The 72,089-nt window shown below is 39.5% G+C and overlaps 3 protein-coding genes across 3 annotated transcripts in view; 2 read left to right on the forward strand and 1 right to left on the reverse strand.

Annotated features, from left to right (window-relative positions):
- The window catches only part of LOC104585734 (large ribosomal subunit protein uL2-like), a 3,534-nt gene extending 2,669 nt beyond the window's left edge, over positions 1–865 (forward strand). Inside the window, exon 2 of the mRNA XM_010242704.3 lies at positions 296–865. Coding sequence (XP_010241006.1) covers positions 296–641 — 346 coding nt within the window. The 3' untranslated portion in view covers positions 642–865. The remainder of the gene's footprint in view (positions 1–295) is intronic.
- Positions 866–5,157: 4,292 nt separating this feature from the next.
- LOC104585735 (organelle RRM domain-containing protein 2, mitochondrial-like) lies at positions 5,158–43,915 on the forward strand. Its single transcript, XM_010242705.3, has 4 exons — positions 5,158–5,383; positions 8,651–8,719; positions 8,817–8,923; positions 43,425–43,915. The coding sequence occupies exons 1-4, from the start codon at positions 5,248–5,250 to the stop codon at positions 43,482–43,484; spliced, it is 372 nt and encodes a 123-aa protein (XP_010241007.1). The 5' UTR covers positions 5,158–5,247; the 3' UTR covers positions 43,485–43,915.
- An 874-nt stretch (positions 43,916–44,789) lies between these two features.
- Positions 44,790–53,913, reverse strand: LOC104585736 (phosphoinositide binding protein). Its single transcript, XM_010242706.3, has 3 exons — positions 53,640–53,913; positions 52,753–52,921; positions 44,790–48,961 (listed from the first exon to the last, which is right to left on the reverse strand). The coding sequence occupies exons 1-3, from the start codon at positions 53,751–53,753 to the stop codon at positions 45,282–45,284; spliced, it is 3,963 nt and encodes a 1,320-aa protein (XP_010241008.1). The 5' UTR covers positions 53,754–53,913; the 3' UTR covers positions 44,790–45,281.
- Positions 53,914–72,089: the final 18,176 nt, after the last annotated feature.

The following is a 72,089-nucleotide window of genomic DNA, read 5'->3' on the forward strand; positions in this document are numbered from 1 at the left end:
TACATTTTCCTTCAAACCAAACATAGCCTTAGTGAGAGGCTAAACAGAGAACCAGATGTCCATGCGATGTGCATGCTACTGAAGAGATCTAAACAGAGAACCAGATAAAAATACATTTTAGGTGCCTCTTTGGCTTTCTTGCAGAAAGTATTCATCCATCTGAAATAATATCCGTGTTCCCTGTTTCTCTATTACAATGACCTCTTTTTTGCTTCTGGACGTTGGTAGCTTTAGCTTCATTGTTTGGTAGAGGTAGTTGTTTAACTTTAACCTGATTACCTTGTGCTATTGTCAGGATCAAGCTACCCTCTGGATCCAAGAAGATTGTACCAAGTGGGTGCAGAGCAATGATTGGCCAGGTTGCTGGTGGAGGCAGAACTGAGAAACCACTTCTCAAGGCAGGCAACGCCTATCACAAGTATAGGGTCAAGAGGAACTGCTGGCCTAAGGTTCGTGGTGTTGCTATGAACCCTGTAGAGCATCCCCATGGTGGTGGTAACCACCAACACATTGGTCATGCAAGTACTGTTCGGCGTGATGCCCCTCCTGGACAGAAGGTTGGTCTCATCGCTGCCAGGAGGACTGGTCGTTTGCGAGGACAAGCTGCTGCAACTGCTGCGAAAGCGGAAAAAAGTGCATAAGGGAGTTTTATGTTTGGTTTCCTTTTCACCTTATTATCGTTTGTCTTTCAAATATCCTTGTTTTCTAATTTTCTTGGAACAGTGTAATCAAAGGGGAGACATACTGAAGTTTTGTTTTCAGTTTAGGAGTGAGATGTACTCAATCAGCTTTCATTATTTCTGCACTCCGCCAGTGTTGTTTTTTCTTTGCTTGTTTTCTACTAGTCCATGGCAAATTTTATTAATTGTCTGTGTATCACTTTGGCGTTATATCATCAATATGATGAGGCAAACAACAATTTCTCGACAAAATCGTTATTGTTAAAAGATGTATCCAAGATCCTGGAATATCCGAGGAATGCGAATCATTTTCAAGCTCGTGAATAGAATCATCAAATAATCTTGTAGGTTGCAGCTACTAGCTAGTGTGGGAGTAGCTGAAAATATTAATCGGTTCCTTTTTCTGTTTGACTGTTTCGTCTATCATTCTGTCTCTTACGTCTTATTAGTGTTTTTCTTTGCGTGATTGCTCTAATTATTATCTCTCATTGTGCTGTAAGCCTTTAATGCAGTTCCTTTGCCTTTTACTGAAATAAATGGTGGCACCCTTGGATGAAAAACTTGATTCTGGGACAAATTTTGTTTCTTACAGAAACAATGTTGTGTGCAACTGTGCACTTATTTGAGTATCGGCTTGCGTTTCAACTTCCAACTAAGATTATGCTCCATCGTTATCATCATCAGCATCATAACATTTTATGGTAGTGCGGACCACATTTTTCTCTTATGGTTAAATACTATCCTGAGGAGGCGAGTCGAGTGTTATTTATTGGTTGATCCTTCATTTTTCAGAAGGTTTTTTTTTATTTTTTATTTTTTGTATGGTTTGTTCTACTGCCAATTTATAACTGTTTGACGGTAAATAGTGAGAAAACAAGTTGATTAGAATCATTAGATGGAACTTTAGAAGTCAGGTTTGGTTGCAATAATTACCAGGTCGGATGCATATTTGACCCCTTCGATACAATTAATATCTGAGACCAATTAAATTCTCTCTCTCGGGTAGAAAAATTTTCTTTTATGCTTTATAATTTAACAATTAATATTTATATTTATATAAAGTATAAACCTTTTTTAGGCTGTGTTTGTTTTTGGTGAAGTACAAACCTTTTTTAGGCTGCGTTTGTTTTTGGTGTAAACTTCACAAGTTCAATCGATGGGGAAGTTTACATCGATTTAAACCTTACACTGAAACAAACGTGTGAAAATATGGACCGGGAGTAGAGTTTTACATCAGACATCAGTTCGTATTTAGACTGAAAGTAAATGCAAGCACCGGCAATGGAATTTTACATCGATTCGCATCTACACCCAAAACAAAACAAAAGCAACCTTAAGATAAAGACCTTAGGCTATTGGCACAATTCAACTGTGGGAGCTAAATATCCACAGTTTACAGTTAGGGGTGTAAATAGATCGAATTTTGAATTAAATCAAGCAATATTTGAATTCGAATTTGACCAATTAATTGTTTTAAGTAATTAATAAATATATAAAATAAATATTGTATTTATATAAAGTATATAAATATATAAATTATTTATATAAATTATATAAAATATTTAAATATTTTATATATTATGTATAAGAATTAAATAATCAATCCAACTTGGATATTTATCGAATCGAATAAGGTCATATCTGATTTCAACCAATTACATATTCAAATCATCCGAATTCAATTCTATTATGTCGAAACTCAAATTTGAAATCGGATTTTCGAATATCATTGACACCCCTATTTACAGTTATCTACTATTCTTTTATTCTCCCAAGTGGACCAGGATTCTCCATTGTTAGGAGAGACATTATCACTAAAGAATCACCTTCAATCAAGATATTTGTTATCCGGATCCTCTAATCCAACTTTGATACCTTCTTTGAAAGCAAGAGACTCAATAACCTAGCCTGAATGAAGAGAGACTTACTTTGAATATTTATATAAACTTATTCCATATGCATAGGAGAAATTTTTAAAACTTTTGCTTTTACAAATTCTAAGGATAATGAAGTGAATGCAGAGCAAATTCCTATCTGATTCAAAATTTCATAGTATCCAAATATGAATTGAGACCCCGTTTCTTTCAAACCAAACACAGATTTAAAGTTCTATCAAATTATTTATTTTTTATAGTAAAAATTATAAAATCTAAAAGTATTGGCCCATTTGGTCACTAATAAATACACAATAATTTCTCTAAAAATTAATTAAGTCCCTTTACAAAAATGCCCAAAAATAAATATCGCTACAGAATATGAGGACATTCCTAAAACCGGTCCATGTATTGCACGGGGTCCTTATATAATTAGAGAAAAATAGAGATTTAAAGAATATTTTATATTATATTTATTATCATATAATATTTAAAATTTATTTAAAGATATACAAGTTTTCAAAATCTAAATGTCTTTTCATTTTGTTGGTTCTTCAAATATTTGAATTTTTAAACCATAGGCCAACAACCAGGTCCAAAACCAGCCCAGCGGAGGCCTTGGATTAGATGTCAAGTCACTAGAGCGATGAGCAATGGCTTGGCAATTTTCTTACAGAAAAGGGTAAATTGCATATTAGTATCCTCTACTTCGGGGCTAGTTTCAATTTAGTATTAGAACTTTAAAATGTGCCACTATGGTATTTGAATTTTTAAAAACTATTAATTTAGTCCAAAATTGTTAATCAACATTAAGTGGCATGTGAAAGGACACAAATGCCCTTTGAGTTTTGAATAGATGAGAGAAGCATAATTTTGAAATGGCCAAAATAACCATGTTTAAATCCCTTTTCACTATGATTGGGCACCATTGTTCACTTTATGCCCTAACCTTTCTACTACAGAATTAGTGCTTTCTGCCGGAAAAGCTACATGGAAACATGTCCTCAAGGAAGACGATGGCATTGCCCAAAAAGAGGGATTTAGACTGTTGTCATTATAATCCTTTTTTTTTCAGTTATTCAATCCATAACAAAGGGGATTTAGATTGTTGGAGAAGACGAATAATTCTTGCCATCACTAGGAACGACAATCAAGATAAAATTATCTCAAAATATTAAAAAGCACTTTTTTTTTGTATTTTTTAAATTAAGTTGCATGCCATCATGTAATATAGATAATTGATGGATTGCTAACTATGGGTACTAAAGTGGCAGTTTTCGAAAGTTTAGATGTTGTAGTGACACATTTTGAAATTTGGGTACTAAAGTAAAACTAACACTATATTTCATTAGTCATATGAATTCCCCTTTCATCTCACACAATATTTTTTCTACACTAAAACAAGATTCTGGTACTATTGTGGACATTGGAGGGATTGGTAGATCATGTGTTGCAGCGACAAGTATAGGATAATTATTTTATTGTATTTTCCATCAAGCTAAAATATCAAAATTTCTTATGTTGAACATCTAACAATCTGCTAGATGTTTTCTCAAATGGCTAGTGCCAATGCTTCTATTACTTTGATAGTAAAAACCATGTTTACATTTATTGCAAACTACTCTCATGTCCTTTCTTGATACACTATTCATGGTAAAATAAGTAGAGTTTGAGAGGAATTGGTCATTTTAATAAATGTTAAAATCTAAAAATTCACAAAAAATCCAACTACCCCAATAATTGCACTTTGGTCCTTGGAATTTGGTCTACCGATTCGATATTTCAACTTAAATGCAAAGCTTTTAAGTCTCCCAAATTCCCAACTTCAACTTGAAACACTCAATCAAGCCTTCCTTCTTGTTGAAATTAAAAAATATAAAAAATTGAGAATATATGAAATGAGAATAAACTATAGAATAATGAGAACGGGAAATTGTACTTGATTGGATGAGAATGATTGTGTTGTGATGAAAATGGGTAAGGGTTAACCCATATTTATAGGAGTTAGAAATAATTGAATTGATCATAGTATCCAACTAGCTATTTATGATTGTTAAGAGAAGTATTTTGGTCATTTATAAAACTTATGTAAACTAATTGTTTATAACTTTTAGGAGTATTTTAATTATTTTGTATTCCTTTGATAAAATACACAAATACCCCCAAAATAGTTGTCTATAGTTGTTGGTGGATATTTTTGCCCTTATACTCTTTTATAATGACTATAATTGGTGTGGGTCATGATACCTGTTACACTTGTGCCGGGCCATGGGTCGTGTTCTGCCTGACATACAAGCCCACACATACCACAGGCCAAAACCCCTCATCCCAACTTGGCCTAGGGGTCGTGCCATGTCTAATACAGCCGAATTGGGATATACTCCTCACAGGGCGCCTCACACCGACTTCACATCCATATCGCACCTTGTATTAGCAACATCTTATATGAATTATAAATATAAGTATAAAAGATGTTATAATTATAAATATAATTATAAAGGGTACTAAAATGCAATTTACAAAAAAAAAGAATAAAAAACGAAAAAAAAGATGTGCTGTGGTGCATTGTGGGGCGCCCCCTTGTGGAGCGCTCCACTTCTCTTTCACTCGCGCTCTCCCCTTTTCTCTGACTTCTATAAAGATCACAGTTTTATACTCTCTGGTCTTAGGAGGAAACAGAGTAAGAGAAAGGCATGGCAATGAGAGCGGTGGCGGCAGCACCTCGTGGATTGAGAAGACTATTTTCGAGCTTCACTTTCACTCCGCCAAGCTCCGCTGCGACTACAGCTCCTCCTCCGGCAGAACCATCGACTAACCTCTTCGTCTCAGGCATGCCCCTTTTTCTCTTAATCTTCTTCTTTTGTTCTTTTCGCTTGATCCATGTGAACCACTATTAGTCATCTAATGGCATAAACTCTGTTTTCAAAATGAGTACTTGTGCCTATTACTTGCTTGGTATCACTGCTGTTCTTGTTGGTTTCTATCTACGAGAATAACATTTTCCTGTAGGTTTCCACTCGAATAGGTTAATTGATTAGCTTTTAGAGGAATTAATTGATTAGCTTTTAGGTTTGTATGACTGTATCCGGTCCACCCCGGATAGTTGGGACTTGGGGCCAACATTAGGTAATGGCATTTTTTCTCTATTTTGGTTGCGTTGACAGTGATAATCATTTAGAGAAATATTCTTGCTTGATGCTGTGTGACTAAACCTAGTTTTTTTTTTTTTTTTTTTCTGTTCTCCACAAGTGGCTGTGCTTTTGTTCAGTGTTTATAATACAAGAAGTTCCAAAGGGATTACGCGAAACAACTTTACTGAATATACAATATACAGGATACCTTCAAAAGAGCCGTGGAATTGAAATTCCTCGTAAGTCGAATAAAGGACCACTACAAAGATGGTCTATATAAGAAGCCCTAGATAGACAAGCAGAGAGTGGTGAACCTTATCCTCTGAATCATTTGTGCGATTGAGATCATGGTTTACGTTTTTAACCCATTTAGAATTCTTAATTTGTTAGTTGAAATCTTCCTTTTATACCATTTATCTAGTTTTTGCAGCTAGAAAAAACTTCACGGTTAATAAATCTGAACAGAGAAGATCGTAGTTTTGTATATACCTTGCACTAGGTAACATTGAGAAAACATTATTTTATTTATTTATTTATTTATTGATAAATAACTTCAATTTTTATTAAAACATAAGGTAATGGAAACATTACAAGCATCCCTTAGAGAGGCACGAGATGCTACCTCTTTAGTTGTTTCCTTTATTGCACTACTGAAATGCATTGGATGAGTTTTCAGAAACAAGGAACTTAGTGGGCTCTATATTAGCATTATTGCCAGGAAATTGTTGAAGAGATGCCTAAATGATATACCCAAGGTTTATGTGAGGTTTTGGAATTAAAAGTTGTAACAGGGTAGAAGTGCAAATTGCAAAATGATATGACAGGGCGAAGTGTCGCAAAGGACAAGTGGGAACACAATGTGAATCAAGAATTAGAGTAAACAAGTGAGATGCGAAGCAAGAACATGTGAATTACAAAGAGGTTTACAAGAGTGAATTATGAAATGCTAAGGGAGTAAGGAACACACATTTGGAGTACTGTGAAGCAATGTTTTAAAACATAGAGGCGTGGTGCATAGTTTAGGGTGCAAGAAGCATAAGCCTCTTGAGCACAAGGAGGCATAAATGTTGTGTAGACGTTTTATATGTTTTGTTATGGCCTTATGTGGTTGGGTTCATATGTTGTGCGCTATGATTAGTTTTTTGGGGTGGGGGCAAAGCCCCCATAAGCCACTAAATCCGTACAATGGCATTCTGATAACACTGTATGTAATAAACAAGTTTGGAGGGTTTTTATTCTCTGGATTATGTTAATATATAATGGGGAACATGATAAAGTGGTTGCTCCACTTTTATCTATAGCATTTTATTATAAAAGCATAAGAGGCATTCACCTCAAGTGTCTATGCTCTTCTAGACTGTTGTCAACACAAATTTCATGTATTTAATTAACAAAAAATGTGGAGACAAACTACAAAATGAGATTTGTAATAAAGAAAAATACAAGGGATTTGACTCTTTTTGAATCTGTTCAATGACGTGTGCAACCTCTCATTAATAGTAAAAAATGATGAAGATGAGGGTTGTTGGTGTGTTTCTTGTGCTTCTCAAAGTGTTGATGCAGATTTCCTTAATTTTGGTGCTTTTGAAGAGTTAATGTAGATTTCTTCATACCAGGCTTCTCAAAGACGAGGGTTGTTGGTGTGTTTTGATGCTTTTGAACCAATTGGTTCTCGGGACAATCGGGTCTGACCCAATGGACCTGATTATAATAAACCTACTAAATTTGGTTTGGGATTGGGTAGAACTGGTTCCGAACCGATAATAGTTTGGACAATGGATTAGGAACTGAAACCAACCCCATCGGTACCAGATTCTGTAACTGGCCCAATTGGTTCGGGCCAATCGGGTCGGACCTGATCCATTGGCAGCCCTATATGAGTATTGGCCCTTTGAATCATGTGATACACAATTTTTGAATATCGATACTTTGAACCTTGACTGGGATTGGATTTGACTTAGGTATTTTGAGCTTGTACTGAGACTTGGGCTACCAGATCCAGCTTGAGTCTTAGTGTCACGCATTATATATCATGTCACATTATTATTCATATATAAACAAGTATGATATTTGGTTTCATTTTGTGGTTTAATGATGACTTGTTGAATTTTGAAGGGCCCAAGGGTTAAAGATAAGTAAATTAGGCTGAGGTTAGGCCCAAATATAGAACTTCAGGTCCCGCTGGTTTATGGTGTAATAATTTATATTAAGGCTTCTTGCTGAGTAATATTCATTCTTCTTCCTTTAGTGGGATATCAATATTTAACAAAAAATATTTCTGTTCTCATGTCTGGTATATTTTATTTGCTTTTTCTTTTTTATGACTTTTTTCGGTGGTTTGGGTGTTATTACCTTTCCAATTGTTTCCTATCTCATGCTTAATGTATGAGGTGCTTCTGATATAATATATTTCTTTATTAGTTATACATTCCATGGTTACCAGTATTGAGTATGTAGCTTAAAACCTTATCCAGAATCATAATGTCAAAAGACTAATTGGGAAATGTTTTTGTTGGCTTGGCTTCAAATTCTATAGGAGACATCTTGTACTTGATCGATTTTAACTCAGTACCACAGAAAAAGAGGAAAGAGAAGTAATTATGGTTATCAAAATTTGTTCTTATGTTGGGAAGTTGTTTCCATTCTTGAAGGGAAAAAGTTGTACTTCTTAAGAGTATGGTTATGGAAAATTAAGAATCATATTATCTTCATGTGGAACTGGCTTTAGATCATTCATGAACATGAAATCAAATTTTAAATTGGCTGATGGAAATGTGTCATTCAACCGGAGTAGTTCTGATATTTAAATGTATTATACATATGATAAGATGGTTCATATGTTTAATGTAATTTGATGTTTTAGTGTCAAAAACTAGGCTGAATTACTGTGGTTGGTAAATCAACTTTCTTTCTACAGTGTATAGTGTTACTCCTTGTTCTAAAACTACCCACAATGCTTCTACAGGGCTTAACAAACGTACAACTTCTGAGGGACTCAGAGAATCCTTTTCAAAATTTGGGGAAGTGGTCTATGGTATGTTCTACTCAAATCCAAGGTGTTTTCTCCTTCAGAATTATTCAGGAAATTTAATGGAAGAGTTATTCAACATCAACCCATTTGTGATTTGCAGCTAGAGTTGTGACTGATCGTGTATCGGGGTATTCCAAAGGCTTTGGTTTTGTGCGATATGCCACTTTGGAACAGGCTGCTGAAGGTATAAAGGGCATGGATGGCAAGGTGAGCTAAAAAACCTTTAACATATGATAGTTGTGACCAAATAGATACTAAAATGGCAGTTGGAAGAACTGCAGCAAGGATGATTTTTGCTCTATAATTGGATTGTAATATAGATGATAATTCAGAAAAAAGAAGCACAATATTGTTAACAAACTGCTTGGAGTTGAGGAAAAATAAAGAATGAATAATTTTTATTTTTCAGCGTTTTATTGCATGCCATTTCCATGTTGTGAAGCCTCATAAAGCAAATCAAACATTGATCAAGTTAACTGTGAAATTTGGGATAATTAACTTCAAATTGAGTTTTATCTAGTGGTTTTGCATCTATTTGGGGAGTTCATCATCTTTTACTGTATTATTACAAGTGGGAATCATGTAAAAAGTTGGCAAAACTTCTTTCTTTTTCTGAAGTTCAGAGGCACGTTAGTTGCTTTTTTTTTTTTGAAAACTGTAAAGTATTTTACTAAATTCAAAAAGTCAAAATACAAATGCACAATGAGAAGCTGAACACAGGATATACAATTCTGCTCAAAACAGCCCAATGCCCAACACAATTTAACCTTTCCTTACAAAAAGGAAGTTGAAATCAAAGAAAGAACTAGAATGTCTACTTCTAAATAAAGGGTGAACTGCCAACCATGAGTGAACCATCCCCAGTATTTTCCTTAAGATTGCTTCCTTTGGAGTACGAATTCCTTGAAACAATCTCCTGTTTCTTTCACACCACACAGCCCAGAAGACTGCTGAGGGGAGTATGCTCCATGCTATCTTTTCAGCCCTACTTAAACCTTCTAGACACCATGCCCCCTTCACATAAGCTGGGAAGCACAACTTTACATCAAACAAACCCACCAGTCTTAACCAGATCCAATGAGTATGATGTGGCGCGATCCGGGCACTTCTAGCTGGCTGCTGACTAGCTCCTTGTTAGCAACGAGCGGCACCTGAGAAGATGAAAGGAAGGATTCCCGGGGATTTGCTCGGTGGGAATACTCCGATGCTTAAGTTAGTACTGTGTATGGGAAGTAAAGAGAGAAACTAAGGCTAAGAGTGGAGGTCGCACTTTATCACTATACTCGAGAGATTAGAGGTCTCCAGCAGAAATTTCCCCTTTGCCCTGAGAGCTTTTATAGGAGCGCTCTTGCGAGATCGGGAATAACTGCCACTGGGTCCCTGCCACAGCCATTACTTGCCAGGGCTGCGCAGGTGGCCGTTGGGGACGTACTCCTTACTCGGGTGAGTGACACGTCCTCAAAGTGATAGGCACGCCTCCGCCTACTGAGAGACGTGGGCGTAGACTATCGAAAGGACAGAGACTGCGCCGTCAGTTAGGGACGTGGTCCAGTCTGACTGGTACGGCTTATTAAATAGAAGCTTCCTGAGGAATGCTCGTGTGGCCCATTCGTGAGCTACTTTTCAACGAGCTTCGAATACTTCAGAAGTACCCTTAGTAGAATTGGTCCTCGAATGATTTGCCTTGTTCGGGAGTTCGGGCGAGCTGGCTTTCTTAGCTCGCAAGTTAAAGTTTGCCTCGGAATATCCCTTGAGGTAGCTCGGGGGACCCGGAGCTCGCATTGCGGTGAGCCCCTCCTTTAGCCTGCTACCATGTAGCGAGCTGCTTTATGGGCCTATTACTTAGCCGTACTGGACCACAATGCTGAGCTGTCGCTTACATTGAGTCAGCGTCCACGTGTCGCCGTTTCATAGGTCGGTCAAATCATCCTTCATCAGAGTATATTCACAATGAATCAACAAATGGCCAGATGACTCCACATTTCCATTCATAAAGGACAAGCCAAATTTACCACCTGTAAACCTATTCTGATTAGATTTTGTTTTGTTAGGAACGCTAGTAAGGTATTCCTTGAGCTCGTCGAACGCGAGCTGGCAATCTTGGGTCCATTTGAACCCTTTGCTCTTTATTGCCTTAAAGAACGGCAGACAGCGGTCCGCCGATTTAGACATGAAACGGCCTAGGGCGGCTATGCGGCCATTCAACCTCTGAACCTCCTTCGGCTTCCGGGGTGGTTTCATGTCTAAGATGGCCTTAACCTTATCTGGGTTGGCTTCAATGCCGCGCCGGTTAACGATGTATCCTAGGAACTTACCCGAGGTTACACCGAACACACACTTGTTCGGATTCAATCTCATATTAAACTTACGCAAAATTTCAAAAACAGAATGCAAGTCTTGTATTAATTTATGTGAGAATTGGGTTTTGACGACCATGACATCTACATAGCATTCTACTTTTCTATCGATTAACGGCGCAAACAATTTATTTACAAGCCTTTGAAAGGTTGCCCCTGCGTTTTTCAATCCGAAGGGCATAACCTTGTAACAGTACAGGTCGGATTCAGTGATGAAGGTAGACCTGTTCATGGGCCGGGCCGGGCCGGGCCAGGCTTTTACTGTGTATTAACAAATTTTTTTAAGGCCCAAGCCCGAGCCCGGCCCGACCATCGGGCCTACAATTTGGGCCCGAGCCCGGCCCTCATAAAAAGCCCGAAGCCCGAGCCTGGGCCTGAGCCCGAAATTTAGCCTATATTATTATTATTATTAATGTTGAAGCAACTGAATAAAGAGAGAGATAGATTGAAATTATAAAGAAAAGAATAAAATATATATATATATATTAAATTATAAATATATATTTTAGTAAATATTATATTATTTATATATTTTATATAATATATAAAATACATATTATATATTTTATAAAATATATAATACTGAGTCGGGCCGGGCCGGGCTTTTTTGACAAATCCCAAGCCCGGCCCGAAACACAGTCGGGCTTACTGTGTTAAGCCCGAGGTCAGGCCCGCGGGCCTAATTATATGACCAAGCTCGGCCGGGGTGCGGGCCGGGTCGGGTGGGGCCGTCGGGCTACCCGGCCCATGAACAGGTCTAGATGAAGGCAGCCTTTTCTTCGTCCGCCGGATCCATCTTGATCTGGTTATAGCTCGAGTAGGCGTCCAAGAAACTTAGCAACTCATGCCCTGAGGTCGCGTTCACCAAATGGTCGATTCTGGGGAGCGGGAAGCAGTCTTTCGGGCAAGCCCGGTTTAGGTCGGTGTAGTCGATGCACATGCGCCACTTGTCGTTGGCCTTCTTTACCAGGATGGGGTTGGCTACCCAGCTCGGGTAGTGACTTCTCTTATGAAGTCCGCCGCGAGGAGCTTCTCGACTTCCTCGTCGACCGCTTTCCACCGTTCCAGGGTTAGGTTGCGTTTCTTCTGTCTAACGGGCCTAACTAAAGGATCAGTGTTCAGCTTGTGAGTTATGAGTTCGGGGTCTATACCGGGCTTCTGTCGCGGACCATGCAAAAATATCTAAATTTTGAAGTAAAAAACTTACCAGTTCGGATCGTAGGGGCTCCTAGACGGAAGCGCCGATCTGGAGCATTCGAGCTGGGTCTGCTGTTGAGGTCGGGATTGCGACTGTTTCTTCCGTGGGCGCGGCTCGTTCTTCACTTTGCTCCGTGGGTCGTTCCAGTTCAAGGTCATCGACCACCTTGGTTTTCCCCTTTAGGGCGGCAACGTAGCACTTGCGGGACTCGAGCTGGTTGCCCCGCGCTACTCCCACACCGAAGTCTATTGGGAACTTCATAGCCAGGTGGTAAGTGGAGACCACCGCCCGTAGGACATGGGTTATCGGTCGACCTACTATGGCATTGTAGGGAGAGGGGGTCGCTACCACTAGGAAGTTGTGTTCGAATCTGACCATACAAGGCCATGTGCCAATCTCTATAGGTACTGTTATTTTCCCAAGGGGCCGGACTTTTTCTCCGTTGAAGCCTACCAAAGGAGTGTCTGCGGGCTTCAGGTCGCTTCTCTGCAACTGGAGCTGGTCAAACGCAGCTTTGAAGAGTATGTTGGCCGAGCTGCCTGAGTCGACGAGTATGCGCCTGACCTCGAAGTCGTTGATTCTCAGCTTTATTACGAGCGCGTCGTTGTGGGGGTAATGGACCCCTCGCGCATCATCTTCTGTGAAGAAAATTGGCTCTTCCGTTCTCGGCCACTTTGGGGGGTTCTGCTCCTCCCAGGTGACCTCACGAACCGACGTCCGAGCTGCCGTTGAGGTGCAACCCGCAACGATCGAACCTCCCACTATCATGTGGATGGTCCCCCGAATTGGCCTCTCCTCTGGAGGCTGCCTCTGCGGTTGTTCGGCCGGCCTGCTACTGGACTCGGGAGCGTCTTTACCGTGCTCCCCTTGCCGACCTGTTCTATTACTATTATTATTGTTATTATTATTTTGTACAAAGTTTCTCAAATATCCGTGACGGATGAGCTCCTCTATCTCGTCGCGGAGGTTTTTACAACTCTCGGTACTGTGACCGTGGTCTTTGTGAAAACTGCAATACAGACTCTTATTTCTTTCATTGGGATTCCCCCTCAGACGGGGTGGCCACTTCACGTACGGGGCGTCCTTGATTTCCATCAGGATTTCGGCCCGCTTTGCGTTCAGTGGGGTGTAGTCAGCTCGGTCTGGTGCAGGAGCTCGGAACAACTGACCCGGCTTTGCTCCCCAAACTATTTCCTTTTTTCTTCGGGTGTCCTCTTGATTGGAAGGTTCTCCTTCTCTTTTTCTTTTTTCGGGTGCGCCCTCACCCTTCTGGTTGATCTCCTCTTCAGTGGCTATGAACTTGTCCGCAAGCTTTAGAAACTCGGTTATGGTCGTGGGTTGGTTGACGACCATGTGCCACTTGAACTCTTTGTGCTTCATGCTCTTCTTGGCCGTTGCAAGGCGTACGGCGGGGTCCAGGCGTGATATCTGCATACAAGCGTCGTTGAACCGCTTGATATAGCTTCGGATGGACTCTCCCTCTCTTTGTGCTACGTTGAAGATGCTTTCTTCAGTCCGCGGGCACCGTTTGCTAGTGACAAAGTGGGACGTGAAGGCTTGTGCGAACTGCGCCCAACTTTTTATCGACCCGGGTGCCAAGTTCCGGTACCACGTGCGGGCTGCTCCCCTGAAAGTAGTGGAGAAGGCCACACACATGCATGACTCACTGGTTCGCGCTAGGTGCATCTGTGACTGAAAGGCATCTACATGATCATTCGGGTCGAACGACCCGTCATACTTGTCAAGAGGGGGAAGCTTGAAATCCTTGGGCATCGGGACTACCAAGAGTTCGGAAGACAGGGGGGACAAAACCGAGAGGAGGGGAGCCTTGGCTTCGGCCGAGCCTACCTCTTCTTTGCCCATGGGCTCGGGCAAATCGCGGGTGACAGATCGATGAGCTCGGCAGCGGCGTCTCTGCTTCTTGGTGGGCTCGGCGTTTGTGCTGCTTACCTCTGCGCTGTCTAGAATGGTTTGCGCCGGGAGTAGCCCGGTCTGCTGGTGATGGCTGCGGACAGAAGGGGCCTGCTTGGAGTCTGTTGCCAGGATCTCGAACCGGTTTTCGAGGATCGGGGTTCCGAACTTCGACTGTCGAGGCGACGTTGACCTGCCGAGCCGGGGTCCTCCCGACCTGTCCACCTGCGGCGAGATCGGGGTAGTCGGTCTCTCCCGTCTGCCGTGGGGGGAGGCCTGGTTTTTTGGGAGATTTTGGGGAGCCTCTCCTCGGCCAGAGTGCTCGCTCTGGCGACGAGATTTGGCTTGCTGTGAGGCCAGGTGCTGAGGCTGGACCTGAGGCTGTTGAAGCTGGGGTTGGGGCAGCTGGGGGAACTGCTGCTGATACTGGTACTGGGAAACCTGGTGCAGCACGTGCTGTTGATAGAGCTGAAGTTGTTGGAACTGTTGCATTTGGGCCTGCATGGCCTTCATGCACTGCATCAGGTCCTCCAGCTGGTTCGGGCTGGCTGCCGGGGGCACGACTGAGGGTTCGATGAACGTCGTTCTGACTGTAGCGGGGAGTGGGGCGATGACAGGTGCCATTGTGAGAGGCACGTTCAAGCTGGGGATTCCGTCCGCTGAGAGGGGGATGGTGAAATGTCCGATACAGACAGTAGGAAGCTGGGGTTGCTCCCTGGAGTTACCCATTTCCGTGCTTCGTCCGACGTTGCTAGAGGAAGCCATGAGCGCTGGGTTGTTTCAAGGAAGAAGAAGGAACTGAAAGAATTTAGAGGGGAAGGCCTTTTGAAGCGTTTCCCACAGACGGCGCCAAATGATGTGGTGCGATCCGGACACTTCTAGCTGGCTGCTGACTAGCTCCTTGTTGGCAACGAGCGGCACCTAAGAAGATGAAAGGAAGGATTCCCGGGGATTTGCTCGGTGGGAATACTCCGATGCTTAAGTTAGTACTGTGTATGGGAAGTAAAGAGAGAAACTAAGGCTAAGAGTGGAGGTCGCGCTTTATCACTATACTCGAGAGATTAGAGGTCTCCAGCAGAAATTTCCCCTTTGCCCTTAGGGCTTTTATAGGAGCGCTCTTGCGAGATCGGGAATAACCGCCACTGGGTCCCTGCCACAGCCGTTACTTGCTAGGGCTGCGCAGGTGGCCGTTGGGGACGTACTCCTTACTCGGGCGAGTGACACGTCCTCAAAGTGATAGGCACGCCTCCGCCTACTGAGAGACGTGGGCGTAGACTGTCGAAAGGACAGAGACTGCGCCGTCAGTTAGGGACGTGGTCCAGTCTGACTGGTACGGCTTATTAAATAGAAGCTTCCTGAGGAATGCTCGTGTGGCCCATTCGCGAGCTACTTTTCAACGAGCTTCGAATACTTCAGAAGTACCCTTAGTAGAATTGGTCCTCGGATGATTTGCCTTGTTCGGGAGCTCGGGCGAGCTGGCTTTCTTAGCTCGCAAGTTAAAGTTTGCCTCGGAATATCCCTTGAGGTAGCTCGGGGGACCCGGAGCTCGCATTGCGGTGAGCCCCTCCTTTAGCCTGCTACCATGTAGCGAGCTGCTTTATGGGCCTATTACTTAGCCGTATTGGACCACAATGCTGAGCTGTCGCTTACGCTGAGTTAGCATCCACGTGTCGCCGTTTCATAGGTCGGGTCAAATCATCCTTCATCAAAGTATATTCACAATGAATCAACAAATGGCCAGATGACTCCACATTTCCATTCATAAAGGACAAGCCAAATTTACCACCTGTAAACCTATTCTGACTAGATTTTGTTTTGTTAGGATCTTGTTCAGCACTGCTGACCACACAAAGAAAGCCAGTTTAGAAGGTACAGCTTTAATCGAATAATCAAGGATGTTTTTAGTAAAGGATCATAGTGTTTTAAAAGTGCAAGTGCAAGAAAAGTAGCCTCAACCTTAATGGATAATAGGTTTGTAGACGTTACAAGATGGAGGAAAGCAATGAAGATTGAAGCAAAAGACCTCATCCTTGAAGAGTTGAAAATCAGAGGCTTGCAGAGCTTGAAGATTAGGGAGGCAAAGAAAGCTACAATACTGTTGGAAGGTTTGGAAGTGATCGAATGGATGAAGAAGTTTTTTTTAGAAGCAAGTTCTAGAGGTAAACAAGTGAGCTTTATGGAGTTCAACTTAGATGGAAGAAAAAGATATGAGCTGGAATGTAAAAGGAATGCAAAAGGACACTATATAGCTCTGCAAGAGTTCTTTGAAGGAAGAAAGAAGCAGTTAGTTTGCTTCCCAGGAGGTAGAAGGGGAATTGGATGGAAGGCAGTGGCAGAAGTACTGAGTGATTTTACTCAACAGCTGAAATGAGAACAAATAGAGGTGGTGGCAAAGGAAGAGAAAGTGGGTAAACAAAAGAGAGAAGAAGAATCTATTGAGAGGAAATGGATGATTGTAGAAAAAGGAAAAAGAAACTGTAAACTGGTAGCAACAGCAGGAAAGGAGGACTGGGAGAAGAAATTTGTGGTGGAAAGTTCAAGGCCACCAAAGGATTGGAGGGGTATTGCGTAGTCGATACTCAGAGAATTAAACCTGCCAAAACCGATGGTGATTACACCTTATGAATCTTGTAAAGCTCTGCTAGATCTGGGTGAAGTTGAAGTAGAGATTTCAGCTTTAAATATTCAATCAGAAGTTGGTGCTGCCACAGTCTCGAAATGGTGTCCTCTCTCAAATACTATAAGTTTTGAAATTGAGGACAATGTATTAGTCAGACTGCTTGGGTTACCTTTTAATCTCTGGAAGGAGGAGGTATTACAGTCCATTGCTATAATCTGTGATGCAAGACTAGATGGTGTCTTTGATCTGGATCTTCATTCAGTCGCATTGAAGCTAGGCGGAGTTAAACCCAGTGATATCCCAAGGAAGTTAGAGGTTGTTTTAGATGGTGTAGTATACCCTGTCTGGCTTGCTACCTCCATTGAAGCCCAACTATGGAGGGAAGGACGAAGGGACAGAACAGGCCTGGTTACGTGGGTTGCAAGGCAGTAAAGTAACTACAAAAGGGGCTAAGTCATTTGAGGAAATCAAGAAGAAAAAGGAAAAAGAGGAAAACATAAAGACTTGGGGAAAGTCAGCATGGCAGGGTGGGCAGAGGGATGGCAGATCCTATGTTCAGACTGTGACAGGAGGATTAAATGGAATCAGATATGAGACACGCTCAAATTTCAAAAGAAACTGAGCATAGGTCGGCAAGGGCTCAGGTTTCAAACCGGTCTTGTGAGCCGGTTTATTCTGGTCCAGTGAACCAAGACCAGTCACATGAAATTTTAAGTAGACACGTGACTGGTAAAGAGATTGGGGGTTTGGGCCGTGGCCCATCTGAAAATAAAGGGCCTCTTCTTCTGACTGGGCCGGTTGTTTTAAAACAGGTGGACCCAAGTTTTAAGAAGTCATGTGCCTCTTTAAGTGGGCACGTGACTGGTAAAGAGGTTGGGGGTTTGGGCTCTGGCCCATCTGAAATTAAAGGGCCTCTTACTTTGACTGGGCCGGTTGTTTTAAAACCGGTGGACCCAAGCTTTAAGAAGTCGTGCCCAAGGGAAAAGGGTTGATAATAGACAAAAAAGTTGGTCTATTATCGTCCCCATTGAGCAAGAAGCAGCCACCACTCGCAGGAAAGAAACCCAGCCGCAGTGGAGCGGCAAATCAGAACTGGGCATGGGCCCCAAGCTCTAAGAAAACAGTCAGCTCCCTAGAACGGCGCATCCTGAGGTTCAAGAAGCACCCGGCGACAGTGGAGTCAGGGTGTTCTTTCATTCCAGAGACGGTAAATCAGGAGGTTACAAACCCTTTTGAAGACTGTGCGACAGAGGAAGAAAGCAGTTCAGGATCAGATTTGGAAGGTTCCTCAAGTATCGGAAGTGTGGAACTTAAAAAAACCAAATCACTCAGTGCTGATGAGAGCTTACACACGGAGCTGTTATTTTTGGAAAATGATGGCTTTGAAATTACAGACTCGGCCCAGAATAAGCACTCTCAACTACCCAAGGAAATGGAGTTTACCGCAGCTATTATAGAGGAGAGGCAGGGGATACCGGTTCCTAAATATGCTCCCAGTTCACTAGAGCAGTACGGCATCGATAGAGGACTAGGGGAACAGAACACATCTCGGTCACCGATCACAGAGTCATCAATCAGGGGACAACACCTAAAGACAGATTCTGATGCAAGGACTAAAACAACATTGATTGAACACAATGGAAGCCTATAATCACCTATTTTGGAATGATTAACCGTGACCTTACCCCCATGTGTCATCTCTCCAGAGTCATTGCCCCCTTCCCACAACCTTTCTGGTAATCTTGTCAGTTCGTTTTTTGATACTGATGTGGGTTTTGTGCCTGGAATAGGTACCTATGCAGCTCAACTTGAAGCAGCAGCCATGGATGGAAAGTTTTTAAGTGGGGACAAGGGGGGCAAAGAACAAACGGAAGAGGCGGGGAAGAGGAAATCCCAGGAAGAGGAATTAGAGAGGATCTGGGATCAGATCTGTATGTATTTGGAGGAGTACAAGAAAAAAGAGGAAGTGGTAGGAAAATATGAAGCTCAAGAAGTTTTAGTAAAAACAGGGGTTCAAAGTAGCAAAAAAGTTGGGGATGAATCAATCTTGGGAAAGATGCAGAGGAAGGAATTAGAGAGGATTTGGGGACATATTTGTGCTTTCCTTGAGGAGTATAGGAAAAAAGAGGAATCTTTGGAGGAAAATCAAGGAATTGTGGAAGGGCGGAACATAACAAAGGTAGTCTTAAGTAGATCTAGAACAATAAACAACCGAAGGAAGAAGAAAAGATTAGAGGTGGAAAGGTTGATCTTAGATATAGAAGGAGATTTAGAATTTAGCAGAAGAGGGGAGAGAAGGAAAGCCTCCAAGTAGGGGCCTGACCTCAGAAGGGGAAGTCAATTCTCTTATCTCCATGAAAATCATCAGTTGGAATGTGAGGGGCCTAGGGAGTGCTAGGAAAAGAAGGCTAATTAAGGACCTCCTTAGTAGTGAAAGGCCGGATATAGTGATGCTACGTGAGACCAAATTAGCTGATATTGATAAAAGATGGGCAAGAAGCATATGGAAATCTAGAGGAATAAGTTGGGTTTCAGCACCTTCTTGGGGGGCTTTGGGAGGCATTGCCACTTTTTGGAGAGAGGATACGATGGAGGTTTTGGAGGAGCTAATAGGTAATTTTTCAGTGTCGTTAAAATTCAAGATGGTAGAGGATGGATTTACTTGGGCACTAACTAATGTGTATGGACCAAGCAACTATAGAGAAAGGAATGATTTTTGGGAAGAACTTTATGGGATTCAAGGGATTTGGGATGGCCCGTGGTGCTTGGGGGGGATTTCAATGTAATTCGTTTTACGAATGAATCAAATAACCCCCAATAGGTCATTACAACTAGCATACGGAGATTCAATGATTTCATTAATAATTGTTAGCTGAAGGAACTCTCATTGTTGCAAGCCCTCTATACTTGGTCCAACTTTCAAGAGACACCAACTTGCTCCAAGTTAGATAGGTTCCTTTTCAATGAAAGATGGGTAAACAAGTGGGAGGACTTGATAACAAAAGCTCTACTTAGAGTCACATTTGACCATTGCCCCATTGGCCTAGGACAGGAGCCATTTAGGCAAGGACCCCGACCCTTTAGGTTTGAAAACATGTGGTTAACTCACCCGGATTTCGTAAAGAAGGTTGGGGAATGGTGGAGAGAAGACCTAAGGGGGGTGAAGTGGAAAGGAGTAAGATTTCTTAAAAAACTAAAAAGTTTGAGAGCACATGTGAAGGATTAGAATAGGGAGCAGTTTGAAAGAATAGAAGAATTGAAATCCTCTTTGATGACCCAAATAGAGGAATTAGGTGCGAAGGAATCCCAAAGAGTCATAAACTCTCAAGATAGAGACCAGAGATGTAAACTGAAAAGAGAGTTAGATGAAGTCATTTTGAGAGAAGAAATTTCTTGGAGACAGAAGTCTAGATGCAGGTGGCTTAAGGAAGGAGATGGGAACACTAAATTTTTTCATGAACTAGCCAATGGAAGGAAAAGGAAAAACTAGTTTCCAAACTGGAAGTGGATGGACTAGTCCTTGATTCCCAAGAGAGGATAGCCAATTGTTTTGTTGACCATTTCAAATCCATATTAAGGAAGCCCCTAGGTCCTAGTGTGGAGTTGGAAGGTGTGACCTGGCAGAGGCTTCCAGAAGAGAGTAGAAGCTGGCTAGAAAGGAATTTTGAGGAGGAAGAAATAAGAAAAGCTGTCTTCTCCATGAACAAATCTAAAGCACCAGGGCCGGACGGTTTCACAATGGCTTTCTTTCAAGATTGTTGGGACATAATCAAGGAAGACTTGATTGAGGTCTTCAAGGAATTCGAGGATAATTCAGTGATTAGTCGTGGAGTTAACGCTACTTTTTTAGCCTTAATTCCCAAGAAGAAAGAGGCCAAGCATCCAAAGGACTTTCGACCTATTAGTTTGGTGACTAGTGTATACAAGATTGTGGCTAAGGTCTTATCTTTGAGGATTAAAAAGGTGCTTCCTTGTCTTATCAGCCAAGCCCAAGGAGCTTTTGTTCAGGGGAGACAAATAGTAGATCAGATCCTAATAGCAAATGAATGTGTGGAGGAGACGAGGAGATCGGGTCGTAAAGGTTATGTTTGTAAACTAGATCTTGAAAAGGCTTATGACCTAGTGGATTGGGGATTCTTATTACTCGTGCTAAGGAAGTGTGGGTTTGGGGATAGATGGTGCAAATGGATAAACAGTTGCCTTTCCTCTTGCCATTACTCCATCCTAGTCAATGGGGTAGTTAACGGTTTCTTCCTAGCTAGCAGGGGTCTGAGACAAGGTGACCCCATGTCACCTTTCCTATTCACTTTAGTTGCTGATGCTTTTAGTAGACTTCTCTTAGAAGCGGATAGGGCCGGATCCTTAAGAGGGTGGAGAATAGGTAGAGATAGAGTTTCAGTAACCCATCTTCAATTTGCAAACGATATAATAATTTTTTGTGAAGGTTGTGATCTGATTGAGGTAAGAAATCTGAAGGGTTTGATAACTCACTTTGAGAGGGCCTCAAGTTTGAAGATAAATTTTGAGAAAAGTTGTGTTATGGGAATAAATTTGAGTAGAGAGGAGATGGAGTTTATAGCAGCCTTGTTAGATTGCACATGGTCTTAGTGGCCTCTATCCTACCTAGGACTTCCCTTAGGCACAAATCCAAAGGAAAGTAGGTTTTGGAACCTAGTGGTGGAAAAGTTCGAAAAAAGATTGACAACTTGGAAGAGAAACTATATTTCCCTAGGGGGTAGAGTTACTTTGATTAAAGCAACTCTAGCCAACTTGCCTTTATACTTCTTGTCAGTCTTTAGAATTCCTAAAAGGGAGGCAAAGAGGTTGGAAAAACTGATGAGGGACTTCTTATGGGAACTTGGGGAAGAGAAAAAAGATCACTTGATTAGGTGGGAGGTGGTGAGTAGAAGCAAAAATGAAGGAGGCCTAGGCTTAGGGAATGTGGTGAGTAAGAATGAAGCTCTTTTAGGTAAGTGGCTTTGGAGGTGGCCCTTGGAGAGGGAGAGGTTGTGGCATGAAGTAGTGAAGAGTATCCATGGCTGTTCTGAATCAGGTTGGGACGCGGAGGTATCCCGAAGGGCTTCACTCAGAACACCTTGGAAGGCTGTTTATGGCATTCTCCCAAAGTTCCTCGGATTTGTAAAGTATGATGCTTGTTTTGGAAACTCCATTCTTTTTTGGGAAGATATTTGGGTGAGCACTCAACCCCTAAAGGACCGCTTTCCTTCTCTCTATTCCATCTCACTCTTTAAAAAGAAACCAATTTCATGGTTTCTTTCGCCCCCCCCGGTTTGCCTTGGATTTAAACTGGAACTTTGGGTTTCAAAGAGGGTTAAGGGATGAAGAATTTCTTTGTGTTCTAGAGCTCTTGTTGCTTCTAGACTCAGTGTGCCTAGACCCCCCTAACCTGGATAAAAGGGTTTGGTCTCTAACCTCGGTTGGCTCCTTCACTTGTGCTTCTTTCTTTAAAGCCCTCTGCTCCAATCCCTCATCTCAGGTGTTCCCTGTTAAAGAGGTCTGGTCAAGGCCAATTCCTCCTAAAATAGCAGTGTTCTGTTGGGTAGCCTACTTGGGTAAGATCAATACGGTGGAAAACTTGCAAAAGAAGAAACCTTACTTGTGTTTGTCCCCAAATTGGTGCTTCTTGTGTAAAGTGAAGGGTGAGGACTGTAACCATTTACTGATATCGTGCTCTTTTGTTGCCAATATTTGGAATTGGGTTGTTGCATTGTTTGGGTGTAGGTGGAACTTGCCCTCTGAAGTAATGCTGCTGTTCATTCTGGCTGCCTTTGGGAGATTGACAAAAAGAGGGAAGCTAATGTGGAAATGTATTAAAGCCGCCACCTTGTGGACTTTATGGGAGGAGAGAAATGCTAGAATATTTCAAGAAAAGGAAAGAAGTCTTGCTGAAATTAAGGAATGCATGATGACAAGGACAGTCTCGTGGCTAAAATCTTCACACTTGTTGGCAGATTACTCCTTTGATGACTTAAGGAGAAACTGGGCAGCAGTGGCTTCTACAGTCTCCACATAGAACAAATCACAAGCTGAATGGGAATGCCCACCGGATGGAGTGGTAAAATTGAATTTTGATGGTAGCTGCCAAGGTAACCCAGGGCCATCTGGAATATGAGGGATTCTGAGAGACAAAGATAGCAGCATGTTGTCTTTATTTTCAGGACCAGCGGTACAAGGTATACAGATGACTAGTCAACTTGGAGTGAATAATTTGATAGTAGAAGGGGATTCCAAGGTAGTAGTGGGCTGGTTGACAAGTCCAGAGACAGCTTGTTGGGGCTACAGGGATCTGTTAAAGAAAGTTAAATGGCTGACAAGGAATATGCCAGTTAGGTTTCAGTGGGTCAGCAGATCAGCAAATGCAATGGCTGATTCTTTGGCCAAGCAAGGGGTGTCAAGGGGATATCTGTTTTGGGCCACTTTGTAACTGTGTTTCAGGCTTGTGTTTGTTTAGTGTTTATGACTCAGTCCTAGGGGGAGGTAACACCTCATGCCTCTTCCTAGGCTGAATGTACTACTATTTTTTGAATTAATAAAACTACTCTCATTTATCAAAAAAAAAAAAAGGTACAGCTTTAATCCATACCTTGTCACTTAGAAAAGAAATGGCATCCTCCCTTGCTACAGATTAGAAAAATGAACTTATAGAAAAGCTACCCGATTTCTCAAACATCCAAATTCTTTTGTCTTGCCCTATACCAGTCATCTCTGAGTCAGAGAGAATCTGGAGCAAGCTGTTCAGAGAAGTCACCTACCAATCGTTTAAATTCCTCCTAAATTGGGGGTTCCACACACAATAACCACTGTCTTTCCAAATAATCAACTACAGTTGCATTCTTGTTTGTAGCTATTTCAAACAGATCAGGAAATAAGGACATCAAAGGACCTTCTTCACACCAATGATCCTTCCAAAAGAGAACCCCTCTGGCCATTTCCCACTTTATATTTGATGCCCTGCAAAAACTGAGGCTGTATTTTCTGAATTGCCTTCCAGTTTGAACATCCATAAGCTGAACTGACCTCTTCTGTTTCCCACTCCCTGCTGCTAAACCCATATTTGGTCACAATTAACCTTCTCCACAGGCTATTTGGCTGCTCATGAAATCTCCATAACCATTTTCCGAGCAATGCAGTGTTAACATCTCTCACTGATATGATCTCTTGACCCCCATTTGCTTTAGAGCTGCAGATCTTCTTCTAGTTTACCAAGTGACATTTTGATTCCTCCTTCCATCCTCTCCACAGAAAGTCCCTTATCCTCTTTTCCAAAGCTTCTACCCACTTAGCTGGAATTGGGAATAGAGATAGAACACAGGAAGGGAGGACAACACACTTTTAATTAAGGTGACATTTTCCCCTTTGGACAAGTACTTGGTCTTCCATGATGCTAATTTTCTATCTACCTTCTCCAAGATGGGCTCCCGGATGGATTTGGATTTGCAATTCCCAAAGGCATGCCCAAATATTTAGAGGGTAGTTTTCCAACTTTACAACCCCAATCATCTGCCCACTCCTTCAAGTTTGTCACCTCCCCAACAGCCATTATTTCACTCTTCAGGATATTGATATGTAAATTTGTTATTTTTTTTTTGATCAGCAACACGAAATTGATTCATTAGATTGAAAAATAGAGATACAACAAAGATTTGTGGGCACAAAAACAAAGCCCACCCAGAAACTATTCACTATTTACAGAATTGCCCAGAACACAGTGTCTTTGAGTTCCTTGCTTTTCCAAACCATTAGCCAAACTGTTTGCAGACTTCCTAATCCATCTTATTTGGATCATCATATCTTTATAAATATGCTTGAATCTCTTGAATTCATTCTTTAACTTCAGTAGAAATCTGCTGAATTAAAAAAATATGAAAGAAAGTAGTTTCTTGAAGAGAGAAGGAAGAGAGAAGGAGAAGAAGAGAAGAAGAAAAGTTGAAAGAAAAGAGAGCAATCATCTGGCCGCCCCCTTCACTTATTATTTATACTAAAATAATAGAATAGTACAAAGACAACTATGCCCTTATAGGGCGGGAAAACATAAAACAACATATATAACACTCAAAAAACATAATAAAATTTGGACTCACATAACTACTGTGGTCCCCACCTTCTATCTAACAACTAACATAAAACATCTACTAAAAAAAACATCATAAAACAAATTAATCTTCAACACTCCCCCTCAAGTAGGGAGTAAATGTCACACATTCCCAACTTGCGTAGATCATGTTCAAGCTTGTTCCTTGCCACCCCTTTAGTGAGAACATCAGCCAGTTGCAATTCTGAAGAGACATAAGGCAAACAAACTTCTCCGGTTGTTACCCTTTCTCTTATAAAGTGTCTATCAATTTCAATGTGTTTTGTCCTATCATGCTGAATTGGATTGTGGGCAATATTGATTGCAGCCTGATTGTCACAGTATAACATCATAGGTTCCTCTGCTTTCACCCTAATCTCACTCAAAAGAGATCTAATCCAAAGAAGTTCTAAGACACCATGAGCCATGGATCTATACTCAGCCTCTGCACTTGACCTTGCCATAACCACTTGCTTCTTACTCTTCCAGGAGATCAAGTTTCCACCTACAAAGGTACAAACTCCTGATGCAGACCTCCTGTCATCTAAGCATCCTACCCAGTTTGCATCTGTATAGGATTCTAGCTTCAGATTCTCATGATTTGAGAAAAGAATGCCTCTGCCAGGGTCTTTTTTCAGATATGCAAGTATTCTCTCAATAGCTTCCCAGTGCTGAACCCGAGGTGCATGCATGTACTGACTCACAACACTGACAGCATAAGTAATATCTGGTCGTGTCATACACAGATACAGCAGTCGGCCCACCATTATTTGATATATCCCCACATCCTTTACCAATTCACCATCCACACCATTAATTATGTGATTTGGATCAATAAGAGTGTCTGCTGGTTTGGTCCCCAACTTCCCAGTCTCTCGCAGTAGGTCAAGTACATACTTTCTCTGTGAAATGAAGATCCCATGCTTGAATCTTGCAACTTCAATCCCTAAGAAGTATTTGATCTCACCAAGATCTTTGATCTCAAACTCTTGCTGCAATGATTTTTTGAGATCATCAATCTCCTCCAGATCATTTCCTGTCACCACTATATCATCCACATACACAATCAGAATTGACACTAAAGCATCTCTCCTCTTCACAAAGAGGGTGTGATCAGACTGTGTCTGTGTGTATCCAAAACGGATGAGTGCCCCTCTGAACCTGTCAAACCAAGCCCTAGGTGACTGTTTCAGTCCATACAGAGATTTTCTGAGTCTGCACACCTTTCCTTTACCAACATTTTCATAAAAGCCTGTTGGAATGTCCATATATACCTCCTCCTGTAAGTCACCATTGATGAAAGCATTTTTGACATCAAGCTGGAACAAGGGCCATGAATAGGTGGCTGCTAGAGATAAAAGAATACGAACTGAACTCATCTTAGCTACTGGTGCAAAGGTTTCCAAATAATCACTATAGGTCTGAGTATACCCTTTTGCTACCAACCTTGCCTTGTACCTCTCTATCTTGCCATCGGCTTTATATTTCACTGTGAATACCCATCGACATCCGACTGTCTCCTTGTTTGGGGGGAGATCAACTATTTCCCAAGTTTGGTTTTTGACCAAAGCATCCATCTCATCTTGCATGGTTGTGTGCCACTTAGGTTTGGAGAGAGCCTCGGTAACATTCCTAGGTATAGACACAAAATCTAGGGAAGAAAGAAAAACACGGTAGGAGGGTGATAAGGCACTCAGGTTTGGAACTTGATCACTACCAGAATGTGAATTGGAAGTGTGATGAAGATGCTAAGGCATATAAATCACTTGTATCTCAGCAACGGGTTTTTGCCTTTCTCCTAGGGCTGAATCCTTCATATGAGTCCATCAGGGTGCAGATCTTAGGTAGTAAAGACTTGTCATCAGTTCAGGAGGTGTATGCCTTAGTGCAGTTAGAAGAAAGTAGAAGAAGTGTGATGAATTGTGTAGAGGGGGAGTCAGTTGCCCTAGCTGTCCGGGGAAATTCAGATACAAATGTCGGAGGTGTTTTTAAGAAAGGTGACTCTCAGAAAAGAACAGATGATAAGAGTAAACTTTGGTGTACTCACTGCCAGAAGACACGACACACGAGACATACATGTTGGGACCTCCATGGAAAACCGAAATGGGCACAGGATTTGGGTAAGAAGTCAACACCTGATCAGGGCAAGAAACCAAGCCAACAGAATAAGAAAAAGTATAACTCAGCTAATATGGCGTCTACAGAGACTAGTCCATTGGTAACTCAGGAGAGGCATCCCAGTTCTGACCCTAAGGAAGAAATTATCAACTCCTTTCGTGACCATTTGGATTTGTATGGTGGGACTCTCCGCCAGATGGATTTTGGTCCTACTCCCTCTACCTCTTTCGCGTCTACATCAGGTAATGCTGCCACTGCCTTCCATGTGTCATCTCATACCACTGATTTTCCTTGGGTTATTGGCTTCGGAGCCTCAAACCACTTGACCGGTAAGTCAAATTTATTTCAGACATATAACCTTCTCTCTGGAGAGATAAGGTGAGACTAGCTGATGGTTCTTTCTCTACCATAGCTGGCCAAGGTACCATACCTCTCCCACTTGTCCTTACCCTTTCTAATGTACTGCATGCTCCTAAATTACCTATTAATTTGTTGTCCATTAGTAGTATAACTCACTCCTTGAACTGTTCAGTCACTTTTTTTCCGTCTTCATGTGTGTTTCAGGATTTGGCCCCGGGGAAGGCGATTGGTAAAGGAAGTATGGTGGATGGTCTCTACGTGTTGGAGAATAAAACTGGTCTTGTGGCTACAGAGTCCATGAGTTTGTCAAGTGAGAGTCAAGCCTATTTATGGCATAGTCGTCTAGGTCATCTTCTTTTGAGTCATTAAAAGTTATGTTCCCAAAGTTGTTTGAGTCCTTGTCAGTGATTCAGTTACAGTGTCAGACATGTCAATTGAGTAAACATTGTAGAAGTTCTTTACCTTTGAGAAATAAAAGATTTGAATTTCCATTTCATATTGTTTATTCTGATGTTTGGGGCCCTGTTACTCTACCCACTGAGACTGGATATAAGTACTTCATGACCTTGGTTGATGATTACTCTAGATACACTTGGGTTTACCCTATGCGATCTCGAGATGAAGTGCCAAAAATTGTGAAAGACTTTCAACGCATGGTGTTCACTCAGTTCCAAATTGAAATCCATATCTTCCAGTCGGACAATGCGAAGGAATACTTCCATAGTGATCTCACGGAGTTTTTTGCTTTGAGTGGGTCACTTCAGCGAAGCTCTTGTGCCAGGACACCCCAACAAAATGGTGTTGCTGAACAAAAGAACCGTCACCTTCTCGAAGTAGCTTGTGGCTTATTAATTTATATGAATGTGCCAAAACGTTTTTGGATGGATGCCGTTTTGTGTGCTACATACATCATCAACCGTATGCCATCTCGGTTAGTAGAGTATAAGACCCCACATCAACTTCTGTTTCCTACAGCTCCATTGTCCACCATTCCGATGCGTGTTTTTGGGTGTCGTTGCTTTGTCCATCATAACCTGTCCCCTACTCGAGGTAAGCTTGATCCTCGGGCTATTCCTTGTGTTTTCCTTGGTTACCCTTTATCTCAAAAGGGGTATCGCTGCTATGATCCTACCTCTCGCAAGTACTATGTCTCCATTGATGTATCCTTCTTTGAGAATCAACCTTTCTTCTCGGTTTCTCCTCAGGGGGAGAGTAGGGTTGAGGAGAAACGGGCGACTCAAACTCAACTACCTCCTTTACCCGATCCTCCTCCATTCCGGGTTTTTCATCGTCGCCATAAAAGCCAGCAGAGTTCAAGAGCCGTGGAACCTGACACTATGCAACCAACATCATCGGATTCACCAGAGGCAGATCCGTCTCATTAGCCAGGTACACTTGCTTCTATTGATATGCCAGTTCCTCTAAATGTTGATTCACCTGTCATCAATGATCTTGATGTTCCTATTGCTAAGAGAAAGGGTATTAGATCTTGTACCACTAATCATCCTATCTCTAATTTTGTGTCCTATGATCACGTTTCACCTTCATTCCGTGCATTTCTCTCCTCTGTGGACAGTGTCCCCGTTCCTAAGAATGTGGCATAAGCTTTATCTAAACCTGAATGAACAGATGCAATGCAGGAGGAAATTGATGCATTACACAAAAATGGCACTTGGGAGTTGGTGGACCTTCCTGAAGGGAAGGAACCAGTGGGTGTTCATAGTGAAACACAAGGCTGATGGAACTATTGAAAGGTACAAGGCTAGACTGGTAGCAAGAGGTTTTATACAAGTATATGGAGTGGACTGTGTAGAGACTTTTGCTCCAGTAGCCAAGATGAACTCTATCAGGATCCTTCTTTCATTGGCAACAAATCTTGATTGGGAACATCGCCAATTGGACATAAAAAATGCTTTCTTGAATGGTGACTTGGAAGAGGAAGTGTACATGACCCAACCTCCAGGTTTTTGTGCCAAAGGCGGTGAACAAAATGTGTGCAGGTTAAAAAAATCTTTATATGGGTTGAAACAATCACCTCAGGCTTGGTTTAGTAAGTTCCATTTAGCAGTCCAACAGATGGGGTTCAAACAATGCTAGTCAGATCATACTCTATTTGTGAAAAGAGTTGAAGGGAAAATTGCAGCTCTTATTGTGTATGTGGATGACATAGTGATCACAGGAGATTGGGAGGCTGAAATACGAAGACTAAAAAAATTCTTAGCCACTCAATTTGAGGTGAAAGATCTAGGCCCCTTGCATTATTTCCTTGGAATTGAAGTTGCCCACTTTCACAAGGGCATCTTTATTTCCCAAAGGAAATATGTACTAGATCTACTAGAAGATACAGGCAAGTTGGGGGTAAAACCAATTGACTCACCAATTGAATCTAATCATCATCTGCGAGACAGTTAGGGGGAGTTTTTTGAAAGATGTGAAGAAATTCCAGACTCATAGGGAGACTCTTGTATTTGTCTATGACCAGGCCTGATATTGCTTATGCAGTGGGTGTCCTTAGTCAGTTCATGCACAACCCTAGGACAACTCACTTTGAAGCTACAGAGAGGATCCTTAGATGCCTCAAGAAGTTTACCAGAGCTAGTTTGTTGTTCCAGAAACATGGTCACTTAAAGGTTGAAGTATATACCGATGCTGATTGGGTAGGAGCAGTCGATGACCGAAAGTCTACCAGTGGGTATTGTGCCTTTGTAGGAGGAAACCTGGTCACACGGAGAAGTAAAAAACAAAGTGTGGTGGCAAGATCTAGTGCTGAGGCAGAATATAGAGCGATGTCTCATGGGGTTGCTGAAATCATGTGGATAAGAAATCTATTAGGTGAACTGGGTTTTGCAGTGAGCAATCCTATGTCACTCTATTGTGACAATAAAGCTGCCATCAATATTGCTGCTAATCTAGTCCTGCATGATAGGACGAAACACATTGAAGTGGACAAGCATTTTATTAGAGAGAAACTTGTAAATGGAGAAGTGTGCACTTCATATGTCAGTTCAGAAGAACAACTTGCAGATATCTTCACCAAAGGTCTTCATCATGTGCGGCACAATGATTTGTGTGACAAGTTGGGTATGATTAACATCTATGCTCCAACTTGAGGGGGAGTGTTGAAATATAAGTTATTTGTGTTAGGGTCTGTTTGGCTAGTTAAAGCGTTTTTTATTTCAACTTTTTTATTTCTGTTATGTCTGTTATTGTACTCACTTACAGTAGGGGCACAAGGGTCTTTTCCCTTCTTATTTCTGCCGCCCTATATAATATAATAAAAGTTGGCGCTGCCAATATTGTTCTATTGCCAATATCTTCTCTTCTCTCTTCTTCTTCTCTTCTCTTCATCTTATTTCTGGCCGGCCACACTATCAAGAGGTCATAACAGCAATACCTCTTTTGGTTCTGAGCATACCCAAGAAAAACACATTTCTTGGCCTTATGATCCAATTTCTTGCGATGAGGGCCAAGAATGTGAACAAAAGAAATACAGCCAAAAACCCTCAGAGGTATATGAAATATCTCTCCATCTGGAAAAAGGAGGCTAAATGGAGACTTTGTACTAATACTACAAGAGGACAGACAGTAGGTTGGTATGAAGTCTAGAGACATGTAAAACAGAGGACAGAGTTATAGCATTGGTCATTCTAACTGTCCCCTTCCCAGCAATGGGCATATGTGAACCATCTGCTGTAGAGACTCTGTCTCTACCAGAGCACAACTGATAGGAACTAAAATTGGTAGGGGCATTAGCCATATGCTCAGATGCTCTTGAGTCTATAATCTAGGGAGGTCCTTCCTTACCTGAAGTGGATGCAAGATTCGCAGTTGCATATGAACTACCTGTATGTGCAAAGGAAGTGGTGTAGTTGGCTCCTGCATTCTGCTGTCCATCTGGAAGGCTAGAGCTGGGTGAATCTTTCTTACTCATAAACTGTCCAAACCTCTCCAATTCTGTTCTCACTGTTGCTACTGCAATGGATTCCCAATCAGTTTGGGAGAGGGGCTGACGAGTCTCCTATAGTGGCTACATTTGCATTTCCCTTCTTGTTTCTTATCCGAGCAGGCATAAGATTTGGATGAAGCTTCCAACAAGTGTCCCTAGTATGCTTAGGCTTCTTGCAATAATCACACACCAAGTCCTTATCTTCCCTTCTAGGCTCACTACTTCCCCTGTCTCCATTCGGCTTAGGTTTTGTTGTACCAACCATAGCCGACTGGTCAATCCCAAGCTGTCTCAGCATTACATTCCTCCTACTCTCCTCTCCAGAGACAAAAGCATAGGCCTGAGAGAGTGTCACACCCTCCCTAGAAAGAATATGCTGCCTAGCAATGTCAAATTCAGGGTTCAGCCCTGCCAAGAACTCAAAAACCCTATTCCTCTCTACCAGTTTGTGATAAGTTGCTGCATAATTTACACTTTCCCATACCACAGTTTCTAAGTGATCTATTTCCTGCCATAGGGTTTTCAGCATGGAGAAATACACAGCAAGAGGTTTTTCTCCCCGTTTCATACTTATCACCTGATTTCTTAACTGATAGGCTCTGGCTTCATTTTGCTTCTGAGAGTAGGTTTCAATCACTCTATCCCAAATCTCCTTAGCAGTATTAGCCCATAGGAATTTTTTGCAATATGAGGAAACATAGAATTACACAACCAAGACATTACCATGTAATTCTCTTGCACCCATCGGGAAGAGTCTGTATCGGGTTTCTTCTCCTCCCTAGTGAGATACCCTAATTTTCCACGGGCACCAATAGCCATTTTATCTGATTGTGCCCATTCCAAATAATTTGTACCATCAAGTTTTACTATAGTAATGATCCCAGACCCAAAAAAAGCACTACTACCTCCAACACCCAGTCCCACAGTACCGGTAGATTTCATCTCGGTATTCCAACTCTCCATTTTACTTCAAACAGTTCAACAGTAAGAAAAAAATAGATTGGAGACCTTCAAAAAATAATTTAATACCACACACATAGAAACCAACCCTTCCGGAAGAAGAAAATCCTAGCTGGAGGGAAATCTCTCTCCTCCCCACGCCTCCCAACAAAGAGAAAAGTGAATCATTCACTCCGGGAGGCCTAGAAAATTTCAGAAACCAAACCACCCTCTTCAGAAAATCAAAAGAAAACTAACAATACCTGGGCGCCCAAGATCAGATAAAAAACAAAGAGTCCAACTTTTCTGGGACTCTTCCTTGTACTCCAGTTCTTCCTGATTTTGATGCCGAATAGTAGATCACCTTCCTGATGTCTAGATCCCACCAAAAACTCCAAGAACTGGGCAATCTATAGCAGATCGATCAGCCCTTTACTACTTCATGCAGTAGGCTGATCTAGGGCTGCATGAGAATGCTTCAAGAAACCCTAGCCGATGCTCTGATACCAAGTAGAAATCTGCTGAATTAAGAAATATGAAAGAAAGTAGTTTCTTGAAGAGAGAAGGAGAAGAAGAGAAGTTGAAAGAAAAGAGAGCAATCATCTGGCCGCTCCCTTCACTTATTATTTATACTAAAATAATAGAACAGTACAAAGACAACTATGCCCTTATAGGGCGGCAAAACATAAAACAGCATATATAACACTCAAAAAACATAATAAAATTTGGACTCACATAACTACTGTGATCCCCACCTCCTATCTAACAACTAACATAAAACATCTACTCAGAAAAACATCATAAAACTAATTAATCTTCAACAACTTCCATATGATTCCTTCCCCTTTTTTCAGCCAGCCCACAACTACTTTTGAATCACCTTCAATAATCAGCTTAGTAATCCCCATTTCTTTAGCTTTCTCTACTCCATAGACTGCTGCCAATAATTCTGATATCACCACATCTCCATGCTGAATAGGACCTGAGTACAAAGCTAGAATGTTTCCATTTTCTTCCTTAATTACCCCAGCAATACCCGATGGCCCAGGATTGCCCTTACAACTACCATCAAATTTTAGTTTCTTCCACCCAACACATGGAGGAGACCAGGCCTCTTGAACAATCTGTCTTCTAGACGAAGAACATGCAATTATTCCCCACGATCTGCAGAAATCTTCAACCTTAAAGTTAGCAAAGAGCTTTAAAGTGCTCACCCAATGCGCTACTTTGAGAGTAATCACCTCAATGACAACTTCTTTTCTTCTTTCCTTGTCTTCAAAGATTCTTAGATTCTTTTCCTCCCAAATTGTCCAGATCACTGCTGCTCTAGTGCATCTCCACATAATTCTGTCTCTTCTTTTAGGGCAGCAGAAAAGGTGAGAGCTAAAAACAAACACCTTTCAGACAATCACGGGGAAGCCAACTGCATCCAAAAAGAGATGAAAACCACTCCCAGATAGAAGTAGCAAAAGGACAGGAGATCGAAAGATGAAAGGCAGTCTCACCATACAACTTACATAAAGAGCACCAACTTGGGGACAGACGCCAATTTGGTTTTTTCCTCTGAAGCAAATCACAGGTGTTAATGGAGCCATGAAACACTTCCCAACAAAAAGCACTGACTTTTGGAGGGATGGGCTGAGACCATATCTCCTTAACAGGGAAATGAGGAGAGGGGGTGGAGACAAGAGAATTCAAAAAGGACTTATAGGAAAAAGAGACCGACTGACTAAGGGTCCACACTCTAGAATCTGAACCACCCTCCCCAACGTACTGAACTCAATGAAAGAAGCAAAGCTGAGATATTGGAAATTTCAGATTCTCTCAGATTTCTAGTGAAGCCAAGATTCAAACTCAGGTTTGAAAGGGATGAGGAAGAGCTGATAAAATTACAAATAGGTTTACCTTTGAAACTAAAAAGCTCAAAAGAGAGAAGGAAAAACTTCCGAAAGGGGGGCTTCCTCTACCCACATATCCTCCCAAAATCTAATTTCTCGACCCAAAGCTAAATCATACCTTGTGTGATTGAGGAACACAGGAAGATTGTCATGGATAGCCTTCCAAGGAGCAGCCAGAGTAGCTCTATGTAAGCAGCCTGCATCCCAACCGTTGTTTGATAGCCCATGGATACTTGAAATAACTCTAGTCCACAACCTCTCATTTTCTTTAGGAAATCTGCGGAGCCATTTACTCAATAAGGCCGAGTTCTTCAACTCAACATTTCTAATGCCCATACCCCCCAATCTTCAATTGCATCACCTTATCCCATCTAACCAAATGTCTTTCTTCCCTTCACCAGGCTCCCAAAGGAAATCTCTCATTATCTTTTCAACTCTTTTTACCATAGCTTGAGGCATCCTAAAAACCGACATATAGTATACTGGGAGGTTTGCCAGAGTGGATTTGATCAATGTATTCTCCCACCCAAAGAAATATAATTCCTTTTCCAACTTGCTAGTCTTTTCTCAAACCTTTCCACTACTGGGTTCCAAAAACTAGCCGACCTAGGGTTGCCACCAAGGGTAAACCTAAATATCACAAAGGCCAATTTCCTTTCTCACACCCCAATAAGTCTGCCATTGACTTCAGCTCATCACCTTCTACATTAATACTAGCTACTAAACTTCTATACCAATTGATTCTCAAATTTGAGATCCTTTCGAAGAGCTTCACTACCAACTTCAGATTTTCTACCCCCTCTCTTCCTTCTCCATCACAAAAAATGAGGATATCATCTGCAAACTGCAAGTGAGAGACCAAAACTCTATCTGCAAATTGCAAGGAATTAGCCTTTAAAATCAACTTACTTAATACCTCGGCCACCAAAGTAAATAGTAAGGGAGAGAGTGGATCACTTTGTCTAAGATATCGTAAGCCTTCAATGAAATCAACTGCTGATCCATTTACTAAAATAGAAAAGTGACTTGTTTGCAAACAACCTCTAATCCATTTACACCATACATTCTCAAAACTACACCTCTTCATGATATTAATCAAGAATTCACAATCCACTAGATCATAGGCTTTCTCCAAGTCCAATTTAATTGCCACTCCCTTTCTCTTTAACCTTTTTTGAGCCTCCACACATTCATTTAAAATTAAGATTTGATCAACTATGTGTTTGTCTTGAGTAAAGGCCCCTTGGAACTGAGAAATGATTGAGGGGTGGACCTTTTTAAGTCTCAGAGAAAGTACCTTGGCAATTATAGATACTAGTCACTAAGCTTATAGGCCTGAAATCACCTAGCTGGGTGTCACCTTTCTTCTTTGGGATCAAGGCTAAAAAGGTTGAATTCATCCTTGGACTAATTCTCCCCTTTCTGTTGAATTCCCTAAACACTTTGATCAAATCATCTTTGATTGTCTCCCAACAGTCTTGATAAAACGCCATAGTGAACCCATCTGGTCCCGGAACCTTAGATCTATCCATGGAGAAAATTGCTTCCTTAATTTTACTTTCCTCAAAACTTTCTCCAACAATTCCACTTGATTTTCTTCCAAAAACTCCCAATCAAGTCCATCAAGTGACCACCTCTCATTAATTGGCCTACGATAAATTAATCTGAAATGGTCAGCAAAGGCCTTAGCAATGCCACCTTGATCTGTGATCTCGGTACCTTCCACCAATAAAGAAGAGATTGAGCGCTTTCTTTTCCTGCCATTTTCTAACGCATGGAAGAATGTTGTATTTCCATCACCTTCTTTAATCCACTTCTCCCTAGACTTCTGCTTCCAACTTATCTCCTCTCTCAAGAGAGTAAGCTTTGGTTTTCCAAGACACCTTGCACTTCCTTCCTATCTATCTCCTCAATTTGTGAGATTAAACTAACTTTTTTCTCTTCCACTCTCCCAAACTTCACTTTGTTCCATTCTTTAATTTCCCCTTTTAACCTCTGTAGCTTTTTCAAAAATTTTGACCTTCCCACATAGGTTGTAAGCTTTGGGACTCCCACCACTCTTTTACCTTAGCTTTGAATTCTGGATGGGTAAGCCACATGTTCGCAAACCTGAAAGGAGTGGGACCTCCATCCAAAGACCTCTGAAATAAACAAATGGCCAATGATCTGATGTAATCCTGGGTAATGTTCTTCCCCTCAAGCCCATCCAATGTTCTTCCCAATCAAGAGACATTAAAAACCTGTCCAGCCTAGAACAAATAGAATTAGCCTTAAGGCTGGACCATGTAAAACAGGATTGACCAAGAGGGAAGTCTCTTAGTTCAAAAGCCTCAATAAAACTGTTAAAATGCCTCATACGTGAAGTGACCCTCTGCCTTCCTCCAACCGATTCATCCACAAAACTAGTCACATTAAAATCTCCTCCTAAACACCAAGGTCCTTCCCACAATCTTCGAATATGTGCTAATTCTTCCCACATTCTATCCCTTTCTCTGAAGAGTTTGGACCATAAACATTAGTGAGAACCCATTCAAACCCATCCTGAATAATTGAATATTCTTCAACTTTGAGACCGAAAATCTACCCACTAGCTCATCACTACATTGAAATAAATCCTCCTTCCAGGCTGTAATTATTCCCCTTGAAGCACCCCACCCCATGCGGCTGCAATGCTCCGCTGAATATTTCTCTCTCCCCAAAAGCTCTTGATCCACTTCTTATCTACCTCCTGAACTTTGGATTCCTGAGCCATCACAATATCTGGTTTTTCCTTCCTCAACAACTCCTTAACTGACCTCCTCTTTGTGGCACTTCCTAGTCCCCTGACATTCCAACTGATGATCTTCATTAAGCTGTCTAAAATTCCCTTGTGACTCCTCTTCCTATAAACCTCCTTATCTTCTTCCTCCCCTAGCACTAAATTCTTTGTCCCCCTCTACATCATTAATGAGCTTCTCCACTTCATTCAATTTTTTCTTTCTTTTTCCTCCCCCTCTTCCTTTCTTCATTTGGGAGCTCACAACTTTAGCCTTCTCTATATTAAGCCCCATCCTTGCTAAGTTCACCACTTGGTCCTCTTTCCCTTGTCTCCTTTCTACCGAGACCCCTGCTTCAGGTCTACATTCCTTTCCCTTTTCATTCACTACAACATTATCATCCTTCTCCTGTTCTATTTTTTCTTTACCCTTTTCTCCCCCCATGCTACAACCTCCATCTCTCATGTTTTCCCCTGTTACACCACCAGGCAAGTCCATGGGCTTTATCACAGCAAGAATTGGAGTTGGGCTATCTGCATGAGAGCTAGAAGAGGAGTCAGTAGCAAAACCAAAAATACAAGAATTGTAGGGATTACCAGGATACAAAGTACAGAAGGGGGATTTTCAGGTTCCTTATCTCCCTATTTCAGATCATGGTTGCCCATCAAGACATCAGGTTTTTCTGGTTGAATGTGATCCATGGCTACCATAAACTTTTAGCTCTTGGTTCTGTGCCCCTTGGAGGAGACTCCTTCATAGTCCTACAATCCCCTGTACAATCATCCTCTGCTCGTCTGACTTTTGTTGCTCGACAGAGAGAAGTCTACACTCTTTCTGTAAACAGGATGACCCTTGCTGATCCTGAGCATGATTTATTAAGCTAAGACCATTTTACACTTGCCCTTCCAACATTATTTCCATCTGAGCACCAAGGTTTTCACAGAATTCTTTCTCCCCCTGCGTAACCTGCTCAATGGCTTTAACAACAAAACTCTCTTGAAACTGAGTCTTGCTGACCCTCTCTGCCGCGAACAGATCACTGATGCACAAATTCTCTTCACCCTCCAAGCAAACTTGGATAGTCTGGTCAACAGTTCCTATACTGGATCCTTCATCGGAAAGGCTATCCTCATCAGAAACTTCACAGTTTATCCACCGACTGCCATCTTCTTCATCCCCCTACATTTCCTTTAATGTTGTGCACCTAGGATTGGGTTTTTCTTGCATTGAAGGAGGTCAACTAGCCCACTGTAAATGCGGCTATTTCCTAGAGGATTTGCTGTTAGGGAAACATCATACCCCATCAATTCCCCCACAACCCCGCACATGATATTTAAGTTATCACATGAGGGCGAAAAACAAACTGGCCCAACTGTTTGGTTCACCCCCGGTTTAGAAGCCTTACTTCCTCTCCTTTTAAAGCTTCCACGTAGGACACAGGTTTGTTCCTTCAAAATTCAAAACAGTTTGAAAAACCAGCTAAAATTGGGAAAATGGAGCCTGAATTAATTTCGCCCAACTTTTTATTTTCTTTTGGGGGAAAACCATGATTGGCATTCGTGTCTCTCTTTCTCTCCTCACCACGTGGCCTTCTATCTGCCACGTAATCATCTTCAACCTTTCGCCCTTTCTCCCAAAGGAGCGATTCAACTTCCGACGCTACCCACACTTGCCTCCACCTGTCGTCTGAGAAAACTTGGATCAACCTTGGAATTTTTTCCGGCTTGGATCCCCCTAACCGCAAGCTGGCCACTCGAAGATCAGACATCCACATCCAGAATGAATCCTCCACATATTGCTGCAATCTGAAGGGATGTTTCCTCTGTCCAAAGATTAAAGGGAAGTCCCACAATGTTCAGACGAAAGGACTCATAATCTACCTCCATCCTGTTGCAAGAGGGATTCCAGTTTTCCACTGACGCTACTCCCTCTCTTGTGGATACTTTGATTAGATTCTTAGCTTTACTATCCATATCTAAAGTTGCTGCTGTTTCCCCAAATGGACGAAGTAATGCCTTTTCTGTCGTCGGCACAGAGGCCACTACATCCTGTAGCACTCTTTCTCAGTTATCCACCTTCTTACCCATTCTAACCACCTTTCTTCTTTGCCACTCCTCCAAACCGCCGTCAGCCATCAGTTTTGAGCAGAGGGAGTTACCACAGATACCTCCAACTCCCGTCATCTTTTCCTCGTTACAAGGAGATTCAGAAGAAGTCTTCGAATCAGGTGGACGATGCTCATTCCTACTGTCTTTCCAGCAACCACAGTCTCTGCTTGTACTCATTCAGGGCCTTCGCGAACTGCAGCCACCCCTGTTTCTCCTTTCCAGCAGGGATACGAATAATCTGCCCTTTTCCCCTTCCAAACATTTCAGTCAGTTGAATGAATTCTCCCGCCATCTTCTTCTCCACTATGGATTTTTTCTTCAGCACACAAAGATCCCCTTTCTAACCTGTCTCTGTAATGGCAAATAATATGCTATCGAAGAATCCTTTTAGCCAGCTTGAAGCCTCCCTACATAAGATAACCATGGATCGTTTTTCTTCTCTGATTTTTACCGCTGAAGCTCCACCTAGTTCTTCCAACAGAAAAGTCTTCTTTTCCACAACTAGGACTTTCTTCCACCTGGTTGCTGGAACAAACTTCTCCTCCATAATTTCTAAATGCAAAATTAAGTTTTCCAGAAGCTAGCAAAATATGACCACACCATAGTCAACTTCCTACCTTCCTGGCAACCAGAAGGTCAAGACTCCAATCCTGGTAACAGCCATCTTCAATACCTAAAGATCCTCAAAAAGAACAAGTGAAATTATATGCAAACACAATAAAGTGGCATATATGTAAACTTGTTACCACCTCAAACAATCTCAAGATTGCCTTCACATTCCAGATTTGCTCCCAAACTGCATCACAGAAGAAAAGGGTGTCATCTGCAAATTGGATAGTGTTACCTCCTCTTCTCCACTGCCTACTTTAAAACCTTCTAACAGTCCTCCCATCCGTTCTCTCTCTACCATCCTGTAGGGTGCTTCAGCCACACAAATGAACAAGAGGGGAGATAGAGGGTCCCCTTGTCTTAATCCCCTAGAACTTCTAAACCTCCCACAAGAGCTCCCATTCACAAGAACTGAGAAAGAGGAAGAAGAAAGACACTTTTATCTAATTCCTCCATTTCTCCCCGAAATTCATTCTCTTCAACATGTAGTCCAAGAAATTCCAGTTTACATGATCATAAGCCTTCTACATATCCACCTTACACAGAAAACGCGCGAACCCACTTCTTCTTGAGTCTATTACTTCGTTAGCTATGAGAACCCCATCTACTAACAGCCTCCCCCCTATGAAAGAACCTTGAGCTTCAGCAATCAGTTTTGACATCACTTTTTCCATTCTGTTAGCCAAGAGTTTAGCTAGGATCTTATATAAACTACTGACAAGGCTGATTGGTCTGGAATCATACTGCCTTACTATCCCTTTCTTCTTTGGGATTAGAGTGATAAACATGTGGTTTAGGCTTCTTTTGAGAGCTCCCCTGTCATGAAACTCTCTTAATACATTTAGGACATCAAGCTTCACGATTTCCCAACATTTCTTATAAAAAAGCATTGTAAAACCATCAGGTCCTGGTGCCTTGTCTCCCTCACAGCCCTTCATGACTTCCCACACCTTCTGTGAATGGCTTCTCCAACTCTTTGGCTTGCTCTGCTGAGAGGGTTTCAAAATGCAATCCTTCTAATGTAGGTCTGCATATCCAATCTTCCTTGTACAAGTTTTCATAGAAATTCACTCTGTGTTTTTATCTGTCTTTCCTCCTCTCTTTCCATCCCCTGAATTTCCAATTTTTTTATTGTATTTTCTCTCCTTGCACTAACCATTTTGTGAAAGAATTTCGTGTTATATCCATCTCACAGCTACAAACACCTTGACCTTTGGCTCCACTTAATTTCCTCTTTATAAGCTAATTTGTCAAACTCCCTTTTAGCCATATTCCTCCCACTCTGTAGACACCACAAATGTCTAGTTTAACCAATGTTGCTTCTTCCTGCTTGTTTGTTCAAGTATATCCCCCCCCAGCAACGGTAAATCTACCATCTCCCACCTCCTCATAAACTCCACAAAACCACTCGTTCCCCTCCTATTTTCTCTCTGACCCTTCTTCTCATAGGAGAATCTGATCGCGTTAAAATCCCCACCTATAACCCAAGGATACCTCCATTTCCTTCTTGTATCATCTAATTCCTCCCAAAAAGAGTTTCTCAACCTCTTTGTTAGGCCCATATGTCACTGTCAAGACCCACTCCCAGTCCCTGTCCTGTGAACGCAGTAACAGTGAAACTGGAAACTGCCCTATAATTTTGTCTTTGACTGATATTACCTCCGAATCCCATACCACCAGGATCCCCGCAACAATTCCTTCTGTAGGTAAAGCTACCCAATCACAGCTGCACCCCTATATACTTCTCACTACTGTCTGATTTATCTTCTCCATCTTCGTTTCCTGAAGACACAGAATACCCGGATTCCATTTTTTCAAAAACGCATTGGTAACCACCCTCCTACAACCTGAATTTAGGCCCCTTGTATTCCAAGACGCTAATTTAAACGAGTCCATATATACACCACTAATGAAACTAAGCTTGATATATAAAACTTCACATCCATGGTCCTTTTACCATTTCACCGCTCCTTACCCGTCTTCTTACCCCGACTCACACTACCGGCCTTCTCATTCAAGCCCCAAGCCAGCCTAAACAGTTAATTGTCTGTTTTGCGCCCTCTTCTCCCTTTTTCCTCCAAAACTTTTCTCTCAATTGCCACTGGATATTCCTTTGTCACTCCTAGACCCTTCATTGACACCCCCAGGAAATCGACTCCGGATCTCCTGCCCACGATCACTCTGCCCACGCGTACCCACAATACACTATCCTCCGTGAATTGGGAACATCTCCCCCTGCATAATACTATGCAGAGGATGAGATGTTCTCCATGTGTGGCCGCGATAAACGTGGGCAGGAGATCCAGACTTCAGGAAATCACCTATATTCAGAAGCTTCGATAAAACCTAGCTTGAAACTTTGACAAAACTTACCACTCGTCCTTCTGTGCCTGAAGTAGAGGTGGCAATTTCTCACCAAACCTGTTGAACCCATCCAACCCACCCAACCTGCCCATTTACTTGGCGGGTTGGAAATGGGTTATGACCCATTGGGTCAATTTAAATGGGTTGTGGATATCCATTGGGTTGACCGTTAATGATACAAGTGTGAATTCCTTAGCCATTTTCTTTAATTTTCTTCATTTGTGTGAAATAATTTAAAATTAATACGTTAATTTTCTATTAATTATTGACTAAAATTAGTTTTGGCTTGAGCCAACATAGTTTACCCAAATCGACATAAATCCAAATTCAGTCAAATGGCCCAATTTGGTCCGATTTGATTCTAGTGCAAATGTCCCAACTATACCCAACCTGAATCAACCCAAACAACCTAGTAATCTAGACTAACCAGGTCCATACCAACTTGGATCCAAACAATTCGGACCGACCCGGGTCAGTTCAACCTGGTCCTGTCTGGACCTTACACAATTTGGGCAAGTCTGTACCAAACCAACACAACCTGGATCCGGATGGTTCAAGTTGGTTTGACCGATTTGAACCTAAGTGGTTTGGCCAAACCCGAAACCCGAACATAGTCAAATGGGTCCATGTGCTTAATTGCTTTTTATTCTCCTTGTAAAAATAATATGCATGTAATGTGATTTGAATCTTCACTTGTGTAGAGAATAATCACTATTACCATCAAGCCATGACCAACTTATTTGTTATAAGGAAATTGGTTTTTTCTTTTAAGTACATAAACCAAGTTGTTATAAGATTAAGGGAGAATGGCAGTTCAGCCCAGGGTCAGAATTTTTAGGCCCAAAGTACAGTTGGGGGGGTGCCAGCTCGGAATTGATGCCAATTCACGGGCGGGCATTGGTGTGTAGAGTGGGGGTTTTTGACATTTTGAATGTTTATAGCTCTGCATTGGACCTGTCCGTACTTCTCCATAAGATTAATGGGTTGGGTGAGTTGGATTGGATCAAGGCGGGTTTGGGTTGAACCTAACACATTTAACTTTATCAAACTGGGTTATTAATGGGTTGGTGGATTAGATGAATTGGGTTGAAGCTCAACCCAAACCAAACCCAACCCAACCTGCCCAATTGCCACCACTATCCTGAAGGATGCTGCTGCTGCAAGAAGTTTTCAGACATCTCTGTGTTAATGCAAAATCAACATCTAGAGTTATTTGGGCTTTCTTTATCCTCCCGCTGATTCTTCCTGTTCTTCAATATAAATTATTCTTTCCTTTTACTAGTATTTATCTTCTTCTGGTTACTTATAAAAAGGTTTGACCACCTGGTCCTGAAACCCTAATTTTTTTTAATTATTTTACTAACACGTATCCTCTCTTTTGTAATTGATTTTATATTTATTGATGGTCCTCTAATTTTTGTCTTGGTTGTAGTTTCTCGATGGGTGGGTTATCTTTGCTGAGTATGCAAGACCAAGAACACCACCGGCATGATCTGAGGATAATGGAGCCCCATCTGAGCGACCGATGTATTGAAAGTTTGAAACGATTCAGTTTGGCAGTACTGTTTATAAATCCTAGCTTTCTCTCTCTCTCTCTCTCTCGTGGGTTTTTTGTTCTTTTGGATCAGCAATCCTAGTTCTCTATTTTGCCTCAAGAGAGCTTTGATGATCCACAGTACTTGGCAAAAGATTAGGTCACAGTGACTACTGAGCTGATTGATTATTGAACTATGAAACACGGGAACATCAAAATGGGTGGATAATGAGACAATGGCTAAAATCTATTGTTACTAGAGAGTGTAGAATAATGTTGCCTGTTACTTGTTAACGTCCTTGGGAATTCTGGGTTTACAACTTAATAACGTTGCACGCCAAGTGCGAAACCGGAATCATAATAAATTCCAATATTATTTCTCTTTGTTAGTCTCTTTCTATATGGATTATAATTCCTGAAGCGTTGGCCATTTTCCTTCCTATGCCTGCCGATTTCCGTTTTATCTTAAAGTGAACCCCCACTTCCAAGGGCTCGAAAGTTTCGTAATGATAAATTAAGGACAATGGATAGATAATAGGGTCGCTAAGTACCTGGGTTCAATACTTGAAGTTTCTTGAATTTCCTTTTCTTCTCTTTGTTCCTGTTCTTTTTCAATTGCATTTGTTTGGGCTTTTAGCCCTCTTCTATCTTTTGTGGACCAGGGACTTACGTGACTGATGACTCCGGTAAGCAATCAACTATCTTTTGTGGGCCAACAGATCAGTTGCCAGGCATCATTTGCTTTGGCCTTTATCAGGCCCCCCTTATAACTGAAATGCTTCATGCAGAGTGATTCTTTTTGTCCATTGTTTTGATTTTTGAAAGCCCTTGGGGCGAATTCATTCATCAATCGAAATTATGGTGGAATCGTGTGGAATCTGTTGCAAGAGATTCTTCAATAAAATTTGGGAGGACGTTTGTCTCGATCCGAGGGCGCCTTGAGCTAAAGAGTTCAAAAGAATTACAATTTTGTCTTGTTTGAACCACCGAAACTCATGGTAACAGCCCAAGAGGCACCGTAATAAAATAATTGAAAAATATAAAGCAAATGAAACAAGAAGCTTTGATGTGGAAATTGAAACTTACAAGCAAGGTAGCGTTATCGGTATGTGTCGGTGTTTTTTATGTTTTAGTTATTTTTTTCGAAAGGGTTGGTTTAAGTCCTAACTACCCTCTGAACCATGGTCTGACCCGATACAACCCCTGTAGGGACATATTTGGGAATCTCCTGGCATGATGTGTATCGGTCAATACATATTGATATTTTGAAGTTTGAACCTTGCTTACAAGAGAAACATTTACTGATCAATAATTCTTTTACAATTTGGGAAAAGCCTTAAAAGCATGGTTTTCGAACCACCATTGACATAGACGGTTGGACTGTTTGGCCCTGGAACCGTCAAGGCAACCAGTTCCATTTTACCCTAAACCGGGTCCCTGAAAAAAAATTGTTGAATCGGTCAATGACCCATCGGCCCAGGTGGTCAAACCATCGACCCGTTCAACAGTTTTGGCCATTTTTAAATTTTTAATTTATTGTCAGAATGGGCTGTCTATTTGAACCGGACGGTTGAACCATCAACCCAGAAACCAATGGCCAAAACGGTTTCAGTTCCACGTCGTTTTTTAAAACATTGCTTAAAAGGCATGAATGTCATAATATATGACATACATGTCCACTTCCAATATTGGTTTGAAATTATACGAGCTTAGGATAGTTGTGGCTCAGAATATGGCATTCTAAGGTCTGCTTCACTACGAAGGCAATGAATTGAGTTTCTTCTCAAGTTGTTTGGCCGTCCTAAGTGCCTCCAAGGCCTCCGCTTGCTTCCCTGCCCTTTTTAGTCCGAGCGCCTTCACCTTCTCCTCCTTGATGCGCTCTTCTAGTTGACTTCTCTCTTGACTGGAGTTTTCTCTCTTAGCAGTAGTTGGTTTAGCAACTTCTGATTTTACTGGGTCTCGAGAGACAATGTCAGCATCCTGCAACCCAATTGCTTTCAAGGCAGACAGAAGTTGTGGATCAAGAAAATCCTCAACACTCAAATCTTCCATTTTTTCTTCATTGACAGATTTGCCAGTATTTCCGGTGTCATTCCCTGACATCTCTCCAAGCTGCATCTCAAGTGCCTTAGCCAACTCAAATTCAGCTTCTGCTTCTTCTGTACGACCCTCCCTCCGCAGCTTCAGAGCCTGTCGTTTGTGCGCAAGGGACTCCTGTTGCAACTTGAAACGATCTCGACCTGACATTGGTTTTGGAGCCTGACTTTCTGTTCTACGAACTTCTTGCCCAACAGAAGTATGATCTGAAGTAGAGATGGATGCATCGGATTGAGAGATTTCATTTAGACCCTTCTCCAAGAGCTTTGCCTGCCGCAATTCCTCTCTAGCTTCTGCCAATTTTCCCTCTCTCTTCAAAGCAACAGCCTTTCTTTTATGAGCCAATATGTCTTGCTGCAAAGAGTTTTTATTGTCATGAGAAACAGATTGTGGTGCAGAATTGACTTCATTCTTCAGTCCATTATTGATTATAAGAACTGTTTTTCCACTATTCTCAGAAATAATTGCCTCTTTACTGCCCATTTCCATTTTTGTGCTCCTAAAGGTTCCTGGCGGTGTGGGTACACTAGACATATCAGAAGTGATGTTTCCTTTATTTTGTGGTTCTTCAATAGATAATTGGGAACGTCTCCAGTCATCTCCAGTCAACAAATCAATCAGGTTCGCAGACTGACGTGACTGGGGAAAGGACACGTTTTCGACTTCTCTCTTGTCATCAGAGTAGCCAACTTCTATTAATGGAGTCTGATCCCTGATGGACCATGAAGTTTCAGAGACATGTCTGGCAGAACTACCTGGAGGAGGTTTTGCTGTGTTACTGTCCTTCCAACCCAAGTTAATTTGCAATTTAGCTACTTTATCCTTTGAACCCTCCGTTGACTCAGCTGCTACTTTACTTACTTCTCCCACAGCTGTTATATTTCCATTTTCCTCTTGGGCAATCAAAACCACAGGGTAATTCGGTCCCTTGGTAGAATCTGGCAGAAGATCTTGCTTTGGGACTTCCAACTCTTTCATTTGGTCTTCTAATGCCTTTGCCGTCCTTAGGATTTCCTCAGCCTCTTCATTCTCTCCTTGTCGTCTAAGGGCAAGGGCCTTCCTTTTCAAACCTAGGAGTTCCCTTTGGATTTCAGCTTTGCTTCTTCTTGATGACACAACTGGGACTTCAGAAGAGAGTTTGATCACAGATGAATCAGTATCTTGTTCATTTAGATGTTTAGAAGGTCTTGTTGGCTTGCTAAGAAGTTCAACATCTTCATCCCTCCAGCCCAAACTCTTTAGACCAGAGAGAAGTGTTGGATCATTCATATCTTCTTCTGTTACAACCTCTTCATCTTCTTGCCCAGCAGAACTTGTTGAAGGAGGATTAGTGGTTTCATTTTTCTGGACAAGGTATGTATTTGCTTGCTTCATTTGTGGATTAAGAGTATTAAGTGGAACTTCCATGTCTGCAAGTTGTGCTTCTAATACCTTCGCCGTTCTCAACACTTCCTCAGCCTCCTCAGCCTCTCCTTGGCGTCTCAAAGCAAGGGCCCTTCTTTTCAAGCCTAGGAGTTCCCTTTGAATTTCAGCTTTAGTTTTTCTTGGTGCCACGACTTTAGGAGGGGTTTGGGTTGCAGCAGTTTCAGTGGCATGTTCAGACAATGTAACACCATGACAAGGACTTGATTGCAAACTTACAGCATCAACATCTTCATTGTTCCAACCCAAATTCTGAAGCATAGAGAGCAATGCAGGATCGTGCATGTCCTGGTCTGTCACATCCACTTCATCTCCTTCAACTCCCAATGCAGGAGCTGTAAACACATCTGGATGTTTGTATGTTGATTCTGATTCCCTCCTACCAATGTTCGCTCTTGTGGCCTTCAGTTTAGAAGCACTCTCCATCTCTTCCAATTGATGCTCAAGGACCTTTCCTTTCTTCAATTCTTCTTCTGCCTCATCCAATCTTCCTTCCCTCCTCAAAGCAAGAGCCTTCTTCTTCAGACCCAAAAGCTCTTTCTGAATCATTAGCTTACTTTTCTTGGGGAATTCAGAATCCATAATTTTCGATAACCCAACAGTTCCATTATCCACTTCAATCGAGATAGATGAATTTTCAATAGTCTGTGAGGCTTGAACCTTTTGCTTCAAAGAAAGAGATGCAGAGATGTCTGCCTGAGACTGCAACATCTCAAGATCTCTTTCAAGTAACTTAGCTTTCTTTAGTTGTTCCATTGCTTCCACAGTATTACCTGCTCGTTTTTGGTTTAGAGCCTCTCTTTTCAGAGAAAGGATTTCATTTAATAATGCTTCCCTGTCCATTGAAACAGATTGGGATATAATGTTCTCTGGGTGAGAAGATTCTTCAGTCCAACCCAATGATTTTAGGGCCCCAGTTATCTCTGGGTCATCCATATCCTCAGCTGTAACTTCAAAATTACCATCAAGACCAAGATCATCAGCAACATCAACGAAGTTCTCAAAGTTAAAACCTGGGTCCTGCTCATATCCAATTGAAAATCCATCTTGTTTATCGTCATCCATACTATGGATCAGAGAAGCTAGCTCATCATCTGAGTCTTCGGCCTCAGCCAAGAAATCCTGTTCCTCAAGTTGCTTTTCTAGAACCTTGGCTTTCTTTAGCTCTTCCTTGGCCTCTGCAAGATTCCCTTCCCGCTTAAAAATGAGAGCCTTTTTCTTATGAGCAAGGACCTGGCTCCTATCAATGTTCCCATTTCCCTTGCCTTTAGAATTTTGAGGGATTTCTCCAAGAAGGCTAGACAGTTCACTCTCCAAACTGATTTTTTCTTTCTTTTTACCAGCTTCATGAAGATCCATGTCAGACCATCCCAATTCCTTCAATTCAGCAACAAGGTCACCTTTTTCTTCTTTAAGCATTGTATGAGATCGTTTACTCTTTTGACCTGATTCTTTTAGGCCATCTTTTACATTCTGGATGTCAGCCAGACTACTAGAAGAAGCCTTTTTGCGGGTCTTTCTTAATGCAGCTTCTAAAGCTAAAGCCTGCCTCTCAAGATCCTTTCCTCTCTTAAAGGCCCTTAAGGCTTCATCAGGTTTTCCTTCTCCCTTGAGAATTCTGTACTTCTTTTTCTCTTCCAGTGCTTGCTGACGCAACTCTTCTGGACTTGTGCTTCCCATCTCACTTGGAGCAGGATTTTGCATGTCCACAGTGACACACCTATGCATGTCTTGTTCTCCATCTTGGGCAATAGATTCTTCATTTATATTTGAACAAGATGCACTGCTTGTAGCCCTTTGAAGATTGGAGACCATGTCAAAGGTGGAAATATGTCCTAAAGAGGTCTCCTTCCTGTCACTCCCAAGAATTTGATTTAGAACTTCCTCCTCGTGCTTTGATGTCAGTTTTGATCTACCTAAATCAAGGATGCAGAAGAGAACAATTAGATGTTGATCCATTTCCATTTGAAAACCCGAGTTTATCCCGCTTGATGCATGACTGCGTGCAAGGATGCATAAGTAACACTTTACGATTTATAATGAAATTACTATTTAAAATAAAGGGGACAGAAGGGAAACAAAAAAGTTTAAGGTCATTACTGTACAGATGCGCATAAAGAACTAATACATTCCAACATTACACACAAAGAACATAAAGACATACTTAGAAAATACTAGGTTCTTTATCTTTTTTATGTTGAATTTTTAAGGTTTTCTAAGCCCTAAAGGCAACAAAGAAACCTATGAGAAAAAACTCCATGAGGCTTAATTACAGAGTAGGTTTTATGTAGGAATCCTCAATTAGGAATCACAGGGGAAAATCAAAGAAACCTATTTGTGATATGTTGGTAGAAGATTATTTCACTTAAAGTAGAATCACAGAGTAGGTTTTATGTAGGAATCCTCAATTAGGAATGAGGCTTAATTGAATTCAGTAGGACATAAAAATTTTAAGGTTTCTAAAACCAGGTCAAGTATTATTTTAACAGAAAGTGATGGTTTTTGAACTAATGAATTGCAACCTAATTTCTGCAAATTCCTTATCATTGCTATCATATTTGTATACATTACCAAAACCATTTCTATTCAATTGATGTACTTTTATCCTTTCATTTCTTTTTCTATGTGATGGATGAATCACATTTTTTTAATCTTTTTGCTCAGGACAATTTAATGAAAATTTTGTATCCCGCCTTGGTCTTTGATCCTTATACAGACATACATGTATACAAGCATAAAGAGCCAAAAGATATACACCAACATAGAAACATAACAAGGTGCATGTCAAGTAACATAAAACAGAATAGCAAATCAAGGAGAAAATAAGAAGAAATGGAGAGAATGCCAAGATTTAACGTGGTTCGACTTGGTAGCCTACATCCATGGGAGGAGAGGAAAAATATCCACAATGAAAACAAGATACAGCTCTCTCTCTCTCTCTCTCACTCACTCAACCCTAATCCCACACAACCACTCGCTTAAATAAGCAAAAGACCAAATTATATCAGAACTACACATAAGCCCCTTTTCTCCCATAAACACATACAAGTCCTCATAATTTAACAATATTACAAATATACCCTGTAACCTCCAACAACCCAAATACAATATATCTCTCAACGGTGAACATTGCACAAACCATGTAACAAAGCAAGATATAGAACAAGATTTCTTGATGCACCATTTCAAGCAAGCACCATCCGCAATATCAGCAAATCAAGAAACCCAGATGAATAGGGTGTTCAATCCGGAAGCCAAGAATTTAGCATTCCAATGAAGTATTGTTATCCTCTAAGACCCACTAGAGGAACCACTGAAAATAGTGGGGGACATTTCCTCAATTTCAATTAGGAAGGTGAGATACCTGAATCAAAACCAATTTGTACTAAGTGAATCAACTAAGATTTCCCTAAATACCTCAACTGCCAATATCTAAGTAGTAACTCTTATGGTAATCAAATCCTTTTTTATTTGGGGGGAGGGGTGGCAGGGGGGAAGGCATTTTCTTAATTTCAATTAAGAAGGTGAGATTCCTTAATCAAATATCAATTTGTAATAACTGAATCAACCGAGATTCCTGTAACTCATAAACTGTAAATCAGTCTTATCGAAGTGTCAACTAGTCAGCTGAGGGCCAGATCACTGTATCACTAATTAGTTGGTCAATATGATGTTGTTGCCTAGTATGATTAAGCATCAATAAGATCAACTAGATGATTAATGAATAGTCAACCACAAAGTCATTTTAAAGATTTATTTATTTGTTTGCATCTCTAATTATTTAGAATAATATAGAACATGTTTGTATCTATATGGACTTATTTCTGAGATTGCAACAATGTCTTAAATTTCAAACCTATTTTTTTCATTGACTAGTCATCATCTAGGCAGTAGGCACCAACTAGTTATTGCACGGACTAAAGAGGATAAATCACAAACTGATGGTGGCTCAGTTGGTAAATTCTCCTGGCTAGTTGTAGCAGAGACTTGGGATTAAATCCCACTGCCACCAGGGTTGGGGGGTTGGGGGATGGGATACCCCCCATCAAACCTAGAGAGGCTAAAACAACTAGCGATTGCCTTACCATAACACTGCTCTAAATATCCTACTAGAAACGCTTAAAGTAATTAAATCTATTACAGCCTGAGGATCACATGCATATATAAAACATCCTGGAACTACTCTCCTCTCAAATTAATCTCAAAAGACCACAGTCAACAATCATTTGGGAAGGCCCAGCTCAACTAAAGACTACTAAGAAAATGAGCCCAGACTTTACTGCTTATAGGACATTGCAGAGAGACATGGTCAGCAGTCTCCAGGTCAAATATTGCATAAAGAACAGCTGCTGGATGGAAGGTTTATACCCCTTCGGATGAGCTTGTCTTTGGTTAGACATTTGCCAAGAGCAGCTATCCAAACTAGAAAAGCCACTTTAAATGGAACTTTACAAACTCAAACAGATCTATAGGAGAAGCTAGAAGCATGTGTGTGATGACTGGTCATAGATTTAACTGAGAAGCATCCAGATTTATCCCACCTCTGACTCTGTTGTCCTCAACATTGGTGTTCAGCTGGTGATTTTGGATCTGACAGAGCAACTCCTCTAATTGCCCGATCTCCCAATGGTAAATATTCCTTCTAAACTTGGGGGACCATACAATAATTGGTATACAAAGAACAATCAGGCACAGTGGGGCCTCCTTGTTTTCTGCAATATTAAAAAGGCTTGGATAAGAGTTTTCCAGGGGCCTGTCTCCACACTAACAGTCAATTAAAAGCCTTTATTTTGTGCCGTTACCCAGTTTTAGGGTGATTCCTTAGCCTGTTTTACCAAACTTTGAAGAATCTTACCTAATACCTACATCTCAACCTCAACTATTCACGTTTTTGATAGAAAGCCTTAACAGTTGATCCCTCACCTTTTTCCCCTTTTTAATATTTAAAACACATATACTTTTTGTATAGCCATCTATTAGTTGCAAACCAAATTAGTTGACACCTAGCCAGGAATATATGCTGCCGACAATAGCACTGTGCATACAATTTTAATTAAAGCTAATAGTAAGATTAGTTCAGTAATTATATACTTAACCCAACAGTACTTTACTTAATACAATTCTTCACCTTTATCAAAAGAAGAAAAAAACAGTAGTAGTTCAAGTTCATCAAAGTCAATTTTAGTTTGAACTGAAGATACTTCAAGTTGATTTTATTTATCATGTATAAATGCATTTCTACAAGGCATGGCTAGAAAATGCCTATAAGGAAAGGGTACAGTATAGGAAAAATGTTCCTGTACAATTTGGCTTCAAGAATAGAAAAAAAAAAAAAAAGATGTCATTAAAAATTTGGGAAAAACATGTGGTAGGGTAAAATGATCAGTTAAAAGAAAAGAGTGAAGAAGTAGAAATTTTGTAGCACCAGCAGGTCCAATAGTTCAATCACTTTCCCTCATGAAAAGATGGAAACAAAATCTAAAAGATGAAAAAGAACACAACAATAAGCAACAAACATTCATTCCACTTAACAAGCTAAAAAATCAAAGACATGAAAAAATAAATAAATAATAAAAGGACAGAGATTGTAACATAGTGATGAGAACTTCAAACTGAAACCAGAAGTGCCCAAATAATTGGAATAGAGGAAATAATCTTCTACATGTCTAACTTAACTATACTAAATACTAGAATTACTGAAATGGACCTTTTGCAGTTCTGCTCCTCTGCCCATGCCGCATCTCAAATCGTGCGGCCTCCTCAAGTTTTTTACAAGGATCACATATCCGAACTTGTGAGTCACCTTGACCACGTAGGACCATTCTCTGTTGCGTACAACTGTTGCAGAACAAGCCCCCACATCTCCGGCAATGATGCTGAAACTCCAAAGCAAGGAATATCTATAAGACAGAAAGAGGAAGAATACTGGAAAAGAACCTTAAAATAAATTAGCAATCCCTCTACTACCATGTTGATAGAACTATTCATTTCAAAGGTTGAGGAATGACTTGAAGCCTTGAAGGTTAAGGAATATCATGTAGTTTCTAGATCAACCCCAAACCCAATAGTAAACCTTTTGCTTTCGGTTCACTAAATGTTGCAGTGAATCATGTCATATAGTGTCATCTTTCTATCTGCCGTTAGCCACTTTTGAGTAGAATTTAGTAGTCCCCATAGCATCTATGCAACTAATAGATCCAATTGAGCTCCCAGAAGAATAAATTAAACTTTGTTTTGTTTCTTAATAACTCCACATGATATAGTGTATAAACAATTCTAGTTTTTCTCAGTAAACATTAAAAAGTAAAAGCACTCCTAATTCACACTAATTGATACCAATGCTACCTTTAAAAGTCAAACGTAAAACGAGTTTGTCGAAGATTGACAGTAAGAAACTTAAAATGTCTGTACAATCAATATGAATGAACAATTTACAAAAGAAAACGAAAATAGGATACAATACGTAAAAGCAAAATCATAATCCATCTTATCAATGGGGGAAGAAAATTTTGCAACACCGATTTCGAAGAAAAATATGAGAAATAACAGAAAATCCAAACAGGGTCATCAAATTAAAGAAGAGAGAAGTCAAACCTTTCGATTAATGAATGTAAACTGAGAAGAACATCCCTGACAGTGAGATGCGTCGACCACCCAATTATTTCCTCGAAGCGATGGCTTCGCCGGCAATCCGATCTTCTCCAACATCTTCTTTTACGGAGAGAAAAATCCGGGAAGAAAATATAGAAATTGAAAGAAACGATCAAAGAGAAATTGAAAAGCGAAGATACAGAAACCTAAGATCCTTTTGTGAGGTTCGTCGGTTTCGTCTTCCTTTCCTTTCTCTTTTTGGGTGAATGCTATCATCACGGGCTTTGCCGTCACGGGCCTCTTAAATGACTCGACCATTTGGCTTGGCATTCAGTAGGGCTGTTCATAACCAAACCGACCAACCCGGACCGACCCAATCCGAGTCGGCCGGGTTTTCATCAGCACGGATCGGTTTCAGGTTGTGCAAATTCCTAAACCGATGATTCGGGTTGGTTTCGGTTTTCACACAAAAAAACCAAAATCGACCCGAATCGAACCGACTTAGTTCCTAGTTCAAATATGAAGTTTCAAAGCCCATTAGGCCACCTAGTTTTTGAATGGTTGCAAGAAACTTTGGATTAGTGAATAGTGATTAATGAACAACTTTTGTGATTAACTTTTCATTTAAATTTTATCATAGGAGATGGCTGAAATGATGTTCAATTTATGACTGTTTTTAAAATAAACAAGATTTTATCACAAGAATGAACTTAGAACCGAAACCGACCAAAACCGACCCAACCCGACTCAAACCGACCAGGTCGGTTTTGCTTAACATTGGGTCGGTTTCGGTTTCTATGTCAGGTAACCCGACCAGGTCGGGTCAGTTGGAAAAACCGCAGTAAACCGACCCAACCCGACCCGTGAACAACCCTAGCATTCAGTTCGCATTTGCACACTGACCATGACGACAACATTGATTTTTGTCAGGTACGACAAGTCCGGATTGGATCGGATCCGGCATACCAAAATCGAACATGCCTTTTCATGGCCGAGTAACCTGACGGGCTGATCCGCCCCTGGTTCGGCAGGGAGCTTCTTCGCTGCTCCGAGAGCCAACCCAATGCCTATTACTTCATGGCAAGAAATTAGGAAAAGAAATGAGATATATATAAAAAAAAAGGATTATAACAAGGGCAACTCTAGGGCCCTAATATCAATAAAAGTAATATTTAAAAAAAATAAAAAATAGGTTAACTTTTTAAAAATAATATAAATTAAGGGCAAAAATATTGTTCATATTTTTCCTCTTGCAATCCATTCATCAGCACTGCGTTCACCGCCGCCTCCGACAACGCTTTCGCCTCTCTCCACCCACCTCCACCTCCACCTCCAGCAACAATGTCGGAGGTGGGCGGAGGCAGAGGCGGTGACAGCGGTAGCGGCGTTGGTGGTCATTCCTCTACCCAATGCCGCCACCTCCTCCCACTAGTGTCGTTGTCGGTGGCACGTTGTTGGAGGCGGAGGTGGGTGGAGATAGGCGGAGGCGTTGCTGAAGGCGACGGACGGTGGCACTGATGAATGGATTGCAAGAGGAAGATGATGAATAGTGTTTTTGCCCTTGATTGGTATTATTTTTTAAAAGTTAACCTATTTTTGAAAATTTTTTAAAAGTATTACTTTTATTGATATTAGGGCCCAAAAGTTGCCCTTATCTGCTATAAATGACGCAGGCAGGACTTACCTGGGCTGATTTTGGCCAGATGGAGGACAATGTAAATGGGAGATTTTAGTTAGCGCAACTTCGAACTGTTTTCTCGATCAATGATGGTGAAACGGTTTCTGATCGAAAGTTTTATGGGAGTGGACGATCCCCTTAGTTATAAATCTCCTTCGAAACGGAAAGGAAGGATAGAACGGTTGGATTTCCACCGTTGCTAATGTTTCGGGTTAACCGATGATGAGGACCAAGAACATAGCTTTCATGTATTGTTTACAGAAAGCCTTGAATGATGGGGTGAAGAGGAGAGATGATACAAGAAGAAAATTAAATCGAATGATGGTTGAGATATCAGATATACGCTGGAGTTGTGTAAGAATGTTGGGGTAGTACCATCGTTAGGAGTTCAGTGTTCTTGGAAAAGATGATGAACAGGGCTGGTCGAAGGTAGGAGAGGAAGGAAAAAATGGGAAGAAAAAGAGAGAGAGATAGATGGAGAGAGAGAGAGAGAGAGAGATGAAGAATGAATGGCTGGGAGGGGGAGAAATTGTCGTCGCTAGTTTCTTCGTTCGAAGGGAGAAGACAGTGAAAATCCCCTTCGAGAAATCCCTTAACAGTGGTCTCTTCCAATGCATGGTAAGATGTACGTGTGAGGCTGGTGTGAGGCATCTTGTGTAGTTTGGGGGTATTTTTATAATTTTGGAGAACATTGGGGTATTTTGGTAATTTTAAACAATTGGGTCAAACCGGGTCTAATGGGTTGAACTGGGGTTCTGATCCAATGGTGGGTGGTTTCGGGTAAAAAAAATTGAAGGTTGAGATGGGTTTGACCGCTGAGAAAGGTTTTGCGTGAGTAGGCTAGTGAGATTGACCGAAATGGAATCTTTTAGATGAAAGGGTAAATAAGGGTATTTTTGGATGAAATTTTTACAGAGTGGGATTTTAGGACATTCTGAGTTGATTGGTGGGGTTAGATTGGGCCAAATGGTCCTAGATCGAAAAGATATGGAAAGGGCTTGATTTAGTTAATCTAGGGGCTTAAAATAGAATGTTTGTGTGATCGAGGGGTAAACAATGTTTGTTTTGGGTGAAACTTTACAAGGTAGGGTTTTCAGATAGTCTGAGGTTATTGGTAAGGTTGGATTGGGCCAACTAGGCCCGGATCGGGCGGACTTGGAATCCGGTCAATTTGGAGCCTTGAAATGGAATTTAGGTATGATTGATGGTAAATGGAGGTGTTTTGGGCTGAAATTTCACAGGTGGGTATTTGGGGGTGTCTGGGATCTGATGGTGAGGTTTGATCAGTCTTAGAGGGTCAAGATCATATGAATTTGGATCGATGGGATGTTTCGGGACGAAATATTGGTTTGATAAAGGGAAAATGGAGGAATCTGGGGTTGGAACTTTATGGGAAGGTGTTTAGATGTATCCGGAGTTTAATGGTGTGATTTGATCATTGGTTCAGATGTGTCAAGGTCAAGGGAATTTGGGTTTTGAGTGTTTAGACTAATGATAAAGGTTGAAATGGAATCTTTGTTTGATGAAAGGGTAAATGGAGGAATTTCAAGCTAAAATTTCATGGGTAGGTATTTTGGGAGGTTCTGGGTCTGGTGGTTGTGTCTGATCTAATGGTTGAGGTGTAAGTGGGGGTCGATCAAGGGCATCAGATAGGTTTAACAGTGAATCTAAGGGCTTTCAGGGTGAAATTCGGGTTTTTTGGGTATTTCGCAAAGGTTGAATGGGTCTGATTGAGAATTTGGGGTAAATTGGAGGTTTAAACGACGAACCAAATAAAAATCAAGTGTTGACAAAGGGCTATAAAAAGAGAAAACCACAAGAAGGCCATTAAATAGAAAATGTGAAAGCAGAGGACTTGATAAAAGAAAAGAGAAAACCCAGAAAGATGTGAATGAAAAGCTAATTAAATAGAAAAATATAAGATGATAGCCAACTACTTCTGATCGGTGTTGCATTAATCATTGAGAAGGCTTAAAAAGAGATTTTTAGATATAAAGAATAATTACCAAAGAAGTCAACCACAAGAAGGCCATAAGAGCAACGACTAGTAGGCTTTTTTCTCCCAGTTGATATATGGCATAAAAGGAGCAAACCTTAGGGTGAGCAGAAACAACAAGTGGAAGAAAGAAACAAACCTTGTTGTGGTCTAATCAAGTTTGCAACGAAAAAACTGGGGAGAAATGAAAAAGTAAAGTGTGTTAGAGAGAGAAAGAGAGGAAGAAGAAGAATAGGAAATAGGAGAGAAAAAAATAAATGGTGATTTACCTTGTTCTCACCGTCGCCGGAGTTTTGGTTCTGAAATTCAGATCACTACTTCGAACTCCAGCTGCTAAATGAGGAAGTAATGAGAGACGGAGAGAGAAAGTGAGAGAGAGAGAGAGAGAGGAGTGAGGGTTAGATAGTTGAAATCGGGTTAGAAGAGGTTTGAGGGGTTTTTTTGTCGTTTTGGTTTTTCTATGTGAAAGAGCGGGAATGAGATTCCAATTCCCGGGGGGTGGGTGGGCCAAGAATGGCCATTCCCGAAAATGGGGGATTGCCATTCCACTTGAAATGGGAATCGGATTCCGATTCCACCCAACCAAACGCCTGAACCATTCTGATTCCAATTCCGGACCCCTATTCCTACAAAACAAACGGACCCTAAGTTAGTGTTTGGAACTGATGTTGTTTTCTTGGAAAAATAGTGCCATATATGAAATCCATTTTTTCAGATCATACAAGATGTTTAGTTACACATTTTTTTTTAGAAAAATATTTTTTCAGACCATGCCTTGAAAATCGAGAAATGTGTGATTTGAGAAAATGTCCTTTTTAGTGTTTTCTCATTTTTGTACTATTGCTAGTAATAGTTTGCTAATGTGGCATTGGGAAATCCCTATGTGGTGGCAATAGCAATGATCCCCAAAAAATGATTTTAGAGAAAATAGCATACCAATGTAGTACCGTTTTCTCAATAAACACCTCTCAAAAAATAGCACACCAATGCGATAACAACAATGGTTCCAAAAAATGGCATTGGTTCCAATGCAATCCGGTTTAAGGTATGGTCAAATAAAATGTTTTTTTAAGAAAATGTCCAACCGAATAGTGAGCATTTATTCAAAAAAAAAAAAAAGATTTCAAATGTGGTGCTGATGTTGCATAGTTTTTAAAGAAAACAACATCAGTTTCAAATACGTACTGAGTAGTGTCTTTCTTGGGTTCTTTTCTCCTCCCACTAAGGTGGATTTTCAACAAAATTCATGGGGCTTTTGATTGATCAAAGTCTTTCATGTATCATGTCTTTTTAATAGGGGTGGCCAAGAGTCGAGTTTTTCATGAGCTATTCGAGCTTGGTTCGGCTCAGTTTGAACCAAGCTTCAAGCTGAGCTCAAGCTTGATACATAGGATCATTTACTAATCATACATACATACATACATGCATGCATACATATACATATAAATATAAATATATAAAATAAATAATCTTTATTATATATAATAATATTTTTATTTTTTATGTATAATAGTAAATAATTTTTATAATTCTTATTTTTTGTATGTCAAATAAAAACTATTTTTATATGTATGTTTTTTTATTATATATATATAATAAATAATTTTTATAATTCTTATTTTGTTGTATGTAAAATAAAAAATATTTTTATATGTATAATTTTTATTTTTTAGAAAAAACTTGGCTTCTAGTCAAGCTTGAATCGAGTCGAGCCGAGCACGAGCTTAGGTCTAGCTCAAATCAAGCTCGAGCCTAAGAGGCTAAGACTATTTTAGCGAGCCGACCTTGAATAGCTAAGTATTTGGCTTGAATCCACCCTTACTTTTTAGCATCATAGATTTTTCTTAGTTATTTATTTATTTTTTCAAAACAATAGAAAAATAGAAAATATACTAGGGCACAAAATTGAATCAGGTTGGTCTGAGAGCCAAACCTGATATTGATAAGAGTGCAGCCCAAATTGAAGAATTTCAACTGGTTGGGCTTAGATTGAGGTTTTGGCCCATTCAAAATTTAACAAATGCCCGAGCCAACCCAAGTTGCGTTCCTAAAACTTGCGGACTAGGCCCAAAATATAACAAGTGCATCATTATAAATTTTGTTTTTTGTTTTTTTTGCCTTAGTTGAATTGTGGTTGTGTGAGAAAATTTTGTATTCTATCTGGATGGATATTTGTATCTATTATACATAGACTTCTAGATATTGCCTTTTCAAAAATGCTCCAAAATGTGCTTTTATTCCCATTGCTTAATGCTTCGTATTCAAGAGTGCAAATACAAATATGTTTAGTAGTGCAAAACCTTGTATATTGTCCATATTTATATTTTCAAACCTTATATTTACATTGAAAATATTTGTATTTGCATTCTTCCCAAGTTGGAGCTTAAAGCATTCAAACATTTAGGTCATGTTTGGGAGTGCTTATGTTAAAAATAAGTGCTTAAAAACAAGTGCTTATTCCAATAAGCATTTATTAGCATTTTATAGTCTTTTTCTTCCATAAACACTTAAATAAGCACTTCTAACTATTTTGTCTTTCATTTTCTTTCAAATTTTCAAAATATACCCTGTGAGTGATGGGCTCTCCCTCTCCTTGAAGACACCAAAAACAACAATCCACTACGACAACAATGCTCTTCAATACCATCCTCACCCTAAGTTATCATGTTTCCTTTATGACCAAACTGTACTGAGTCCCAACATCAAGCACTGACCGGAAGAAACAAAGACATCCCCATGTAATGAATACAATGAGCAGCCGAACCTTAACATCATGACTCTCCATTAGTGTCCACGGATAGGGATGGCAATTTCTCACCCAACCTATTGAACCCACCCAACCCACCTAGTATCTAACCCACCCAACCTGCCCATTTACTTGGTGGGTTGGAAATGGGTTGATCACCCATTAGGTCAATTTAAATGGGTCGGGTCAGGTTTGGTTGTGGATAACCATTGGGTTAATCACTAAAGATACAAGTATTAATTCCTTAGCCTTTTTTTTTTAATTTTCTTCAATTAAGTGAAATAATTTATAATTAACGTATTAATTTTCTAATAATTATTGACTAAAATTAATTTGGCCTTGAATCAACACACTTCACCCAAATCGACATAAATCCAAATCAACCTGACTCGAGTCCAGACCAGTTCAACTCAGTCTAAATATGAACAGACATGATCACCTTGGTCCACTTCGTTTGGGTCGATCAGCCCAATTCAAATGGGCCGACCCGAATCCAAAAATTGAGCCAAATGGGTTGTTCCGGTCTAGGTCTGACCCGCTTACTTTGACACGATCCAGGTCGCCAACCCGACTCGTATCTACACAACCTAACCTGAATTTTGGATAGACCCGATTTACTTCCCTTAACCCGCTTTGGACCATTCGGTGTGGTCCCAAACCCATGCACAACCTGATATGGGCTAGTCCAAGACAATCCACCATTGATTGAATTGGTCTAGTCTGGACCGACCGGACTGATCTGAATCCAAATGATTCAACCACTCTTGATGTGATTAGCTCGAAGACAATCTAATTAGATAGTTCAAGTTGGTCGAACCGGTTTGAACCTAAGTGGTTCGATCAAACCCGAAACCCGAACATAGTTAAATGGCTTCGCTACTTGTGTAACAATAACATGCATGTAATGTGATTTGAACCTTCACCACTTGTGTAAATAACAACTACTATTACCACAAAGCTATGGCCAACTTATTTGTCAAATGGGAGTTTTTTTTTTGTTTTAAGTACATAAATATAAGATTAATGGGTTTGAACGGGTTGGATTGGGTCAAGGTGGGTTTGGGTTGAACCCAACCCATTTAATTTTATATAACTCGGTCATTAATGGGTTGGCATGTTAGGTGGGTTAGGTTGAACGTCCAATTGCCACCGCTCTCCATGGATATTCTGTGCCCTCCCAAGCAACAATAATGCCGGCCTGGATAAATAATATATGCATAACCAAAATTCCATTAAACCCAAAAAAGAAACAAGAATCTTACCCTATACTCGTCCCTAAATTCCAACTGAAAGGCATCCCGGATGGCCTCAGCTGAAGCTCGATGTCCTCCACCAATGTCGCTCATCAATATCAAGACATTTTTGTTCCTCTCAGCTCCAATCTGTACGAGCTCCATTGGCTCATCATCATCACAATAATACATTTAAGACATTCTTCTGATTATTATAATCACCCCCAACGTTCTTAGACCATGTATCTCTAATTGATCTTCTTGATGACACCACTAACATAACCATGTGCGTTATGCTTCCCTCCTAAATTTCTAAAGAAACATATACCAATAGTCAAGTTTCCTCTAGTGTTGGGGGAAGAGCAAGCATGGGAGCATGAAAGTCAAGTTTTGTTGAGAGGTTGACACTTGATAAAGAAGAAAAGAGTGGCCGGGGGAAGAGTGAGCGTGGGAGCATGAAAGGTTGAAAGCTGATATGGTGAAACATTTCGTTATTGTTTGTAACATTTAGATTCTCCAATTGATGCCATAATTTGGTTTTCTTGATGACTTGAGAAGAAGAATAAGAAATGCAAAGGAAGACGGAATCTCGAAATGGGGACAATTTTGATAGAAAAAAGTCAAATAAGTGTTTATTGGTTAAGCACTTAAAAAAACTAGATATTTTGGCTTAAAAAATAAGCCCTTATTTTTAAAACAAGCACTTATTTTGGGTTTATTTTCCAAATACCAATAAGTTCTTAATGGTGTGGTTCTGTACCAAATAAGCACTTATTTTTAAACACTCCCAAACATAGCCTTAAAAAGTCTAGAATTGTAATATTGCACTAAAGGTTCTACTTGGCTATCATTTTGCACTGTTGAAATATAATTAAAAACTACAAATTTAATTGCTCTCACATTTAAATGTTCTACAAAAAAAAAAAAAAACCAATGATGAATAATGGAATGGATATTTCCTCAAGGCACATTCATTTTTCATGAAGCTACTTACCCAAATAATCAATTGGGCTCTCTGAATTTTTCAACAGACATGGTTTTGTTCCTCAAGAAGTCAAAAGCAATAACACAAAAATGCTCCCAAAGAGATCACGTAGTTCTCCTAAGCAAAAGCAAATCCTTGATGCTCCAAATCAATTGTGTCATCGTTAATTGGAGTTATGATTGTCTCCCCCACAGAGCACACCCAATGCATAGGTGGGATGTGCTGTGAGGCATGTGTGGGGTGCACTCTATATGGGGATAGACCTGTTCATGATCCGGGCTTCAGACCGGGCCTATTAGAATTTTGACAAAAGTTAAGCCCGAGCCCAACCCATGAAGAGGTCTATATGGGGAGCCAATGCAAATTCTATTAATTGTGTTCTTTTAAATTTATAATCCCACCATTCGAGCCTATTAATTAGGGTTAAAGAAAAATTCAGAAAACAACCTTTTATTAGTAAGCTTTGAACCTAAGTTTTATCTTATGTATTAAAAGGTTTGAGTATTCACCATTAAGCCATCCTACAATAACATGCTAATTGATGGTGCGCGATCTGACTACTCCTAGCTGGAGGACGATCCAGACTCCAGGTGGATGGCGAGCTGGATCGGTCTGCAAAACAATCTATCAGAGAACCTGGGGTAGCTAACTCGGCAAGGTCGCTCTGATGCTTAAGTCAATATGTTGTAAATGCGAGCTGAATGCTTGAGAGCTTGAGTGCTAGAGAGTAGAGTAATCACGCGTACCTCTCTTTTTTTTCTCCTCCCCCCTGGGTCTTTGGGGTTGGTGCCTTTATATAGGCATTACTCAGTGTGGGCCTCATGCACCGCATTCGAGATTTTTGGGAGATCATGCCTAACTGGTCTGAAATCCTATCATGCACGTTGACCACCCTCCAGAACATTCGGTACATGGGCCAACTTCCAAGAATCGTGGGAGTGTCGGGATATGCATGCCGAATTTGTCGGCGAGTACATCTCGCAGGTCGTCACCTGGACCTCAGTCAGGTCGGCACGCCCTCGAGGGAGGTCACTCCTTGCGGCGAGGTCACTTCGGCTAGTGACGAGGTGCTACAGGTCGGCCCTGGATGAGGTGCTTCTAGCTGACTTGAGTTGTGGTCAAGGTTGCCAGGTTGGCGGTGATGGCAGGTCGCCAGGTCTGGGCGAAGAGAAACCACGATCTGGAATTCCAAGTCATTGCTTAGGTGGTGTCTATGTGTCAACTAGCTGTTCCAAGATGCCATGTGTCATGATGTCATTGGAGGGCCAAATCCACCATTTTCACTTATAGTTAAAATATTATAGGATTTGTTTAACTCAAAGGCCACACTTAATTCAAATAAAATGTGTTATAGATGAATCCTCAACCAAATAATCTTTGGGCGCAAGATGTAAGGCACTAGAGCTTTTGAGATGTTATTGCAAAGAATAACATCTCATGGGCTTGGAGAGAAATTTTAGAACAAAGGGACTTGCTAAAAAACGATATTGGACAAAAGGTTGGCAATGAAAATTCAATCAAATTTTAGAGTGATATTTGGATGGGGATAAACCTCTTAAGGATGTAGGGTCCATTTGGTTTGTAGTCGGAATTAGAACCGGAATTGGAATGGCCTATTTCCATAGTCAGTTTGGTTTGGACAAGAATGAGAATAGGAATTGAAATTAGCAAGGAGATTTCATTCCCAAGGGAGGGGCAGGGAATAGTCATTCCCTCGAATGGGGGAATGCCTTTCTAACAGGAATGGGAATGGGATTCCTATTCTACCCAACCAAATAGTTGGAATCGAATAGCCCATTCCAATTCTGACTCCACACCCCTATTTCTGCGAACCAAACAGGGCCTTAGTTAATCCACTTATAAACTAAGAAAATATTAGATTGAATGAGTTCATCAATCCAGCCAGACATACTTGAAAATCAAACATGATTCTTGATTGTGTTCTTGGGGATATGTTTGGAATAACATTCCAGCTATCCTTATCCCATCAGGAAATAAGGATGATGAGATGGTTTGGAGCCCTGGTACAAAAAGGGCCTTCACCATCAAATTGGCGTAGAGGATTTGTGAGATTTTGTAAATGTTTTCATATCTATGTTTCTTTCCATTGTATTCATGCATATTTAAAGTACATGGTGATATTTATCACATATGTAAAATGATGTGATATTGACATTTTGAATTTTGAACACAAGGCAGGATTAAATAAACCAATGTGGTACAACCATGCATTCATGCTCCTATAATTCTAGTGTATTGCGGTTCTTACTGGAATCTAGCTCTCCATGCACAAAGGGACTTCTCTACGTTTCTTTCTCCTCGTGACCATTCTTTCCACCCCATCATCTCTCAATGCTGCCCTACAAGACACCCTGATTTGGAAATTCATGCAGGATGGTGTCAGGGTATAACCTAACATGGTAAGAGGAATTTAAGCCCTGTTCACTTTTCGGAAAAGTTGCTTATACGGGTAAATGCATTTACCATATTTTTTTATTTCCTAGATATATAAGACAATAACCATTTTAGTCATAAAAAGCCATTATTAAAAGGGATAATTTTGCCCCATCCAAGTGTTGGCAACTTTCCCCCATGTTAGAAAGTTAATTATCCACTTGGGAGGTAAGTGATACCTAAGGAAAATAGATTTTCTGTAGACCCCACACAAATATGAAAAAAGAACATGGGTATCTTGGTCAATAGGAACCAAAATCCCATTGACCAACTTTCCCCCTCTTAAATAAAAAAAAAAGCCCTTAGTCACATCCAAATCTACTCCCTACTCCTTAGCATTAAGAAGACTCCAACAAGCCTCTGATCTGTTGTCTCTCTGGCAGAGGATCTAGTCCATGCATGTACTTCCAAAGGTCCATCACTTGCTTTATCGATGTTGTAACCAGGCCATTGTAGTGAAGCAACTACTTCAAGCTCGTCACATTGCTAGCTAGCTCCCCATCCTTACCCTAGGTGTGATCTCGCTACTAAGTCCATTAAACATGTACTCAGGGGTGGAGCCAAGTATATATATTGGTGGGGGGTCTTTGGCCCCCCTAGACCTTTTGTTAAAACCATGGTTACTTAATGGAGTTTGGGTTAAAACATAATAAAGTGTGTTCTTGCGCCCCCCCCCCTCCCCTCCCCCCTCCCCCCAAATTTGAACCAAAATTTTAAGGATCACTCTCTAAGGCTCCTCCAACTCCCAAAATAAAAAAGAAAAGCACATTTATTTTTTCTTTAAAAAATTTGTAATAAATCCAAACCTTCTCAGGCCATTTTTCCCCAAACCCTACTTCTTCTCCTCCCTATCTCATTTTCTTGTTTAACTCCCCCCCCTCCAAAAAAAAAAATAAATAAATAAAAGAAAATTCCTACTTCCTCCACTACTCCTTGATTGGGTTTAGGGATGACAATGGGTTATTTTAAACCATATACTTGGTTTGGATTTGGGTCATGTTTATTTGGGTGTAGGGCTGAGTTAGGGTTTTGTCTCTTTGACTTGAGTGGGTTTGGGTTGGTATCAGGTTTGGCTGATCCACCCCCTTGGGTCATCATACCCGTACATATGCATTAAGTATTCTTGTAACTCACTATGAATTCTATTCTCGTAATATATGACTTAATGAGAGGGATTTGAATGAGGTGAAAAATAATAGTTCAAAATACATTTTTTGCCCTCACAATTAAAAAGGGATTAAATTCAAATTACATTTTTTATATGTTATATTTCCATGTGCATAAAAATAATTCTTATTTATGGCACTTGTTTTTGTTTAATATGATGAATGCACAATATCAGAGATGCACCAAAATGTTTTTTTTTTTGCAAAATTTATGTATTTTTTCAGTTTTATTATTATTTTTTTTAATTTTTATTATTTAATTATGACATCAAATATTGGCACATTTGAATTAAAAGTTGAATTGTTGATCTGGACCAAATAGGAAATCAATTTCATTTTTTGGTTGGTTTTAAAATTTGTGTTTCATTACCATTATCAATACAAACAATTCTTGTTTATAACACTTATTTTTGTTTATTATGATTAATATAAAATATCAGAGAAATGACCCACATGGATTCACCCAATTGAGCCCAGATGGTCGAGTTGGCTTAGTCACCATTTGGATGGAAGAATTGTTTCATTTTCTTTTTTTGGTTAATTTTAAAAAAATGATAAATTGCTGAAACCTATCTTGAAGTTTCTGACCGTTGCTAAAATCTCCCCCAAAGTTTGGTAATTGCAATTGCTTCCCTTGAACTTTCTAATACAATTGCAAGTAGGCCCTCTTTCTTAGAATCTTCTAACAAGAGGCACATAAATGTCCAAAATGCCCATGCAGTTACCATTGAGGCTAGTTTTTGCATAGCATAATGCAAACTTTATGAACAACAAAAAAAGAAAGTTTAAAATTGCAACTTTTTGAGGGATTTATATGAAGGGAAAATTTATAAAATAAAACAATTTCAGAAAAGATGTTGGAAGGGTTTGCGTAGTGACTGAGAGGGAAATTTGGAAAATAAACATTTTAGTCAAAGTAACAATATGGTTATTTTGGACCTTTTCATGCTTCTTGTTAAAGGATTATAAGAGAAGGGGTCTACTTGTAGCTGTGTTAAAAAGTTCAAGGGAGGTGATTGCAATTACTAAATTTCAGGGGAAGTTTCAACAATGGTTAGAAACTTCAAGGGAGGTTTTAGCATTTTATCCTTTAAAAAACATGGGTTTCATATTGTTAAAAAGTATTTGATAAAGATCTAATGATTAGAATTTATTAAATAAAAAATACCTTAAATTCAAAATTTAATGTGAGAGAATGTGAATTAGTTCCTTAAATATAAGGCTTAATGAGAAGGGAATTAAATAAGGTGAAAGTTTGTAAGGGATATTACATTATTAGCCCTCGAAATTAAAGAACTACATTAAAAAATAGGGGTAGTTTAGTAAAAAAGAAGGTTACACACTTTCATTGATATTTTTAAGTATAAACAAACATACTACACACAAGTGTGTGTGTGTAATATAAAATAGGGTCATTTACTAAAATACCCCTATAGTTTGCAATCAATTTACTTAATTGACCTTCCATTAGATGAAAGTGGAATTTTAACCCTAACATCCATTCAAATAAATTTAATGAAAAGAAACTAAAAACAAAATTGCCATTTTTGCCCCTAGTAAACATGGATAACCACTCTATTCTTCTCTATTTGATCAATTTTGTTTTCTATGCAAAAGTGTTAGGGGTACTTTTGGAATAAAACACCATGGACCCATATCCTTGAACATTTTCCACTCAGTTTAGGGGTATTTTTGGAATAAACAACCATGGGTGAATATTTTCTACTTAGAGTAGGTGATCAAATAGTAAAACAAATATTTATTAATGAAAGGTCAATTAAATAAATAGGTTGCAAACTATAGGGTAGGTTTAAGTAAATTTGTAAAACTATAGGGGTGTTATAGTAAATGACCCTATAAAATAAAAAGTAAATATACACAAAAAATTCCAACTTCATGTGGATTGCACATGGAAATTTAAAATTGCAATAACAATTATTATTATTATTATTATTATTAAAATTTAACTATGAATTTATTTGAAAAGTTGGACCATTGACCCATCATCTAGATAGGAAAATAGCTTTGCTTTTAAAACAATTTTATATTATATATTTCATATACATTATATAAATATTTTTTACTTATTACACTAAATTTTTGTTTGATATAATTAATATACAACATTAGAGACTTATACATTTTTTATAATTTTTGTATTCTTTTGATTATTTGTACTTTTTAATTTTGAAAGATTTATTATTTAACTATAACATCATCAGTTAATTTATTTGACCCAAACCAACAACCCACCACCAAAAAGGAAAATGGTTTTTTTTTCAAAAAAGGAAAATAGTTTTCTTTTTAGGTTGACTTTATATTTTGTACTACATGTATATCATTGATAAAATTAATTTCTATGAATAATATTTATTTTTGTTCAATATAATGAATGTATAATATTATAGATGTACCCGATATTTTATTTTTTTTTATAAATATATAACATTAGATATGTGCCCAAAATTTTAGCTAGTTTTTTTAATTTTTTGTGATTATTTTTATTTTCTATTTTTAAAAACTTTATTATTTGACTATGACATCATTTCATTTATAGGTTGATTTTAGATTTGACATTCCATTTTCATCATTAATAAGCATACTTCTTATATTTCGTATTTACTTTTGTTTAGTATAATGAATGTACAATATTAGAGATATGCTTAATTCTTTTTGTTTTTCTATATTTTTTATATTTTAAATTTTTATTATTAAATTATGACATTGTTGATTAACCCATTTAGGCCTAGATGGTTAAATTGCTTACCCACCACTGGGAGGGAAAGAAAATGGTTTTGTTTTAAAATATTTTTTCAAAATATATATTTTTATAGTAATAAAGTTGATGTGGTGGATTTAATTAGTGGAATTTAATGTTGAGAAAAATATATGCTCAATATAGGATTTTATGAGAGGATATAACTTAGATATGAGATTTAATGAGAGAGAACAGGAAAATAGTTTTATTTCAAATTGGTTTTAAATTTTATATTCCATTTTCCTCATTAATAAAAACAATTCTTATTTGTCATACTTATTATTGTTCAATATGTCAAATATATGATGTTAAAAGCATTCCGAAATTTTCTTTAATTTCTGCATACATATATTTTTTGTATTTTATCTATTTTTGAATTTTATATTATTTAATTGTGGCAACATTTTTTTTTGGTATTTAACACAACAAACTAACTTTTCAACAAGTGGATAGTTGTGGCAATGTGAGTTGGCCCATTTGACCAAAATGGTTTAATTTCTCACCACCACTTAGATGAAAACACTATTTTTTTTTCATATAAATTTTAAAAGTATAAGTTTTTCTGTTATTGGGATTAATAATTTATTATGTATGGATTTAATTAGTAGAATTTAGTTATGAGAATAAATAAAGATGCTTTAAATATATTATTTAATGAGGGTGAATGGAAGTTAATACCTTAAATAGGTGATTTATGAGAGGGAATTGAATGCATTGAATAATAGTATTTAAATTACATTTTCTACCCTCACAATAGAGGGATCATATTTTAGAAAAAGGACGCTAGATCTCCTGCCCACAAGAACTTTGTCCATGTCTACTCACAACACACTACCCCTGTGCATTGGGAACATCTCCCCGTATATAATTCTATGTAGGAGGATGAGATGCTCTCCATGTGTGGCTGCAATGTTATGTGGGTAGACGTGGGCAGAATTCTTGTTGGCGGGAGATCCGGACTCCAAAAAGGGGTATTTTAGTCAAGAAAAATTCTAGAAATTCAGAGGTTATTCATACTTTTTATAGTAGTATAGATATAGATTTATGTATGGATTTAATTAGTGGAATTTAGTAATTAAAAGAAAACAAAAATGCCATAAATGTATGGTTAAATGAAGGTGAATGAGAGTTAATACCTTAAATGAAATTTAATGAGAGAGAATTGAATGCAATGAATAATAGTATTCAAATTACATTTTCTACCCTCATAATAGATAGGGACCCTATTTTAAAAAGGGGTATTTTAGTCCAAAAAATTCAAGAAATCTTAGACCCTATTCATACTTTTTATAGTAGTATATATATAGATAGATAAATGCATCCTTACCAAATACAAGCAAAAGTGAACCAGAGTGTATATATGCACTAAACCTGCATTTGCACTCTTCCTAAATGGACTCTTAAAACTTGGGATTTCTTTTCATACTTATTTTGGATTTTTCTTCTTTCACTATAAAAGAAATGACATGCTAGAACTAACAAACCAAATTCCAACTTAAATTAATGGCTTTTAGATTTCCAAAATGTGTTTTATAATATAACTAGCGGGAACCCATGCGATGCATGGGATTTATTACGCGAAAGCCAAATAATAGAAAGGGTCATTTACTAAAATATCCTTAAAGTTTCATGGATACTAAAATCTACCCTACAGTTAGCATTTTACTAAAACACCACTTATAATTTGTAATGGATTTAATCAATCTTCCATTAGATGACAATGGAAAATGATGGTGTTGACCCTAATGTTCATTTAAATAAATTTAATCAAAAGAAAATACAAATAAAAATACTGTTTTTGCCCTTAATAAGACACAATCAACCACTCTTTTTTGGTCAAATTTTGTTTTCTATGCAAAAAAGTGTTAAGGGTATTTTTCGAATAAAAAATCATGGGCCTAATGGCAAAACAAACACTCCTTAATGAAAGGTTGATTAAGTAAATAAGTTGTAAAATATATGTGATGTTTTAGTAAAATGAAAATTATAAGGTAAGTTTAAGTAAATATGTAAAACTATAAGGTGTGTTTTAGTAAATGACCCTAATAGAAACACATGAGTATACAATTGTTTTATATTTTCAATAATTAATAATTATTCATATTTTATATACTACTTTTAATAATTTTTTTATAATACAAAAATAACAATAATTAATTTCAATTAGGTTTATTCATTAAACTGATGAAACTGACCAACCCGATCAACTCGACCTGAGTTGGTCGGTTTTCTAGTATTTTAGGTCGGCTTTGGTTAAAAGGTTTTCCAATTCGACCAAGTTAGATCAGTTTCACTTTGGCCATTTGCAAACCGACCAAAATAGAACGACTTAACCATGGATATATATTGATATTTTATATTTTAAATATAATTTTTAATATGGAAAAGTGAGAAATTTCCCATATTTCTTAGTCTAAAATGTTTTATATCATAAATCTAATTTTTAAATTTATTTTTTTAATAATTGCACTATGATTTTTAAAATTAAATTAAATTTTTAAGTTTAAATATTTTGAGCAGACTAACTAAACAAAAAAATCAACCCAAACCGGTACAACTTGAGTGGGTTACTTTTCACAAAAGGTTAGTCAGTTCAGCTAACTAACTCCCCAACCTGACTAGGTTAATTTGGTTGGCCAAATAGCCTATGACCAAACCGAACCAACTCATGAACACTTGTAATTTCAACTAAATTAATAGTCTCATCTCTGATAAATAACAATAGTTTAATCTCCAATAATTATTGAAAATTTATAGCGAAAATACACAATTATTAAAACTATATTGATAATGAAAAAATACAATAATTACTAAAAATATATTAACTTAGTCAATAAATAGTATCATCTCAAATAATAGTTTAATCTCTAATAAATATTAATCAATAAGTTATAACAATAAATACAATAAATTAAATTTAAAAATTTAAATAATAGTAGTTTAACCTCCAATAATTATTGAAAGTTTTCTGTTAAATAACAAAACAAAATAAAATTATACATAATCATTGAAAATACATTTATCACAAAAAATAAATAATTACGAAAATACAATAAATATTAAATTTAGTATATATAATTATATAAAAATATAGATTAAGAGTTTGAAATCATTATTAATAAATATTAATTTTTTATAAAGTTTTCTTTCTTGAATTATTTCTTGATATAAGTGAAATTAATTGTTGAAAATATTATGTAAAAATATTAAATTATTGTTAATTTCAATATTATGTTATAATTATTTTTCTACATTTCAGCCTTTTTTAAAATTTATTACATATTTTCTTTATTTTAACTATTTAAAATCTAGTTATGTTAAACACTTTGTTATTTAAATACTTAAATAATATGTAAAATATTTAAATTTTAAATATTATTTTTATTGAATTTAATTATCCATAAAATCATAATTTATATGATTATTATATAATTTCAT

Source organism: Nelumbo nucifera, chromosome 1, assembly GCF_055504915.1.
Source record: "Nelumbo nucifera cultivar China Antique chromosome 1, China Antique-T2T, whole genome shotgun sequence".
Taxonomy (NCBI): domain Eukaryota; kingdom Viridiplantae; phylum Streptophyta; class Magnoliopsida; order Proteales; family Nelumbonaceae; genus Nelumbo; species Nelumbo nucifera.

What these genes read in the sequence shown, in the direction of transcription:
- LOC104585736 (XM_010242706.3), bottom strand. Translation starts at nt 53,753, where the DNA reads ATGTTGGAGAAGATCGGATTGCCGGCGAAGCCATCGCTTCGAGGAAAT. An exon ending in TTACATTCATTAATCGAAAG is followed by an intron (nt 52,922 to 53,639) that starts GTTTGACTTCTC and finishes TTGGAGTTTCAG; the next exon opens with CATCATTGCCGGAGATGTGG. An exon ending in GAGGAGCAGAACTGCAAAAG is followed by an intron (nt 48,962 to 52,752) that starts GTCCATTTCAGT and finishes TCCTTGATTTAG; the next exon opens with GTAGATCAAAACTGACATCA.
- LOC104585735 (XM_010242705.3), top strand. Translation starts at nt 5,248, where the DNA reads ATGGCAATGAGAGCGGTGGCGGCAGCACCTCGTGGATTGAGAAGACTA. An exon ending in ATTTGGGGAAGTGGTCTATG is followed by an intron (nt 8,720 to 8,816) that starts GTATGTTCTACT and finishes TGTGATTTGCAG; the next exon opens with CTAGAGTTGTGACTGATCGT. An exon ending in TAAAGGGCATGGATGGCAAG is followed by an intron (nt 8,924 to 43,424) that starts GTGAGCTAAAAA and finishes TCTTGGTTGTAG; the next exon opens with TTTCTCGATGGGTGGGTTAT.